Genomic DNA, 72,089 nt, shown 5'->3' on the forward strand with positions numbered 1-72,089 from the left:
GTATAAATAAATTAAACTTGAAGCTTAGTTTTAATGATGGGGAATAAACCATTATGGACAATAAATTAAACTATTCTCCAAAGAGGGGGATGAGAATTATGCCAGTGTCTACAGAGGCAGAGAGCAAAAGCACACACAGATTCTTTGATAAGTGGATCATTCGTATTTGGAAATTAAAGTTTATCATTGATTCTTTATGGTGGGATGTGTTTTCAGGGGCTGGGAAAAGAAGAGTGGGAGAGAGTATTTTGCTGTGTAAGGTATTGATTCTGTTCCTTGACTGACAACCCACCCTATAAATCATATCTGAACTCATCTTGGATAGTGAATACGCTGAAATTTAATGTATCTGATAATGCACCCACAACAAATGTATTAAAATGAAAATTACTCTGATACCTGTAGCTCAGTCACCAATCAGACTCAAGGGACCAAGTGTTACCAAGTCATTAAAATATTGTAGAGATTATGTCAGAGATTACAATGCCAGGGACCAGATTCATCCTTCCTTCTACTGGTATCACCATCCTTCCCCATAAGGTTGACTGTCTCACCTATCCCCTTTCTCTGAGGTAGGGGATCCCACTTTCCACTCCCTCTCTGAAATTGATAGTTTCACCTTCCCCCTGAGGTTGATGGTCTCTCCCACTTTCCCATCCTGGGTTGATGGTCTCACCCTTGATGTTCTCAACTCCACACCTCCAGGGTTGACTATTTATTCCCCTTCTGACATTGACAGTCTTGCTCCCTATTTCCCCAGGGCTGCTGGGCACACTTGCCTCTGCTCATTGAACAGGACTTGAGCCCTCCTCCAGAGATGGAGGCATCTGTCTTCTTCTTCCAAGGCAAACTCAAACCAGAATCATCATTTCATAGTCCCTCCACAACCACTAGGGGAGATATGGGATAATTTCACATTCACCTACTCCTTGCTGGTCTCCTGTCTCCCCAGTCACAATACATACCACACTCAAACCCTTCCAGCACGTGTCCACCTGGCCAAAGAATTGTTCACAAACAATACATAATGTTTTAAACAATTACCTAAAATAATTCCAAAGAAAAAATTCATCTGAGGAAATCACAACCTCATTGGATATTCTGGATGTAGAAACAAAGGATAAAGTCATCAGATATGGTATTTGTTGTGAATCATTTGCTCAGGTCTACTTGGTTAAACACAGATGACAGTAGTGAATCATCTGTCCTTCTAAACTAAATGAAAATAATACAAAGTACTGCATCTGCTTTCATTCTGTCTCCTATGCAACCAAGTGTAATATAATTCAGTGCACTGTCAGCATCACAGCCTGACATTATCGGATTAGAGTATCAACTAGTATATACTGGTGAAGCTCCATTGAAATCGGTGCCGGTACATGTATTTTCACCATCTAATAATCTGGCCTTAAACGTCTCTAATATCTATTTAAATTAGATTTAAATAAGACTGGTGAATTCTAAATACATTGCAGTAGATTATTAATAAAAAGATACATACACTACTATAAAGTCACTTGCAACAGAACAGGTAAATCATTGTAGGATTGAGTTGTCACTCTCAGCAAGGAACTATGAAAGGGACTGAAAATCATTAATAAAACCTGGAAAGTAAATCTGGTAAAGACTGATACATCCGGATGTATTTTTCCAGAACCCAGTGGACAATAATGGGACATAAACAACTCAGGAAAATGAAGAATGTAAGAAAACACATTTTGAAAATGTCAGATGGTTACATATAATACAAATGTTGAATGTATTGTAGGAAGGTGTCACATTACCTTCCTTGAAAAGGTAGAGTAGGCTCGCTGAAAAGAAAACTTAATCAGTTGTTTAATAGTATCAGAGAGAAGACAAGAGGCACCAATGGACAAATATTGATTTCTTAGGTCATAGAATCTAGTCCCTGTGGAATATTGCAAAAGAAGTTGCTAAGAAGAAAGGTCCATCAAAAGAAAAAATGGCTTTGAGAAAGTTTTCTATTTTTATAGGAATAAATATCCTCTCCCAATGAAAAATGGTGCAGAAATTTCGGACATTATTTTGGCAACAGTATTTTGCACATTACCATAATCCTTATAGTGTGTTTAATGTACATCACATATTTAAGGATTTCTTCTAAGGTTTTTTATTTTGTTTTTAGGAATATTTTTTCTATGATTCTGCCATGGACAATCCAATTTAATCCAATTGTGTTCTCTTTCTGAGTTGCATACTTTTGGCCTACGTTCCACACAGGCTTTCCATTACTGGAGCTGCTACACTTTTGAGGAAAGGTGGTGACTCAAATGTCATTGACAGACTAGTTTATTGTGCAGAAAGATTAAAAAAAAAGAACCATTAAAACAGGCAGATACAAAACAGGCGGATAGTCTTCCTAACAACGACTGTATGAATTCCCAGTAATTCCAAGAATCCCAAAAGCCTAGGAAGACACCAAAGTCCAATGTCTGTGTTGGAAACCCAAACCCTGATTAACCTTACATATTATGGAAGGACACTGAGCTGAGTGTGCCAATGCCATTTGATTAAATAGCTGTGCTTGACTAGTAACGAAGAGAAAGAACTCAAAGAGGCCATCTTATAGCGCACTAACCTTGTGAAAGAGCAATCAAGTAATACAGTATTTTCAGAGGGTATCAGTATTATCCAGACTTCCCTACTATATGCCTTATTTAGAAAAGTAAGAGCCTGCTGCTTCTGTCCATATCCCTTCCAAACTTGGACAAGGATTATCCATTGCAGAAATTGCAGTCGAAACTCAAAGCTCATGGGATAGGGAAATGGAGAGAAGAATCAAAAGTAGGTGGCAAAATTAATCTAACATACAAAATGGCGAATATTATTGGCCAAGTTGGAACACTTACTCATGAGAGTGCGCATGAGTAAATGCTTACCAATGTGAGTAAGAGTTGCATAACGGGGCCCTACAGATAGTCACTTAAAAGACAATTGATCACAGTTATCCTATGTGATGGTATTACATCATAAATAGAAAACACCATAAAATTAACATAAAGCAATCACATTTCAATGCATCCCCATCCCCTCCCATTTAGTCTGTTGCTCAGGATGCCTATCCTCCATATTCACAGATCTTCTTGTAGCCAATTCCAGATATTAAATGCTGCCATCCTGGTGTCTGTTAGGTGACTCAGCCATGGCACTAATCACTCTTGGTCATGCTAAATTGTTAGTGGGCAGAGGGTAAGCAGGTGAGTGATGTCCAACCTCCTTTTGACCAAAAGATCTTGGGGGTCACTGCTTTCACTGGATTACATAAAGGCTCGTGACTCAGCCCCAACACCTTTCCTGAGAGACAGCTCATTGCACCCTTCCTTCCTTCCTTCCTTCCTACCAACAGTCTTGAAGAAAGTGGTTCCAGGCTGAATTTGCTCACCTCTTGCATTGCTGGTCATGACCTTGAACAACTGGAGCTGTTTCACCCCAGCTCTCAGGGCCATGCATCTCTCCCTCCCGCCAACAGCCTGTCAAGCAGGTGCCCCCAGCTGTGTTGCGGGGGAAAGATGCAAGTGTTTTAGCAAAAGACATTTATAAGTCACATAAATAAACTAAATACAAACATGGAGGCCCAGTATAATTTCCCCATTTGTGAACTACGCTGAAGATAAGTTTTCACCTAAGATAATAATGTTAATGTATCTATATATATATCTATCTTCCTACTGTATTTTCCACTACATGCATCAGATGAAGTGGGCTGTAGCCCACGAAAGCTTATGCTCAAATAAATTTGTTAGTCTCTAAGGTGCCACATGTACTCCTGTTCTTTTTACTGTTGTAGCTGAGATCAAAATTGGGCCTGCTGCCTGCTTTATGAGGGATACAAATATATCAAGTTTCTTAAGATACAGAGCCTGATTCTCTACTGCTTGAAGACTTGTAATTCCACTGAAGCCAACAGCTACATGTGCACACACGAGTGTAAAATAGGGTAATTAAAAGGATCGACACTACTTCTTCAATTTCTTAAAAAGGTGGGGGAGAGAGGTGATTCAAATCTCACTGAAGTCAATGCAAAGCCTTCCAAAGATTTCAATGGGAGTTGTATTGGGTCTCTCTAGCAATGCTGTAGCATTAAATAATTCATCAAATTCAAACAACCTTGCTCATAAGTAATCTTTCTGCATCATCAGCCCTTATGAATTTATAGCTACATGCATGTTTTTGTTCATTGCATTTCCCTGAGAAGATACAATAGCCTGAGGCAGTTCTGTTCTCCCCCTTTCGCAAATGCAAGGAATTCAACCTCAGGGCATTGCAAGGTCTGATCAATATTTACTCAGCAAGATAACTGTAACAAGAATAAAAATATTTCTAATCAGACAGTGGATCTTCTTGACTAGAATGCCTGAGCTGTTCTGGAGCAAGATTTAAAATCTTTAATTGGAGGGAGGGAAATAATCCAGAGGTTTGGATCTGGTTCATTTAGAATTTTTCAGACAGTTGTATTAGTGCCCGTTCAGAATATATATTTTTCCTACCAATCTATACAACTAGTAATTACTGTGTTGGCAAAAAAACAGAGCTCCTGCAATATACATACATTTAAACTTAGCTGCTTCCTTACACAATCTTTAAACTAAAAAGTGTGATGGTAAATGGATTGTAATGAACTATCAAAATGACATTTTTGGATTACAACTACTGCATTAAAGATAGTATGCATCCTTGCCAAAAACATATTCAGAATAAAAATGATAATACCAGGCCTTTGACACTGTGGGATGACAGAGTATATTTTTTTAGTTCTTTTTTTAGGCTGGAAGCTTTCTTGTTGATTGGTATTTTTTGTGCTTTATTATGTTAACCTCTGGACTGGTCATACTGACAGTAGTTGATACTGGCTGAATATATCTTTTTTTTTAATGCAATTTTCTTTTAGCAATGTCTTTAAGAGATCATGCAAGGTAAAATGAAAACTGAGGTAATCAGGCAACGTTTAATTGTATGAGAGCACTTCTACTAAAAGACATTAGGAAGGATTAAAAAACAAGGTGTTGTTTTGGGTTTCAGTAAAAATCTGTTTTTTTTTTTTGTTTAAAGTTTTGTGTTTCATTCAACTTTTTCAAATCAAGAAAAAGATTTCCCCCCTTAATTTAAACCATACTTGCACATTTTTGTACATCCACTTGCCAAGGGTGTGTAACTTGTTTTAACAGGTGATTGAAATATCATTAGTTTTATTATTCGAATAGCAGACAAGTAGATTTTGTGCATGGGCTGGTTCATCTTCATGCTGACTTTATAGGGTTGATTTAAACTATTTGTTTTTTACTGCACATTTAAATGATCAAACTAGTTTTTCTAGATAAACTGAGGACTGGGCATGCCAGCAATGTTCTTTGAGAAGGATTTCATGTAGAATGACAAAAAGATTAAAATAAAAGGAATGAAGACGGGTTTAAGGAGTGAGGAGGAGAAACCCTGGATTCAAACACTACTATGATTTTGTTTCTGGGTTGGCTCCTAAACCCAAGGGCCAGTTGAGATTCAGATGAAATCTTGTGAGGAGAGCTAATGTCATGAGATTACTGCCATTTCAGGCCAACATCTTTCAGGAATAGCTGATGAGACTTTGTTCAAAGTAAGCTGGCTGTCCAAGCCTTCTGAGATATGTTCTTGGGCCTTTTCCTGAAGTTTCGAACATGGGTTGCATGTGTGCACATGAACATGCATACATATGCTTTCAGACTAATACTGGCTGGCCACAGTAATTGAGTCAGATTCTCCATCCAGGACTACTAGCTTGTCGATACCCACATACCATAATCTACCTGCATGTATGCCACTTATCTTTTGGATACCAGTTCAATTGTGCCGTAGTTTCCCTCCAATTGGTTGGGTGTTCCCCAGGAGATAGGGTGATTTGCGTGCTCTGCCCCAAAGTCCAAACCAACTTCCTCTAATCCAGGGCAAAACAAAAAATCCACACAAAATAAACCGGCTTTCCACAACCAGTCTTTTTGATTCAGAGCGCCATCATCCTTCAACTCAGGAAGTTCACACTCTCTGGGCGCACAGACACTTTGTGTAGAAGAACTACATAGATTCCATTGTCTTAGGAGCTTCAGCTGAAGTCAGCAGATGATGTTCACACATTAGTGAGGCACCACTTCAATGTTGTGTGTATCCCTAGAAAATGAACAGAAAAAAGTTATGTGAGCATTTTAATGGATAAAATAATGATTTTGATTGAAAATTGCTGTTGAAGTAAGGAACATAGTAATTAAAAATACTTTATGAAGAATAAATTGTCAACTGAATTTCAAAAATTAGGAAAAGCTATGCTTTCTACCCTAGGTCTCTGGAGGCAATCAGTTGTTTTGTAGGCATTCAGGAGGCTCTGGGGGGAGAAGCAAGGACGCAATGCGTTTGGGAGATAGAGGGTGGAGTGAGGGCGGGTCTGGGGCAGAGCTGGGGGGTTGAGCACCCCACTGGCCCCGGCACTTTGGAAAGTCAGTGCCTGTGCAGCCGTGCATGTGGTGTCTGGAGGAGGGAGTGGTGCACGCCAGAGGGATAGTGTGGGTTTATCATCACGTTCAGTTTCCCCGGGGAAGTGTTTGCAGCTACTGCCCTGTGTCTATTGTGTCTCCTCCCTTCTGCCTCCACCGGTGCTGCCTTGTAGAGTGTGAGGTTATATTAACAACATGTTAACTCTTGAGGGCTTGACTGAGTGCTAGCAGCAAGGCATTCCCTGTGAAATATCCCATCTGATAGCAACACAGTTGCTTTAGGAGAAGCTCAGGGAGCTCATGAGCAGGTCCCCAGATAATCCTCTGATTAGAATTTGTTTAAAATGTATACTGCATAAGTATATAATGTCTTTTGTCTGGCGAAAAAAATTTCCCTGGAACCTAACCCCCCCCCACTCCTTTTACATTAATTCTTATGGGGAAATCGGAATCGCTTAACATGGTTTCACTTAAAGTCACATTTTTAAAGAACATAACTACAACGTTAAGCGAGAAGTTACTGTATACATTTATGGCTTCATTCAACTCCTATTCCATTGATATCTTCCAAGCGTGACACACACACACACACACACAAAGATACACTTTTGAGATTCCTATGCATTTCCTTACTTTATGTTCAGATATATTAATATATACTTTACCTGGGGGAAAATGATATAAAGATGCCAGTTGGCATTAGCAACACCAAATGTTATAAACAGGGCCGGCTCCAGCATTTCTGCTGCCCCAAGCAAAAAAAAAAAGCGATCGGCGGCGGCAATTGGGAAAAAAAAAAAGCCGCGATCGGCGGCGGCAGTTCAGCGGCAGGTCCTTCGCTCCTAGAGGGAGTGAGGGACCTGCCGCCCCCGAATTGCCGCAGGTGCCGCCCCTCTCCCTTGGCTGCCCCAAGCACCTGCTTGTTAAGCTGGTGCCTGGAGCCGGCCTTGGTTATAAAACACTTAAATTTATCCAAACTAATCAGCTGTCAACATGCGTGCTGAGTTGGTGGCATATGGTTGAAGTGGGCAAAGGCAGGGAATTTCTAGTAGACTGTAATTTGAGGTAACAGGGACACAAATGGGGAGGAGAATATAATAAAACAGATGGAGCTAGTGCAAGCCAATGAAAGCAAAGGAAAACACAAGAATAGACACAGCTATCATTAATATCAATAAATAAGAACATAGCTCCCTGAGTGAATACCTATCACTGAAAGTTTGTTTTTGTTGTCTGACCTCACATCACAGCTATATATAAAAGATACTAGTACAGACACCTGGGATCGTCCACATTAAGTTCAATGCAGGATTGAGAGAGTTCCCTCATCGTTAATCTTGCCAATTTTTTTTAGAAATTTTACCCAATAACTAGAGTACTGTTTCTGTGATTGATCCTGGTTTTGTCAATGTTAAAGATTTTTTTAATAAAACATTTCCTAACTTTTTTTAAAATAGCTTTAGTGACTTGGGTGCTTAGAGTAGGATATTGAAATTTGGCAAGTAGCCAGTTCTGGAGTCAGAGGAGTCACTTGAAATTTAGCAGAAAATAGGCCCTAAACCTCTGTTCTGCCTTTCAGTGATCAGATGAAAATTTATTGTGATCGGCCAAATGTATAGGGGTTTAAAGAGTCAACTCTGCATGCGCACTGGATTTTGTAATGCAAACGTTAACAACCTGTTGTTCTTTTGGCTCTGCACATATGTGCAGAGCTTAGGAAATTTCACAGGGGTGAAGGAGGTCGGGCTTCAGAGGAGACCTGCCTCCAACAAGAGAAATGCTCAGGATAGTGGGCTGGGATGGTCTTCTTCAGTGAATTAAGAACCTACACAGAATAAAATAATACTGGGATGAAGTGCCAAGAGCATATCACCCCTGTGCTTCATACTCTTCATTGACTTCCTGTTTTCTTTTAATGTCAATTCAAGGACCAGGTCCTGATCCTCCAACCATCATCAGGTCAGGACCACAGTACACAGGACCCAGACACACCTTTCCATTCATTATCTCCCAGGGAAGATGCACGTCTCCTGGACAATGCAACCTGTACATTTGCTAAAACTTTCCTACAATGACTGCAGAGAGAGATTTCCAAAGCACAAAAACCAAGTAGGCATCCAAATCTTATTGCAACTCAGTGGGAGCTAGGTGTCTAATTTCTATTTGTGCCTTTGAAAATCTCCCACAAATCTACAGTATTTTAAAAGAAAAAAAGAAAAGAAAAGACAGAGCTATGCAGAATCTAGGTGAACTCTTTAACAGATTCCACTATGGACATTATCATGCCATACTGATTTGCCCATGCAGCATGTAGATGCCTGAAAAAACTAAGATAGATAGAAATTGTGTCTGTCTGTTTTTCTGTCAAGGAAAAGAGAGTAATAATGTATTATAGTTGTGAACTTTTTGCAGTTCCTATGTAAATACACATGCTTTTCTCTAATATCTATATTGTTTTAACAAATTTAACATCTGTTGTGCCATGTTCCTTTTAGCCTGAGATCCTTGAATGCTTTTTAATATCTTATTTATTTAAAATAAATTGTTCTATTACATTGCTTTAACAAATCACTTTCAGAGTTAGGGGATTATTATATAAGGATTAGTTGAACTGAAACTAAGACTTAAAGTCAGAATATAATAAAATCAATTTCATTCCTAGTATTATTGAATTAGAAAGCATCTTTTCATTTCAGTTGTTTGCAGTGCTTCATTGTCTCTTCCAGCTATCATTGAAAATATGATATAATTGGAAAATAATAATAGTAAATAACTGTATGAAAATAGATTTCCTGAAAAACTGTTCCAACAAAATCTGGACTAAAAATGACTGGCATTAGGAGAGAAAAAAGCACAACGTTAGAGCACCTGACAGCACAGCTCTTCATGTTATTATCCGATTCACGGTCTGTTACTTCAAAGCTAGAAATCTCTCGTTCTGACTTCTTTTTACATTAAATATCTTTCTGGCCTCCACACCTGCAAAGTTTTCCTTTCCTCAAACACATCACAGGTGGAAATATTTTAACCTATTCTATGCTCTTAAGAGCATGTGACTATGTCCATGATGTTGCTAACCTAGGTTTATTTCCAGTGCGTTGCATACAATCTTATATCCCTTCAAAAAAAGGGACCTACTGGTTAGTCTATTAATGGAAACTTACAGAGATCCCAAGTAAGAAAAATGTGATTGAGAACTTTTTAGAGTTGGATTTAAAGATATTTTTTTACTTTGTATATTTTGACATGTGACATTGACAATTTGTTTTTTAACATACATAAAGCTTTAACTCAGGGATTGGCAACCTTTGGCATGCGGCCCGCAAGGGTAAACACCAGGGTAAACTGGCAGGCCGGGCCAGTTTGTTTATCTGCCGCATCTCCAGGTTTGGCTGATTGCAGCTCCCACTGGCCGCGGTTCGCTGCTCCAGGCCAATGGGGGCGGCAGGAAGCGCATCCCTCGGCCCACGCCACTTCCCGATGCCCTCATTGGCCTGGAGTGGTGAACTGAGGCCAGTTGGAGCTGCTATCGGCCGAACCTGCGGATGCGGCAGATAAACAAACCGGCCTGGCCCGCCATGGTGCTTACCCTGGCGGGCCACATGCCAAAGGTTGCCAATCCTTGCTTTAACTTTTTGAATTTAATGTCTACTTCATTAAATAATTATTCTCTGACATCCCATAATTTCTTGCAACTGTGAAAATTTAAATCAATTAAAAAAATACAATTAAAATATGTCAACATTTTTTAAAAAATAAATTCTTCCAAGACTGCTTTTATTCCAAGTTGATTCCAAGTTTTAATTTTTTCTTTATTATTAAAATAACTATAAGAAAACAGATTTCTTGCAATATTAGACATTTAGTTCATTTTTTACTTGATATCAGTCCTGGAAAGTGCTTATATTATTCCATTAATCTGTGCATATTTATTTACTTTTTAAAATATACTTTCCTGTATTATCATTTTAAAGAGGATGCAGGTTGCTCTCCAATTGAACTAGACACATTTTTTCAGTGAAATTGCCAATTTAGTGATACTGATATGTTTCACAAATTCATGTCAGCTTTGCGAAATTATGTGTGTGAAAGCAAAAAACAAACAAACAAAACTGGAAAAAGTAAAAATGTTTTGTTTGGACGTTTTCAAAATGAAACCTCTAATTTTTTTCTGTTCAAAACAACTTTTCTTTTTGAAATTTCAGTTTAAAAAATATTTTTTGGCAATGTCATTCAAATTTAATTTAAAAACATTATAAATGTAAGAAAAAACATTCACAATCAAAATTAAACATTTCAAAATACAATGCTTTCTTTTTTAAAGAAAACTTTTTGATTTACCAAAATTAAAAAAAGCTTTGTTTGACTTGAAACATTTTTTTTCAAAATTGCCAACAAACCAAAAAAACCCCAAACCAAAACAACCCCCCGCCCCCAAAAACACATAAATCCATGATTCACACAGCTCCATTCTGCAAAAAGGCATAGCCAGTTCCAACAATTATTTCTGCATGACCCAACTACAAGGTCTTGAGTTGTAGCTACATGGTGCAGACTATGGTTGTGTATATTGCAGAGCACATCAAAGAGTTGTACTCCAACTGCTCTGTGTCGACTCTGCTAGCACAAACTAAAGTCCTATTTGAAAGAGAACTACGTTAACATGAACTAGGTACCTTGAAGTTCATGCCAACAGTATCCAAATGGGGCAGTTGGAGGACAACTCTTTGGTGAGCTCTGCAATTCACATCCCTGTAGTAGACTAGCCCTAGGATGAGGGCATAAAAGGCCCATTTCAACAAACTAGACTCATAAATATCTTCCAAATGTATTTGAAAGTTTTGTATAGTTTCACATTGTCTTGACAATTTATGAAAGCATCATGCTGATCCCATATCCAGGGCCTGCTCCAGGCCCCAGCCGACCAAGCAGGTGCTTGGGGCGGCACCTGGAGGGGGGCAGCGCTCCGGCCGGTCGGGGAGAGCGGGGCCGTGGCCGGGCTCGCTGCCCTCCCCCTGGTGCTCCAGCTGGTCGGGGAGAGCGGGGCCCCAGCTGGGCTCGCCGCCTTCCCCTGCCGCGCTCCCCGCTGGTCGGGGAGAGTGGGGCCGCCCTCCTCCCAGTGCTCTGGCCGGTCCGGGAGAGCGGGGCCGTGGCTGGGCTTGCCGCCCTCCCCCCGGCGCTCCGGCCGGTCGGGGAGAGCGGGGCCCTGGCTGGGCTTGCCGCCCTCCCCCCAGCGCTCCGGCCGGTCGGGGAGAGCGGGGCCGCGGCTGGGCTCGGCGCCCTCCCCTGCCGCGCTCCCCGCTGGGGGGCTGGGGGCGGCGGGAGGCTTTTTTGCCTGGGGCGGCAAAAAAGCCAGAGCCGGCCCTGCCCATATCATAATGCTACTAGTTTCTCCACCATCTCTAACTGATGGAATTATTAGGCAGAAACTGCTAATAATGCAGCTCTCTTCTCTGCTGAGAGAGCCTTCATTTTTAATTTTTATTAACAGTACCTGACAGAGGCACTGACTTTCTACTGTGCCAGGGTGTGCTCGACCCCCCACTTTGCCCCAGGACCCACCCCACCCCACCTCTTCCCACCCTGCCTCTTCCTGCCCTCACTCCCCTCTCCCCCCATCACCTCCTGCATGCTATGGAACAGCTGATTCATTGCAGGTGGGAGGCACTGGGAGGGATGGGGATGCACTAATTGGCGGGGCCACCAACAGGTGGGAGATATGGGGGGAAGGTGAGGTGCTGAACGGTGGGGCTGCTGGTGGGTGCTCAGCACACACCATTTTTTTCTCATGGGTGCTTCAGGCCTATGCTACCTGAGGCTTTGGGTCATGGAGCTCAATTCCTTGTTCACTGATCTTTCTTCATTTAAATGATACGCTAAGATAGATACGGTCAGGCGAGAATAAATGTTGAGCGCATGACAGCACAAATTAATTCTCACTCAGAATTCACCTGGGGTTTCAGCAGGCCATTTACAGGACAGACAGACACAGTGAAATATAAGAAAGCACTAAAAGGCATAAGCAAGAATAAAAGAAAACTGGGGAAAAAATGCACAGAGAGCAAAATCCTGGCCCCATTGAAATCAATAGTAGTTTTGCCATTGATTTCAATGGAGCGAGGATTTTACCAAGAGTCGGGAGATCCTTCAAATCAGGGTTGCTATAAATAGTTGGCTTGATTCTTTAATTCTTTAGTGTCTCTAATTCCCCTTCCCTCCTCCCCACCAATCAGATTTAAAAAAAAAATACATTCCAGAGAAACGCTCCTGTATCTTCCCCCCTTTGTTGTTTCTTTGTTACTGATCAGGCCATCATCACATTGCTATCCTCGGAAAATGTATAGCAATGACAAACAAGTTACTTTTTACTATCTATTTTATGCTGTATTGAAGCTGAAGGAAATTATTTAATAATCTTACTCACAAAAGTCCAACCATAGTGAAAAAGGTGAAAAACCCCGAGAAAGACATTATCTTTTTGTACCCACATGGGTACCAAAATGATTTCTGATTTTGACAAGTTCCTCAGTCAGAAGCAATTCCAGAAGTATGGGATCTCTTTTAGTTTTACTTTAATTTAAATATTGTTTCTGTTGTCAGCTGGATATTTTCTGTGGCAGGGTGGCTGGTCATATGGTTAATGCACAGGACTTGGAATCAGGAGTACCATATTCTTTGCCCAGCTTTGCCACAAATTTCCAATGTGACCTTGGACAAATCTCATAAGCACACTGTGCATCAATGTCTCCATCTATAACTCTTATTTCAAACAGGTGTCATTGCCCTGGATTTGAGGGGAGTGTGTACACCCCAGATTTTGATCAAGCTAACTGCAACCATATTGCGTGCATTCAGCCACCATGAATTAATAAAATAGAAAACCACATAGTTAAGGATTAATTTGAATAAGCAGGGCTTCTAGAAGCACGATCAAAATTAGCTGTAGACTTAAGTTTCTGCCAATCAGAATAGGAGGAGGGGAGAAAAAGAGTCAGTAATTTGAGACTGAAATAGAAAATACATAGATGGAAACCTTGAGTTTTGGGCACCTTTGATATAGCAGCTTATTATAACTAAGATTGCTAGGAATGTTTGTTGATAACTAGTTTATTGAATTTAGGAGAAGTGATGACCCAGTAGGGGTCACTATGAGTTATGTGTTTTGTTAGTTATAAAAAGACTAGATAATAGAATGTACTTTGGACCAGTTCTTTGAAGCTATCCTGAGAGATTTTTTTCATAACATATTCCCTAGTAGGGAAGTGACTGGCTATTGCAGATCTGCTGTAAATTACTCAATACCATCTCAGATTCTAGGTAATTATTTGGGATGTTGTAACCTTTAGCTTATGTCTGGGTGTGCTTAAATCTAATACATTGTAGTTTTAAATAAGAGCACGATTACTTGAATTAATCTTTCATCGCATCAGACAGAATTGTTGTGTTCCCACAGACTTATTCCTCACACTGCCTGGCGTGAAATAGCTAAGTTACCAATGCTTTGGGTTCTGAAAACCCTGGGTAACAGTGTGATGAGGCTCAGTTTATAAATAAATAAATAAGTTAAATCATAGTTGTAAATGATTGTAATCATAGTTGTAAAACACTTGGACATTCTCAGCTGGAAGGGACTACCAAAGTACACAAATGTATGACATGTTAATCCATTCCTATGCTGCTTATAAAAAGGGTTGGTTGGCACCTTGCAATGTGCTTTGTATAGGACAAGAGGAGGGGCTACATTGTGACTCCCTCAGTCACAATGCAGTCCCTGCCTTCCCTTTGCTTCATGGTGGAAGTAAGCTTTTTTATTACCGTAGTGCCTAGAGGCCAGGATGCCAATGTGCTAGATGCTGTACAAACACAGAACAAAAAGTTGGTCCCTGCCCCAAGGGGTTTACATTGCCAGAGCTTTGAGAGAGGAGCCAGGTCTACAGTATAAACTTATGTCAGTATAATGAGATCGCTCAGGGGTGTGAAGAAATTTAAATTTCCAGATTTCTTTTTATATTCTGCAAGTGAGAGATGCAGGATATCATGTGTAATGCCAGTTCTAGTGCTATTATGTTAATGGTCACTGAATAAAAGCCTAATATTTCTCATGTCCACTTAGGCAGCTGAGAAAATATTTTAGAGGGAGGGAGAAGTTAGCACTGTTAATTTTTTCTTTTTTCCTTTCATTATTGCTGCCCACTTTCCAAATGGAACACAAGCCACTTACAAATTCTGCAGAGGAATTATCCACCAAAATTTACCCTAGGGTTTCATTATTTATAAAATTGTGAAAGCCTATTTATATTATGTATGCGTGGATGCCTGGATTGCCTAATTCTTGTCTCTTTCTAAGTGTTTCAGTCAAGCCAACTACTCACTCCACTTTGAATTAATTATCATAGCTAGGAGATGGTCTTGAAGAGTGATAAAATAGATGAGGAAGGAGGAGCAGATGACATGGGGCATGTATAGTTTAATTTTAGCACTATTGATTGAGTTGAAAATTCAATTCCCTGTTAACAGATTTAAAAAAATATATATAAAACCATGAAAGGGGGCTATTTCTGAACAACGTTACATCACCAGGGAACTAAAATGGAAGGAAATGAATTAGTTCTAAGTGCTGTGGCTTTGAACTATTGAGTAGCAATTAATGTGTGACACTGATAGTTTAGTATACTTTCAATAATCTCCTGCAGAAGAAGCAGCTGTGCAATTTTAACCTAAACTCAGGTGTTAATAAATCCATGAGAGTTCTGAAAGTTTTCTTACATACAAAGAATCCTAGCTTATCCAAAACTTGAGGATTTTACTAGGATTTGGGGGGTGAACCAGGAATCCAGGATCAGGCCCCAAAAGAAGCATGATGTGATCTGGTCATTAATGTAGCTGTTTTCAATTTTTAATGAATGCTGTAGGAAAGAGAAATAGCTATCTATAGTTAAGAGTATTAAATAACTCTACCTATAGGTAAGAGAATAAATCATAAATCTATCAAGTACATCAATGTCATCTAATCATGGGGTTAAAATAATTAATCTTTTCTTTCTAACACTTCAGCAGAGATGTAGAGTGAAGTAGGATTTGCATTCTTTTGCCCACTGAGAGACAAAGGTGTTTTTAATTTTCTTTTCAGACTTCTCTTTGTTTCTCAATTTATAAACTCAAAAGGTGTATAAATTCAGGGTCATTGCAAAAAAGGAATGAGTTATAGTCTAAATTCTTAATTTTCCACTTCATTACCAAGTCCTATCTGAATCTCATTTACTTCAGTGCCATATTTTTCTTTGGCCAATGTATTATCTTTAGTATTTTTCATTTTATATAGAATATGGTGATATCCAAAGAACATGAGAGAAATAATTATTTTTTATCTTTCTGAAAAACTAATCATTACAAATAACCCTCTCTCTTCCAACATAAAGAAAGAAAAGAAAAAGAAAAAGAAAACCTACTATTCATTAATCTAATAAGAAAGGGTATCATTCCAGACAATTAAAATGATACATTTTGGGCTTTAAAGAGCCAAGATTATTATATACTTTCAGCAATATTAGGAGAACATCAATAATCTGTTTTTTTAAAATGTTTCAGGATATTATTATTCTGTATTTCTTAGAGCTCTATGTTTCATAGCAATAACTATAAGTAGACTAAATGCTACTTGCTAGATACATTAGCTTTATATTAAGTGCAATAATAGTATATTAAAACACATAAATATGAATTTATCTTATAAGGGTCTGCTCTGAGACCAGAAAATGAAGAAATTCAAAGATACAGTATTGGAGAAATTGTCCTTTAGTCAGTGCCTTAAATCTAGGGGCCAGATCCTCAGATGGTGAAGCTATGAAAATTTACACGAGATAATATAATCTGATCCTTTTTATTCCAGTTACTCACCCCCACCCCCACCCGATATACAGCTTCCTGTCAAGGGCTTTGTCCAATGAACTGCAGTCTTGATTTTCATCAGATGCTGCAGTAGCACAACTTCGCGGTGTCTGAGCATGTGGAGATGAATGTGGAATTTGATGTTCTAGGAATCCTATTTATTTATTTGGTCTGCCACCAAAATTTTATCATAAAATGATCTTGTGGCTAGATCCTAGAGTATTAACTATTTGTAAGATAGTCCTGGCAAGTAAATGGGAAAAGTCCTGGTTTTGACATGGCAAAAAATGCGAAATTCATATTTTTAATTTTTGTTAAATGGGAAAGTTGTGGCACACAACATTTTAATTATTACTACATTTATTTTCCACTAAAAAAAGGGAAAAGAAACTGACATTAATTGATTAACATAGGAAGAGAGAGAGAGAAGGATAAAAAAAAATTAGAGACAGCAAAACCCCAGAACAGATGCAAATATATACATATTTAGTGGAAAACACACTAGATTTGAAAAAAGGCCATGGGTGACATCCCAGTCTCATTGAAATCAATGGTAAAACTCCCATTGAAGTCAAGGGCCCAAGATTCCACAAAGGCTGCTGCAGATTTAAAAGAATCAATATGGCGCCTTATCTTTGTCCATTGCAGGGAGGAGAGCAGTAGCTAACTATGCAGGGTAACTAATTGTACTTCATATTTGATTAATACTGATGTCTGTTCATAGTTCAGTGAAACAGTAAGAGCTGATTCATCCTGTTCTCAACACATGTTCACCCAATTATATGCTCAGCCACTGGATTAGTTGTTCAAACCTCTCCTCTTTTCTGAAGATTTTCTTTGTTTAGTAACAACAAAACTTACTGTACACATCAGCCTAAACTTGTCCCTCGACTATCCCCACAGGATCCTTCCTTCCATGCTCCAGTTTCCTCTGCCTCAACATCAGACATCCTCTCAAACCTTTCCATATGTCTGGGTTGGAAGCTAACAGGGCCCTCCTGACCTGGCTGTGAAGATGTCACCAGAAATAACTCGGCATCTCTGTGCAGGGTCCTGAGTTTTAGCATCTGCCACCTGATATAGAGTTACACAAAGTAAAAAGACAATCTTGTATTGCATGGTATCTGAAGATTGCCCATGAGCTGGGGACAGTTACAATAGGCTATCAAGACAAGTTACTGATATTATTGTTAGTGCTAGCAGCCCTACTGAAAACTGACATACAGCAGCTTCTGTTTCTGAAATCTCTCAACGTCTCACTTTTCCAGAGGCAGTTTCATGCAGTGTGATTAAGCAATATACATACTTTAAAATTCTCTGTGACTGAAATGGAATTGGAAGATAGACTCCCAAACAATGTAATGCACCCTTAGCTAAAGCAAGATACACAAAGAGATTCTGGTCAGATAAACATAACTGGATTGTTATTTCACATCAGCTTGGGCTCTAAATTAGCTACCATCATTGCTTAGCAGAGGTCTTAGCAGAGATATCTATTACAACTCTGGGGCATTTTCTAGATCCTCTCTCCAATGTTCTAGCTAAAAGTAAAGACTAGCAAAAGTGGAGAGGACTTGTCAGCTGCTAACTGTTTCCTCTGTCTGTTATCACTAGTAAAGAAAATACTTGTTTTTACTGCTGTAACAGTTTAAAAGGTCTGTGTTGTTTCCTTCTTTTCACCATTTTCCTCTTGCTCCTAATCACTTGATGTCAGCTTCTGCTTAAACTCAACTACTCTGTCAGGATGTACATGTAGACTGAGTAGCTCAATGGATTGGTATTTGGAGTTTTCTTCTAGGTCCTGTACTTGTTGAAGATTGATGGTAGTTGAGCGGTAGCATGGCAAGAGTGTTCAGTGGCCTATGTGAAATTAATTTGTTTAATTTCAATTCCAAGAACATGGCTTGAAATGCTGAAACAGATTGAACGTGAAGAAATTTGGATCTGAATCCAAATCTAAACTTCCAGATTTGGCCCTATTTTTATAATGGCCTAAACCACAATGCTGGATGTGACCACCCCAGAATTCTATAAATGTTTGGATCTACATGCGTTTGCAGCTTGGGGTCATTACTAGTCCATTGTGGACAGGTATCCACATAATAAAATCCAGCATCACAATGAGTGCTAATTACCACCAATGTTGGTAATCTCAGCAAAGAGTTCATGAGTTGTATAGATATGGGGACTGAACTATCTTGTACTGTTAAAAGGGGCCCCAGGAAACCAGCGATGCCATATCACACAGCCTGCATGATACTCACACATCTGCACGTCCTGTCGTATATCCCCACAGCCCAGAAGGAACCTCATGTATCCAAGAGATCCATCTGCTGTGGTGCAAGGCAAACAGCTCACCATCTTCTGGCTCACAGCCATCTTGATGAAGCAGAATGGAGAGAGTGGCCAGTGAGTATGCAAAATAACTAATTTATACTAACAGAGGAAATGTAGGAAGGTGTAAAAAACATAGGTGCATGTATGACTTATGTAATGTCTTATTCTTCCTTCACTTCCAGCAGTTTTACACCATCTTATCTCTTATTTATTTCAATGGAGTTACTCCTGAGATACATCAGTGTAAGTGAAATTAGAATTGAGCCCATACTAATTTAAGTCACCTCAAAATTTCTCTTTGCTATCTCCTTCATAGAAAGCACCCCATTCTGACATGAGATAAATCTGTGCAAATCCATTTGGGCAAGATTTTGCTCTCAGTATATCACAAGTAACTTTACCGGCTTAACCTGAGTCACTCCAGCTATATGCTGGAGAAAATCAGAGAAAGATTTGGCCCTAGTAGAAAGGACAGAATGAAATGGGAATATTCTTCGTAGGACATTCCATTCTGAAAAGGGATCAAGACTGCGCTATAGCTTTTTGGATGTTTCATAGAATCCTAACAGTAGTTTCCAAGTAGAAGTAAATGTAATGCTCTTTTCTACTGATACTTTTTCATACTTACAGTGTGTATCACAGTGATTAATAATATTGTGGAATGGCTTTTTCTATCTTGACAGAGATAAATAATTTGTATATATTTAGGAATGATTCTCTTGCAAAGCTACTGAGTTTTTATCTTTGCCTCATTTACCTATATCTACTTATATAGGCCAGTTTTGATGAGATTCATAACTCAGGACTTTTTCTTCTTCTTCAGGCCCTGCAGTCCTACTTCACTATATAAAAACAGCTATCCTTAGTGATCTGGTGCACAACAAATATGCTTTGACACATGTGATGCCCTGTGGATTGTGGTTATGATTACTTTGATAGTGCTATAAGTGTTCACATCACTTTACAAAACACAAAGCTCTGACAGTCATTGCCCTGAGGAACTTACAGTCTAAATTGGTTGGAACAATACAATTAAAGGATAATGTGTATGGGTGGCAACAGACATACACATAGACAATTGGAGATGTGTAATGCCCTACAGGTGAAGTCAAGGAACTTGAAATTGATGTGGAAAAGGAATAGAATCTAGGGAAATAATGTGACTGTAATGACAGGAGAAGATTTTGATACTAGTATTTTGGACAGTCTGGAGAGGCGATGAAGTAGATATGTGGCGATTATAGTAGTCAGTAGACATGTGGCAATGAAGGCATGAATCAGATTTTCATTTGGAACAGAGAGGAAGTAATGAGATTTTAGAGATGTTATAGGGTGTGTCTCCACTGCAACATAATCCCATGCTTGAGCTCAGGCTCAAACCTAACTCCCCTGGTGTCTACACTGCACTTGCCCTAACCCAGGACTTAAACCCAGAGTTCCAGGACCTTGCAGGGCTGGAGGGTCTGAATTTGAATTAAGATGGGACCCAGGATCTGAGCACTATGCTTTGCAGTGTAGATGCAGCCCCACTTGACGTGGGTTCTGGGAGTCAGACAGAAGTATCCCACAATTCCATGGGACAACTTCCTTAGTCTTCTCTATCCCAACAATCTGCAGTCAACTGTATCAAAAATGGAAGCCACTCCACCTTCTTTGTAAATGGCAGCAGCTCAGGTCAGCACTAACCCATTCTCTCCTGATCACCAATCTGCAAGTGCACTATCAGAAAGCCTCCTGGGTTTGCAATAGAGAGCAAACTGATCAAGCCTTTTGCAAATTAAGCTGCTTCCTGGTAATGTGCAAGGTGGGCAGTAAAGTTTTCCCACAGTGCAACATGATCCTAGAGCTACAGCAGCCACATTTCAGGGTACGGAAGGATGTTAGGGAACCTGGGATATGGCTACTTTGACTTGGGTCTGCACACTGCTGTATGAATGCCAGAGCCCTAGGTTTGAGCATGGGTTAGAAAAAAAATCTTAACAGAGTTAAAATACAATGCAGAAGCTCAAGCCCAGAGTTCCCTAACATGGGTCAGATGACTTACATTTCAGTGTAGACGTACCCATAGAGACATATGTAAAGTCACAGGAGTTTTAAAGAACCTGTATGTGAAGGGTGAATAATAATATAAAAAAGGGTGGAAGAGGAAGTCAGGGTTGGCAAGCCACCTCAACAACCTTTATCGATGGTATACAGGACAGTGCTATTATCAAGAGGCAAAGAGAAGGGAGTGAGGAATGAAGGCTTGGATGTAATATTGTTACATGTTAATTCCGTGGCCATTTAAAACTGAAGAGAAGAATCAAAATCCACATTATTATATAGGTATTATAGCAAAAGAAGAAGAATAAAAGAAAATAAAGGACTATGGAAATATCATTTGACTCTTGCCTTTCAAGAACTTCAAGAACTTGCTGATTGTTTGGTTGTTCATACTCATAAATTGTTCTTATTGCTGAATGTTCTCTACAGCTGTTGTTCTTTGGCAGGTATTTTGCAGGCTATTAAGAAACAAAGACCAGATGAGACTCTGAAGTGCATGGTGCCCACTGCTGCAAATCTTGAAATATCCACTATTCCCTGATGGTAGATTTTTCCTTTTACCCAAACACATTGCACATCTGGATTAGAATTTGTTTCTAAGTCAAATTTTCAAGTGATTTAATTATTAAATCCTAGAAAGTATTATCATTTTCTATGAGCTCATATATTAAAAATGTGTGGACTATAGTGATTGAGCGACTGTGGTGCTTGGTTTCATTCTCCTTTCTTCCTGGATACAGGAAGATGACATCACAGAAAATGCAACAGGAGATAATATTTGCTGCTAAAAATAGAAGACATCTGCTTACATTGATTGCTGCTTCTGCTCAAAAAAGCAGTAATCTCAGAAGATTTCCAGTTGCTGACCAGGTTAAAAGAACACACAGCACTTCCCAGGAGTCTCCAAATCTGAGATTGCAGGGGCAGGCCTGCACTAGGGTCAAGCTCTAGGCAGACCCGGGGCTTGTCTACACTTACAGCACAGCTGCACCGCTGTAGCACTTAGTGAAGATGCTAGCTACGCAGAAGGGAGAGCTTCTCTCCATAACCATTATACAATGTAGTTATTTCATTTAGTCTTTCAGTTCCCCATATCAGAATCCACTGTTGATTTTATTTCCTCATCTCACCTGCCTTTATTACTCTTATGTCCCCCCTCCTACTTTGTTGACTGATTCTGCTTCCTCAAATTCTCTCTCTATTCTTAAAAGACAGCTATATGGATAACTGGAAAACTGTCTCCCTGTTGCAGGGCTGGTACACCTTATCACCCCTGGGTGAGGCTGTATGACAGCCCCTGGCTTCCAGGCGATACAGTCCAATGATCAGGGTCAATAGGGTGTCCTCCCTCGCAGGGCTGCATGGCCTAGTGCCCAGAGTCAATATGGAGGCCCTCCCTCTCAGGGCTGCATAGCCCAATGGCCACAGTCTATATGGATCCCTTCCTTCACAGTGTGTGGCCTAATGTCCAGAGTCCATAGGGTTGCCCTCCTCCACAATGCTGCATGGCCCAGTGACCAGAGTCAATATGGCTGCCTTCCTCACAGGGCTGGGTGGCCCAATAGCCAGAGTCAATGGGGCTTGAGCAGCAGGGCAGCATGGCCAGACAGCCGGGGTGGCTGAGGAAGTGGGCAGCAGCCAGGAAAGGGGGACCCAGGCCCTCCCTACTCCAGGTCCAACCCAGGGCCCTGGCAGTGCTGAGGTTGTCCGCCACCTGCTCAGTGGGGATCCTGCTGAAACATACTGAGCCAAGTCCCGGTTATATGACTGGTTACCCTTTAAATTTCCCTGGGTTACTTCCAACCTGTTCCTCCACAGCTAGGTGTCTCAGGGATCCCATGGCTTCGCCTCCCTCAACAGTGTCTGGGGGGTCACTAGTTGTCACAGTCTGACTGGCCTCTGTGTCCTGGAGTGTTGGCAGTCCCTCTGCAGGAACCTGCAGTGCACCTCTGTTCAGCCCCGACTGAGCTGAGTTGCTCCATTTATATCCGGGTTCCAGCTAGAGCATGCTCAGCAGAGCCAAGGGGACAAGACCTCCTCGGCCCACAAACTGGGATTAACCCCTGTTGAACCAGCGCAGGGCTGGTCTACCCCGTCACACTCCCCCTTCAGAAAATTTAAAATTCTCTGAGGAAAAAAAAAAACCCTGAAAACTTACTTTATTGTTTCATCTTAAAATGTTTCAGTTTTGGGGTATTTTTTTGAGGAAAGCAGACACTTTCCGTAAAAAATTTCCATTTTTTCATTAAAAAAAGATGAGATGGAAAATTTTTGGCCAGCTTTAGCCTTTTATGTACAATCTTGAGTAAGGGTGTAGTTCATACATATACACCAAAGGATCAACCATAAAGTGAGAGAGTAATACTTACCTGGCTCTGTAAAGTGTTTTGAAATCTTCAGATGGAAATTGCCTTCTACGTGTGAAATGTTATTGTTTTCATTACTACTAATGCACCTCTGTCAAGTTAAATGTCATCCTTTGGACTTTTGAATCTTCTTCTCTCTTAGAGGTAAATTGTGATGTGTGCTATGCAATCGTACAGGAGAGTAAGAGCCCCACCTTATACTTATACGTACCTATCCATCCCATGAGACTGGGCATGCAGAATAAATAGGTGTTGCGTACTGGCTTACTCCTCCCTCAGGTCAGGTGGGCAGGGAATGAGCAGAACCTTGACTCCATCCCTCTGACTCACTGACCAGTGCAGTTGAAGTGGCCTGGGGTGGGAGGCAATCATAATTTTCTTTTTCTCTAAGCCTGTAGCAAATTATTCCCTCTTCTTGAACAAGGTAGAAGCATAGGAAGAATTATGACTTTTAATGCTTTCTGGGGCTGCTCCTGGATTAATGTATGTTATGCACCATCCCTTGTTCAGGGCTGCCCTAATGTTGATAGTCCTTAAGTACAGCACCTCATTTTTTCAAATGAATTTTCCATGTTAAGTAACTTAATGTTTATTTCCTTCCTGCAAGAACAGCACTTTACAGTGAACCAATATGTACTTTTTGGCAATGATATCTTTTTTTGAGAGGAACATTCGAAGGTAAGGGATAAGAATTTAAGCCTATAGTAGAGCATGTCCCACTCCCCATCAGTATCCAGCCTGGGCCAGGGAAACTAATGATCCAACCATTGGACCAAATCCTGGTCATGTGCCACCCGAGGCAAGTTGCGCATACACTAAGAAGAAGAATTCCCACTGCATATGTTATTATTGGTACTGTTTATCATACCTCACAGATTTCGCAGTAAAAGTTGTAAGTGTGTGGACTTGAAATTGGTACAATACCTATCATATATCCAAGGTTATTTTGCTTTGAATGCAACCAGTGATTATTTCTCACCTCATCAAACAGAATGAGCATCTGCTCTTTCAAGTGTAAAGAAGACTGCAGGGACTGAAGAAAATTTTGCTTACAAACAAACACTTTATATAATCCATCTTGGACATAATGTTTAAATAATGCTATGATGTGACATCCTGTGTAGATCACCACTTCATTTACAATGCACTGTATATAACACAGAAGAGTTAAACTTTAAACTGCTAGCATAAGGTAAACAAGATAATTGATTTGCATAAGTGATTCTATTCATATACTGTACTATACGTTTTGAAGATATTTAGGTTAAGAAATTGGCACTCAATGTAAACTAGCTTTAATTAAGCACTTAGGGCCTGATCCTGCATCCACTGAAGTCAAAGCAAAATTCCCTTTGACTTCAAGGATGTAGGTAGAAATGTGCTATAATTTAGGAATCTTAACCAAGAAGTTAGGTGAATTGAGCAGAGCAGCAGTATTTTGCAAAATATTACAATTTTGTTTTGCCAATTTTTCTCTTCTGCATTTTAATTTCCCTGCATTTTGTTTTTGCTTTTTTAATTTGGAACATATCCTAGCTGCTAGTCTTTGATGAACACAGAAACACTAATATAAAACTTACACAGGTACAGGGTTGATGCTCTCTTCCCCTCACCCCAAAATGTTAGTTAGTTCTTACACTAATCTGAAATTTCCAGTGAGTCAGAATCCCTATTTGTTATCTGAAATTCACTTGAACTCTAACAATCAATACCTGGCTGTAAAATAGCAGGCCTTTAACTCAGCCAGCTACTAAGTGTCCAGAAAACGTCTAAACCAGAGGACATCTCTGCTATTATGAACTGTGGAAATACCATAGAAATGTAATGAAAATACAGTACTTAGCTTTTGATGTGAGGAATATTATGCCTAAACTTCTAATTGCATATTGTTATGGATAAAATGTTCTATTTACAGTATGAGGCTAGAATATTCTAGTTTCAACAGCATAAATCCAGAATAGCTCCACCGAATTTTCTAGTTTTGAAGAAGGCTTTTTTCCTCACCTCCATTGCTGTAAGTATAGCACATTGAACAGGACTTTTTTTTGATAATAAGTAGTAGTTCCAGTCCAAAAGCTAATATAAACATGAGCTTGTGGATTAATTTTTCCATGAGTTTATAGTTTACATTTCCTATTGTGGTTAAATCTTACTTTTCAATCTTTCTCAAAAATAAAACTACACCTCCCCATGTAAAATGTATTAAAGTACAGTTACAATATATGTGCTGTAATACGCAATGTAATATGGCCTTAATCAAAGTCCAATGAAGAAATCAGATAGACTTCCATTGACTTCAGTGTGCTTTGGACCAAACTCTGGATGATTAACTTGGTTTTCCAATGAAGAAACCCCAACCTTCTGTACTTCATTTTTATGACTACTTATGCTTTTTCCTCCCACCTTGTTCCTTTCGGTTTTCTATTCCTTCTGACAACTTTTTCCCCACACCGGCATTTATGAGTAATGCGACTATATAAGAATACAGTGTTTTCCTGCCTTAAAACTTTAAATTCTTGTTTCTGTGAGGATCATCCGGGAATTGGTTTCCAATCTGGTGCTGAGTTGGGGCCAGCTGTAATTTTGTGAAAATTTAAGAATCAGTAGCACAGACTCCCAGATGATCATCTAAATGCTGTGATGAGCTATAAGGCGAGATATGTTTCAGATAACTGGGGCCCAAGATAATTCAGGGCTTTAAAAAACATCAAACACTCTACATTGCACCCAGAAGCAAACAGGAAGTCAATGCAGAGAGGAGACCTGTGTTCATGCTGCTCAAGATTGCTCATAAGGTGGACAGCTGTACTCTACACTAACTGGAACTTGCTGGCAGTATGCATATGTACCTACATGCAAATTAGTACAAATATAAATAGCCACAACATCTCTTATTTTAGTGATTTAGTTACTTATTTATTTGTTGCCTGGTTAGTTTTTCTTGCTTGTCTTATTGCAAACAACAAAGCATTTATTTCTCTTTCCATCTTCTCTCTGTCATTTTCCATCAGCTAGTCCCTTCATATAAGATAAAAGGCAACTGCTTGAAAAACTGTAGCATATTTATATCATGGTTGTAATGCTTTTTTTCTGTGGCCCCTCTGATCCTAGGAACTGAACAGATTCATTCTTTGTAGATCTATCTGCAAGTGTGATGCCTTCTGTTTTCTGTGACATTTGGTACACAACAAGCAAGCACAATAAAAAAAACACCCAAAGACAGCTGTAATTTACTGAAAATCCTTTATATTTTTAGCCCTGTAGGCAGTCCTTTGTGGAAAGGCAACTGTGACATAGTAAAGACTAACCATTTCATTCTCTGATCATCTATCTACACCAGCTTCTCTTTCTATTTCTGAAGCATTTTCTTTTCACTACAGATGCAGGCCCAAAGTTCTGATTATTACTTCCCCCTCCTCCCCCCTCCCCAAGTATTAACACAGACAGCAGCATGAATAAGAATTTTTTTTATTATAATTGGTTAACGTTTTCGCACTAATAAATTTTATGTCAAAATATGGCTTTTTTCCAAAAATGAAACTGTTGACAAAAATGTGTTGACAATATCAAAACTTTCCAGTGTTTGTGAATATTTCCGTATTTTACCAGTTTTTATTTAAAATTTTAAATTAAATTTTTTGTTTACTAAAAAAACAACAACAACAGATTTTTGGTAATCAAAAATGTAGAAAATGATTTCAGGAAAAATTCAGTGAAAAATAATAGAGAAAATGGAGAACGGGTCCAATTCAAATTCTGCCACAGAGAAGGAACTTTAAAATTTCAAATTTTTGTGTGAAATATTTTTCCTTTTGACTAGTTCAATTTTATATATATATATATATATATATATATATATATATATATATATATATATATATATACACACACACACACACACTTTCAGTGCACCTGCAAAATGAAAGATCATATGCTTGATTATGGGAAGGGGAGCTGATAGACAAATCACTAGAATCCAAAATGAGATCATCCTCATTTCTCAAGGTACAATTCATTTCTATTTGTAGCTGAGCATTTTAACTCTGATTTCCAGATAAGAAAATTGAAGCTGTTTGATCTACTGTGGTACCTCACCCGAAATCTGTTCAGAAACAGAACATTTTAGTAATGAAATGGTATACAATGAGAAAGGAAATTTGCATAAAGAATGTTCTTTTAAAATGATTCGAGTGCTTAAAACATAATGTGACCGATTTTTATTTGAAAAAAGACCTTCCCACTAGCAGCATTTCTCAGCATTCCCATGTTTGCCTCCAGCAGGCACTTCCTGAGACTCCTCTAGTGATGGTGAGCAAATGGAGGTGGGGAGACATTGCTGTGTCCTGCTGAAAGAAAGGTACAAAAATAAATTAGAACCTCTCTAGCAGAAGTGAAACTGGATAAATTAAGTCATTCGTGGTCAACATAAGTGATATAGTGGTTGAATTTAAGACCAGGATGGAGACAACAAAGCAGAGAGCCGTTATATAAATAATGGTGACTCTATAATACATAAGGAAGCCTTGGATTTATGAAAACCGGTGGACATTTTATTCTAGATGAGGGAGGACCTTGATCATATCTGAGGTTGTGGTCCCTGAGACATCCTCTTGTACTTGTACAGACATTGTTCAAGAGAGTTTCAGGAGGACAGAGGCAGGCCCAAGTATAGAAATTGAGGCAGTCCACAGTGCTTGGGGTGTGCTATAGACCGCCGGCAGAAGGCAGAAGAAGCCTGGGATTACTTTAAGTTAAAGATGCATGAGCTGTCAGAGGCCTGTATCCCAAAAAAGGGAAAAAGATTACTAAGCAAGAGATTTAGACCAAGCTGGATGAGCGACCAACTCAAAGGGGCGATTAGGAAAAAACAGAAAGCGTACAAAGAGTGGAAGAGGGGAGGGATCAGTAAGGAAACTTACCTTAGTGAAGTCAGAGAATGTAGAGATAGAGTGAGAAAGGCCAAAGGCCGTGTAGAGTTGGACCTAGCGAGGGGAATTAAAAGCAATAGCAAGAGGTTTTACAGCCATATAAATAGGAAGAAAGCAAAGAAAGAGGAAGTGGGACCGCTGAAGACTATAGCCGGAGAGGAGATTAAAGATACTCTGGGCATGGCGCAATATCTCAATGAATATTTTGCATCAGTGTTTAATGAGGCCAATGGAGGTATTAGGGATACTAGCACCATGACAGAGGGGCTTACAGGATGGGGGATTACCATATCCGAGGTAGAAACAAACCTTGAACACCTTAATGGGGCTAAGTCAGGAGGACCGGACGATCTTTATCCGAGGATATTGAAGGAATTGGCACGGGAAATAGCAGGCCCATTAGCGATAATATTTAATGAATCTGTAAACTCGGGGGTGGTCCCGTTAGACTGGAGAATAGCTAATGTGGTTCCTATTTTCAAGAAAGGGAAAAAAAGTGATCCGGGTAACTACAGGCCTGTTAGTTTAACATCTGTAGTATGCAAGGTCCTGGAGAAAATTCTGAAAGGGAAACTAGTTGAGGACCTTGAGGTTAATGGCAATTGCGATAAATTGCAACATGGTTTTACGAAGGGCAGATCGTGCCAAACGAATCTGATCTCCTTCTTTGAGAAAGTAACGGATTTATTAGATAAGGGAAATGCGGTGGACCTAATATACCTGGATTTCAGTAAAGCGTTTGATACTGTACCCCATGAGGAATTATTGGTTAAACTGGAAAACATGGGGATCGATATGAAAATCCAGAGGTGGATAAGGAATTGGTTAATGGGGAGAATTAAAGGGTGAACTGTCAGGTTGGAGGGAGGTTACTAGTGGAGTGCCTCAAGGTTCAGTTTTGGGACCCATTTTATTTAATCTATTTATAATTGACCTCGGAACCAATTGCAGGAGTGGGCTGATAAAGTTTGCGGATGATACAAAGGTGGGAGGCGTTGCAAATTCGGAGGAGGATAGGGATATTCTGCAGGAAGACTTGAATGAGCTTGTGAATTGGAGTGTCAGAAATAGGATGAAGTTTAATAGTGAAAAGTGTAAGGTGATGCACTTGGGGATGACTAATAACAATTTTAGTTACAAGTTGGGGACGCATTGGTTAGAAGTAACGGAAGAGGAGAAGGACTTAGGGGTCCTTGTAGACCGCAGGATGACTATGAGTCGACAATGTGACGTGGCGGTGAAAAAAGCCAATGCGGTCTTGGGATGCATTAGGAGAGGTATATCTAGTAGGGATAAGGAGGTGCTGCTTCCGTTGTATAAGGCGCTGGTGAGACCTCATTTGGAGTACTGTGTGCAGTTCTGGTCTCCCATGTTTAAAAAAGATGAACTCAAACTGGAACGGGTACAGAGAAGGGCGACTAGGATGATTAGAGGAATGGAAAACCTGTCGTATGAAAGGAGACTAGAGGAGCTTGGGTTGTTTAGTCTGACAAAACGAAGGCTGAGGGGGGATATGATTGCTATCTTTAAATATATCAGAGGGGTAAATACAAGGGAGGGAGAGGAATTATTCCAGCTTAGTACTAATGTGGACACGAGAACGAATGGATATAAACTGGCCGTGGGGAAGTTCAGGCTTGAAATTAGACGAAGGTTTCTGACCGTCAGAAGGGTGAAATATTGGAATGGCCTTCCGAGGGAAACGGTGGGGGCGACGGACCTGTCTGGTTTTAAGATTAAGTTAGATAAGTTTCTGGAGGGAATGGTTTAATGGTAAAACATAGTAGCCAAGGAATACCAAGCAATGGTGGGTAAATAATATAATGGCTAACAGAGGTCAGGCTAGAGACTCTTGCCTAAATGCTCGGGGTCTTACTGATCGCCATATTTGGGGTCGGGAAGGAATTTTCCTCCAGGGTAGATTGGCTGAGCCTCTGGAGGTTTTTCGCCTTCCTCCGCAGCATGGGGCAGGGATCACTAGCAGGAGGGTCTCTGCCAATTGAAGTCACTAAAACACAGGATTGGGGACTTCAACAGCAGAGTCCAGGGAAGGGGTAGGGACGGTTTTGTGGCCTGCAGCATGCAGGGGGTCAGACCAGATGATCATAATGGTCCCTTCTGACCTTAAAGTCTATGAGTCTATGAGAACTCTCTGACTTAAGCTAAAGCTTTCCCCCACTTTTAAGTACATGAATTAATTTTGTGCTCAGATTGTTATGCAAGCTCTAGTTTCTTTCTGAGCTCCTTTGTAAGTCTGACACAACTTTGTGAAAATAAGCCCCACTTAATTTGATTTTTTTAAATATACATTTTAGAATGAATTTTAGTGGAAAATACATGGAAGTAGCATGATATTCCTTTTGTGAAATGGGATTCTGAGTGTTCAATGATTAGCTCTCAAGGAAGAAAACAGTAGAACAATTAATCGAAAATTATTAGGGCTGAAATTGTGTTTAATGGTAAAGTATCTTTTTAACCTAATGATGAGTAATACCAATATGGAAAATAAGAGCAATTAGCCTGCATCAGTGGTATTTTTCCCAGTGTAAGTATATAAAATATTAAGAAAAGAGAATTAAACCTACTGTTGCTGCTCATGAAGCAGAGTTAATTAGCTTAGATGTATTGGAAAATATAGGTATTTATTTACAGTCCTTCAATCATGGTGAATAAATCCATTAACATATAATTTAAGCAAGAATGTATTCTAATAGCATATTATTCCTCAGTTCTCTCTCACACGGACACACAAACACACTTAATTTTCAGTAAAGCATTATCAAAAGAACAATACTGCTAAAAAATCCTCTGCAACATTGTAATTTGCTTCACTAGAATAATGTCAGGGACTTCATGTGCCCCCCCCGCCCACTGGCTTTATCTATGTTTAGTTTCAGCCATTATTCTTGATGCAAGTCATTAAAATTTCATATAATGGGTACATTAACAATGACACAGTGTTATAACTTCTTTAATGCAACAGGGCTGAAAACCACATTTGTCCTTTTTAATTTAATTTTTGGCATCTGAATACAGAATATTACTAGAAGATAAAAAAGACTAATATAGGTACAGACTAGTGTTATATACATGAAAATAATACATATGTTTCTTATTTAATCATGTAGCACAAAGCCAAGGAGCATAGTGAATGTTTTTGTACAGACTTAATCGGATACAACCCCTGCTTTCTACAGATGGATGAATGGACAGAAATATCACTACATTACTATTTTGTACATAGATGTAAAACACTTCTCTGATTCTTTACTATTATCATTTAAAAGCCAAACTCACTGATTAGGCAGGAATAGTCTTTTCTACATGGTTTTATTATATTACAATGAAGTTTAGTCTAGTGACACTAGCCTTTTGGAGTATCAAGTCCCAGAACTTTCTGTAGAGAGATAAAAGATATAGGAGATAGGTAGGCAGAAAAAGGGAGACAATGGAAGAGAGTCCATGTAACATGGTAGAGAGCAAGAAAGTGATTAACAAGGACAATAGGGTAAATGTGAAAAGGAAAAAGAAGAAAGGAGAGAACAAAAAAAAACCCTTATTTATATTTCAAGGCTATCTCCACAGCACAAAAAACCATTAATGCACCTTTATACTGAAAGATGAGATTAGTCTTGACATCTATGCATTCCCAGAAATCAAGAGGGCACAGCCTGAACCTAAAAACTGATGTTGGGTCAGTCAGGTCGATGAGGCAATCTGAGGTGTAGAGTGTTGAGTGTACATTACAACTGTGGGCATGACTATTATATGATACTATTAAAGAGATTCTACAATGGACCCTACATTCTCCACACATGACACCATATATTTTTGGCATGGAAAACTGAAAACTGTTGACACTCAGCTGAAAATATGTGTACTGCTTATGGGATGTATGGAGTTGAATTGCACAATAAGTTAATCAAGATCACTGTGTGCTAATTAAATACATTAAAAAACAAATATGCCATTAATAAAATGTTATAGATGAATGTTAATGATGAAGTCTAATGGAGGATATGTTGCTGGTAAAAGCCCTTCATTAAATGCATTTCACGTCTTCTTCAGAAACTCTTATAGAAAATTGCCTCTGCTCCTCTCTCAAATTGTAGTCTGACCCCTCTCCCATGTGCTCAAACAAATTGCAGTACCCATCAGGTCAAAAGAAGTGTAATGACAGGTTTTATGGTAATCTATGCAGGTTGAATATGCAGCAACTAGGGATTTTTTTTTAAAGCAAGACAGGGCTTAAGTTGTGACCCAGGTGGTCCCTAGACCTTTGTGCTTGCTCTCTGCAAGCAGCAAATTACACTCTGTATGTGCTACTATGCTTATCTGTTTCTTTCTTTAGAACTGCTAAAGGGAAATCTAAAAAGGAAAAGAGTGAATTTCAGGGAATAAAAAAGGTGAAATGAATATTACAGAATGGCTACCAAATGAGTTTTTTTTTAAATCAATAATATGTGGATGTCACAAGCAAACATGACTGGGGATACAGGATGAGTTATCATATTAGTCATAAATTGTTCCATTTAGTAAGTGGATCTGAAGGTCACAATCTCACATCCATGGTATAAATGGACAGAATATTTATTTGTGCTACTATTATATACACTTTGAGATACCTACAGCTACCATAAAGATTGGTAAAGTAATTCCAGGGCAGCCGGAGATATCTCAGCCCCAAAGATGCCATATGGATTGATGCAGAATGAAACTGTACTGCTCTGTTATTGCTGAATGCAGGGAGCAGGAGCGGTAGGGGCAGAGAACAGTTAGCCTCCAACTTCCACCCACAGAAGGCACTGCTTGGGGGCAGCAGACCTACCTGAAGAGTAGCCCTTGAAGAGATGGTTCAGGAGAGTGCCACGGAGCTATCTGCTGCTTCCTTAACTGGCTGAATGAGGGGAGATAAATATTACATTTTTGTAAATGGATACAGTAAAACAAAATGTCCATTATTTTAGACTGTGAGACCAACAAAACAAAAGAGAAAAAGTAAATCCTGCATTACAGAGTACTCTGTATGTGTGGGTGTCTTCTGTGTATCTTTAATTTAGTTGCATCTTAGTCATGCTTAGGGAGCTTTGCCTTTCCAAAGAAAGTTTCTGCAGTCTAAGCTTTTTTTACATTTAATTTTCAGTGATAAAAATTGACAGGTGTTGAAAGAGCTCTAGCAAAGATGGTAAGATGTTCATCTTTAGCAGATGGATCCTGAACCAAAATGCAAGAGCCAGAATATCTTTTTAAAGTAATGGGGTAATGTTACTTTGAAAGCTATCTTTCAACTTCAGAGATGCTTCCACACCAAAAAGCTTTCCCTAGACCATGAGAGTTTATCTGAAAGTAATACATTTTATACACATTGCCAATGCGGGTTGCTTCAGATTTTTTCAGGGGAAAAGAGTTTTAATCTTTCAAGTACCAGCCATTATTCTAGTTTATCAAAGGACAGATAATTTATTCCCACTGCACTACATTGTGTCTTAAACTCCCATAATTCTGAGAGTCCATTCAAACTATACCTTTTCTGCTTCTGAGTAAATATAGCTCCTTCAAGAAGCCTGGGACATGAATTGCCATTTGCTTTGAAATACATTAGAGCACTGGAAACCAAATAAATGGCACGCTTATTCTCTGTGCATCTATTATTTGAAATATAACTAGGTTTGTGAAAAATCAGACAGCTAACCAAGATTCCCTATGAACAATTGTTTTGAAATATCCAAAGCTATCAAAGCTAACTAGTCATATCCTATGTTTATTATAAGATAAAAAGCAGTTACCAAACCCAATCTGGATGATAAATTATCATTCTATATTATTAATAAAAAAGTTAAGTACTATCCTTGCTCACAAGGTAATTTCTTCAGAAAATCCTAGCATGCCGAAGTTGAGGACGATGGGTAAAATAGTCAAAAGCACTTACGTGCCTAAATCCCATTGAAACTTTGAAATTTTACCCAATATATCTTAATTATGGGACAGATCCTGAAAGTGTTATTGACACTGAATAATACTTATTCACTACTTGCCTTACACGTGTCAGAATGAAACAAGGGTCAGAGACTGCAAATACTTAGGTTTCAGAGTAGCAGCCGTGTTAGTCTGTATCCGTAAAAAGAACAGGAGTACTTGTGGCACCTTAGAGACTAACAAATTTATTAGAGCATAAGCTTTTGTGGACTACAGCCCACTTCTTCGAAGAAGAAGAAGAAGTACTCCACGTAGCTCAGCCCTGCATCTGCTGATGCTACCTAAGCTACCATGGCTTCGCTGCTGTTTACACTCTCATCGAGCTAGCAGGAGTATGTGTACACAAGCAGGGGAAATCACACCCCTAGCTTGTAATATAGACATAGCCTAAGTCACTTAAGCACGGTTTAAAAATCTACCCCGACTGGCTATAGAAAGTTGATTAATATTGAACAGCATCTAAAAATTTGACTATAAAACAGGGACAATATCATTAGTTTTTTCATGATTCTCAGTTATTATAAAGGGGGAACAAGCAGATTTTGTATGTTTGCTAATAAATTATTACAATTTGCAGTGCATGCTTCAGTGTGTCGCCTCCTACACACCAATAAATGCTCCTATCCATTTTTTTCTAACTTGAATCCCTTTATACTTGCAATAAAAAAATTATAGGCAAACTCATTAGCTCCAAGCTTAGCACCTAATTGTTTTTGACTGTAATATTGAAACAGATGAGCAAAGGAAAGGGAATATGTCCCTAACTTTCCAAATCAATGCCTCAATGTGGACACTTAGGCCATCACAAGTTAATTGACTTATGTTTAGGCATCTCTATTAGCTTCAGAGCCCACAGTGCCCACAGACACAGAGCCTAACAGTTATTTAATTTTAAAATAAACTTGATCCTGTGGTTACAGACAAATGACATGTAAAATTATGGATCATGTAGATGGAAAAGCTATAATAGAAACTGAGGAGATAGCTCAGGAATGATTCAATAATGTAAACATACTAAAGCTTTAATTAAAGTGCATTGCATTTTACATTGAGATGTGCAAAATGTAATAAAGTTTACAACTCTGAGAATTCTGGGGCAGCCCCTGGAGAAGGAAGAAAAGGACAAAAATAATATCTGTAACTCTTGGTCTGGAGCTAAGTTCCCCCCACTCAGCAATGAATAAGTGTTTTAGATCTTAGGATACTGCTGGTGCTGTCTAGCAAGTCTGATCAATTTTGTGAACAGAAAATAAAGAATATAAAATGGAAAATGTGAATCTAAAACGATAAACTAACTTGAAACTGTGGGAAAACTTTTTGTTTTTAAAATGCATGGTGAAAAAGATATGCAAGAAGGGAGAATTAAGAATGAAATGCTGTAAACAATCATATTATTTGAAAATGAAAAGTTTCAAGCGGCTTAGTTGACAATTTTCTTTCAGGTTTCTCAGTGAACCTTGGGTCAAAGTTGCTGGAAATGCATATGTCTGTGTTGGGAGTAAAAACAATCAGCCTTCTTCTTCGCCTCCAGACCATGTCAAGAGTAAGAGACATGCTACTCTAGGACCACACAACAGAGGAGAAACCCTGAAAGCCAGACAATTGGGAAAATAAAATACTAAGCTATATGGGTTCTGAACCTGAATTTTCCTAAATTCTAACCATTGGGCTCCTGCAAATCCATAGAACTGGACAGCTGCCTTCAGTACTCAATGATAGTCAGTTGGGTTAAATGAAAAACTTCTATTTACAAGGCACACCAATACTGAGATGCCCTTATTATTTAATTTGGCAGTTTTCTTTCTCTACCATATGGCTAGTTAGCCGCTAGAGGTGAATCTCAAACTCAGTGATTCAAATGAGACAAATCAGAATGTAAAACCTACACACGTGCAGATGAGGTTCTGTTGTATATTCTGGATCTAGGGACCCTTCTGAAACCTATTTGAAATCTCTCTCAGGAAAGATGATTATGAACATAGGAGAAAAGCAGAATCAAACAAGCTTTGGCAGGATAACTAGGAAACCAGGAACTGGCTCTTCCAAATGTCACCAACAGCGTTTAATTTGTCCAGGGCTTGCCAGAGCTGAGCCCTGGCACCAGTAGGCACGGCAGTTCATAGCCCTATCACCTCTGGGCTTGCTACATCAGTTATGAATGTAAAAAATTGCTTGTTCCCTGGCATCTCTTTCATTACAAATTAAGCACTGGTCCCCAATGATCAAGCAGAGAACCTAATTAATCTAATAGCTGGGTATCAAATACTACACAAAAAGTTTAAATGCACCTAGAAAAAAAAATCTAGGCCACAATCACTGAAATCCATACCCTTCATCAATACTACACAGATCACTGCACCAATCCATGTCCACATATGGGTTGAAAGCACCTTGATTATTTAGAAACACAAAGGGTTCAACTGTGCAACATAGGGACTTGCCTGGGTTGGAGATGGGTCAGAGGCACAGCACCCCAGTGAGAAGGCAAAATTCCTCCCAGAGCTGCCTGGTGCCAATGGGAAGCTGGTTCAAAGTTTTCCAGTTGAACAGTTTCTCCTGGAAAATACTGATTTGATGGAATCAAAATGTTCCATCAAGTCTTTTGACAAAACCACACGCTTCTTCTATACTCTGTAATCAGCATCAGAATGAACTAAATCAGCCCAAAGGAGAGGATATTATCAAACAGGACCTTGATCCAGTGAAGCATTTAATCATGTGTGTAACATTAAGCACCTGAGTAGTTCCATTAAGTTATGCACATGATTAAGTGCTCAGTGGATCAGGGCCTAGGTTGGCATTAGAAACAACTAAATGATTTTAGCAAAATAATGTATTCACTCAATGTAGCTTCTTGTTCCATTCACAAGTTGTCTACAAGTGGTATGCAAATATATTAACTAACATTATTCCGTGAATAATAGATATTTCTATAAATAGATCTGGCACTGTATACTGTTCCTATTCAGTGTACTGCAAGTTGCTCTTAAATTTTGTATTAGACCCATAATACATAGTGGTACTGCTCATTGTTGACTGGATGAGTTTAACTCCGAGAACTGGGTTTCTGACTTAAAAACTCATATGTCAAGTTCAGAATATTCACATAATATTTGCTCTTTCTGCAAAAATTCCTGCTAGTAAACACATTCACTATGGATATTTGTAAAAAGTGGACACAAAAATGTCATGAATTCAATCAAAGCAAATTCATTCCCCCTCCCCGCCCTGCCCACTTGAGTAGCATTCACTCTGCTCTAATAAACACATGATCTCATTTTATGGGACTGCCCACAGATCCAAATATCACTCATGCTTAAAAGATACAACACGCTTCACAATATATTATGAAAAATATGCAGCCTGCTCACTAGCTCAGTCAGTGAGAAGGTCTCTGAATCTACAGCACAACAAAGAAATGTTGACAAGAGTAGCTAGGAAAAACCTAGAATTTCAAGAAGAGACCTTACATTTTCAATACAGCTGAATAAAATGAAAGAAATTGGAGATGTGGATCACAGAGAAGAGATGAGATTAGATGATTCTCAAACCAATTTTGAGACTATTTAGCTTTACTCACTTACTGGTAACCTGAGAAAGACAAGCAATCTTAAAATGAAACTGAACTATATTTAGAAAGAGGTCAGTCTCGTTCTCTCTCTCTCTAGAGAGATATCAGGCCATTTTGATACAGCCCTGGGTTTAGGGTAGTATAAATCCATATTACAGCAGAGGAGCATGGGATGTAGTCTCAGAAAGGATCCCACTTCATTTTAAGGGTACAGAATACACCCACTCTGTTGGGCATTATGTAGGTGGGATAGAGCCACAACTCAACCCACTTTGCACCCTCCCACCTTTACTAGGTTGCAGTGCACCTTTAAGGGAGAATCTTTGACTTGGTCTACACTTAAAAATTAGATTGAACTAGCGACGTTGCTCAGCTCTGTGCAAAAAGTTTGCACTCTGTGTGATGTAGTTAGGTCAACCTATCCCCTGCATATATATAAATAAAAATACTGCATATTTACCTTACTACCTGTAGAACATGTATATTTTGTGTGTTATTCTATATTTTCTGTGTGTTTTTTTAAAAATAAAATATCCTTATAATACAATGTAAAAGAAAAATTCTTAGTCAGAATTTCTGACCAGATGCTTTAGCAAAAGAGTCATGATCCACTCTAAATTTCTACATATTATGTCCCCCTTGCCAATAAAGTTGGATAACTTCCTTTAAAAAAGAAAGAAATTATATATGATTATTACAAAGTCTTTGTTAAGTAGCACATGCTCTGACAGTAGACTTTGGTTTTCAGGTGCTGGAAATGACCCAATTCCTGTAGGTTTCCTTGGAGTCTCTTTAAACACTGTTAAGATTAGAGCAATCTCCCAAATATTGTTGAAAATTCTACATTTTTCACACATTTAATTTTTTATGGAAAAGAAAACCAAAAGGGCTAAACAAAAGGTTTAGCTGAAAAAATTGGGTTTCAGAGCCAGTATAAAGTGTTCCAAAAATAAATAATTTTTTTTTGGGGGGGGGGAATTAAATAGTTTTGAAAAAGTCTTATTAAATTTTGACTAGTTTGCTGCTAAGTCTGATTAATTGCATAGAACTCAGAGCTCCTAGGGGAACCTTCCACAAGTGGTTCTTCCTTTTCATTGAGTATGTTTACACAACATTGAAATACCCTTGGCTGGCCCGTCAGCTGACTTGGGCTCCCAGGACTCAGACTATAGGGTTGTAAAACTGCAGTGTAGATGTTCGGGTTTGGACTGGAGACCTGGCTCTGGGGTCATCCCCCGTCACAGGGACCCAGAGCCCGGCCTCCAGCCTGAGCCTGGACATCTACACTGCATTTTTATAGCCTCGCAGCTCAAACCCCGAGACCCTTAGTCAGGTGACCAGGGCCAGATTGTTTAAATGCAGTGTAAAAACATACCCTTTCACCTGCAGTAAGACCGCCCTGTCACGTTCATTTGTACCAGATATGGACTGGTCACTGAACTTGCTTATACACACCAGATATGGTCATCAGAAGATCCTTTTAATGCTCTGCCAGGTATGGCTGATGTTTGTTTAAATAAGGTATTTTACACACAGTGACACCTAGTGGCTGAACCATGCAGTTCAGTTTAGCATTCCATTACACTTCACCAATCCCTTTTGGGAGAATCCTGAGGCTTGTTGGAATGACGGGGGCTGTTGAAGAGGAAGTAAGAGAGAATGTCTTAGGGGGTGGGGGGAGGGGGGCGGAAGAGGAAAAGAGAAGGGAGGCTTACAGCCATGATAACCCCATGCTCCCCAAACTTCCCCGAACTCATGCTGAGGTTCACAAGGTTCACTGAATCTTGAACCCCAGGGTCAGCTTGAGTGCCCACCTCTAATCATTCTACATCTCCCATTATTAATGTATCCTTAGTCAGAAAATGCTAAGATAGGTTTGAAAATAAGGGAATTTCAGCCTAAATATGAAAGAATGGTTCTGTTGTGGTACCCTGCAGGAGAGGCCTTTTATTCTCAGGACACAGTAAGCCACTTGTTTGGGACTGAGAGGATGACAGGTTGTGATACTATGCTATAGTTATTTTTATTACCCAATTTATGAGGCATTATAAAGTATTTTAAAATATCTGAGTTTCTGAGCTTTATTGAGCTTTCTGATTGTGTTACCTTTCTAAACTGAGATCCAGAGCTAATAGGCATTGAAAATTAACTATAATCTGTTTTAATTTACTAGGGAAAAAAACATGTCTTGATCATACCATGGAACCAATATAGAGTGAAGACTGCTATCGTGAAACTCCATGTAGAGTGAAATTTCATGCATTTTGAAGTACTTTCTCTCCTTCTTACGATTCATCTACACTGGAAAAAATGACTCATTGCTGGTGATAGCTCTTAACAATGAGTCCCTTTCGCCCATCTGGCTCTCATTCAGTTGGTGCTGAAAATGGTTTAGCTACAAGTGTAGAGGGGGCCAATATTTTCCAATACCATTTTAGAAAATATGCTAAACAAAACATTCCCCCAGGGGTCTAGCACTTTCCACAATAAACTAATTAGCTGAAGTGAGGAACAGAAAAAAAAATTGCTGTTGGCAAGCATTGTTCACAACAAGTAATTTTCCTAGTCTGCATTAGAAACTATAATGAGAGCCTGGTCTATAACAGAAAGTTGTACCAGCTAAAGTCTCCTTTTTTCAGCACAGCCTAGAACCTAATTTTGGCTCCTACCTGCCCTTTTTCCAGCATATTTATCCCCCTTTTTGGAGTGATAGAATTATACCAGCTGGAAACTTATATCAGCACAGTATCACCATGAATAAACATAGAGTGGTCCAGGATATGCAGTCCTTCATCTGCAATCTCACAGTGCAGCATTCTCTTCAGAAGTGACCTATCTAGTAGCACAATTGAACATTCAGGGGTCTTTACAGTTTATACTCACCCATAATTCCCCGAGAGGATTCTGGCTATACCAAAATACAACACAAAAACCAAAACCAATTTCCCATAAGGCAGTGCACCTGAAAGTGGTGCAGAGGACACGGAGATGCCTACTCACAATGAAGTATGCTTTTGCTTATACAACTTGATGCTATATTGACACAATGCGTGGCATAAGAGGCCGAATGCAAATGCAGGGTGTCAAAATAGTTTTGTTGGAAGCACTTTTGCCAATGCAACTATCTGCTGTACAGCCAACGTTTCATTGCACTCACAGTGGCGTTTCACTCAAGTATTAGACAATTCCATTTGGATTGGTACAATTATCGCCTACCAAGTAGGAGTTAAGGTTCTGATACAGCAAAGCACTCAAGCATGTATTTATCTTCAAGCACACGCTTAAGAGCTTTCCTGAATTTGGACCTGTGTTGAATGCTAATGATACCACTTCCTGCTTCTCTGCTCTGTTTAAGCAGAGGAAGAGAACAAAGAGTAAGGAAGAATCTTCATCGTTAGACTGAACAGGAATGAGACATGCTTCAGCTGGAAGTTTGTCTTCAGTCAGCCCTCTTTAGAGTTGACCACAACCAGCTAACAAGTTTTTTGAACACCAAATAGTCCGTGTTTACTATTAATTTGTATTTGTTCTTTTACTTCTATAACTTATCTGGCAGTTAAACTCTTTAAAAAAAATCAGTGAACTTAAAATAACAAGGAGACTTCATTTTTAAAAAGTAAACAAACTCAAGTGATGGCTCTAAGAAACACCTCCAGAGGCAGCTGCAACAGAGAACGGCTCTTGGACTAAGCATGAAAAATGATTCCTTTAATTACATTTGTACTAGAGACAAGTATTTTATTTGGATCTACATGCACTTGTGTTACAGTTATTAACATCAATAAGAATTCTATATGTGCATCTGAAGGAAATTATAACCTAAAGAAAGGTAAAAGCCTTCTGTTCATTTTGCATTTGTTTTAATCAGTAGATATTGCAGATTGCTCATTGCATCCAGAATTTATTCTTTGCCTTATTTATATTTGGCGCTGTGGCTTTAAGGTGGAGTGACTGACGTGCTTAGTTTCCGTTTTAAAATGAACCATTTGCTTTGTTTTTAATCTCTATTTTTGCCTGCCTATCGGGATTCTTATCCCCTTCCTAATTCAGGCTTCTTGGCATGCTCTCCAGAGACTGAAATAAGGAAATCTAAATTGGAATACTTTGAAGATTTGGAGCGTCTATTGTCTCTCCTGGGAATACAAGATGTTTGTCTTTCTGTCCATCATTCTGGCAGCCAAGGAGCAGTGGTGTCACTCTGTTGCTTCCCCCAAAACCCGTGGTTTTAGTAGCAATTCTAGTAAGCCAATAATCCCAGTGTTACCATTATGTCACTAATAAAACAGATGCTTATTTACAATACTGTACAATGTGTATTTACAAAATGTCTCTAAAAATCCATATGGCATGTACAGAAGGAGCTGTAAATAAGGCATCCATTTACAACAAAATAAAACGTTTAACTTGTTAATAACTGGAAATAAACATAACTTCAATAGAATTTTTATATTTCAGGACTCTCACTGAATTGCTCTGACTCAGAATTGCATGCCATAGGAATATGATGTGTTAACCTGAGAAATGTCTGCTCCAATTAATCACACAAACAGTGCAACAAATTCCTGCATGTTATCCCTTGGGACTGACACTTCATAGTTTATGACAGTGAGATGAGGTAGTAGAAACATGCAACAGAAGTGGTAGGAAACCAATGGGCCTGGTCTAAATGGGACCAAGAATAGGTCCAGCTATTGTAAATAAAATTTAATTTTGGTTGGTTTTGTAACAATTCAGTTTTAGTCAAGAAAATGTCAGGAAAATCAGGAATACTGGTGTCATTCCTGCCCTTAACTCACCCTGTTGTGAATAGTTTTTACAGCAGATAAAAGTAATGTATTTACAATATCATTTAATATATAGTGAGATGCATGCAGTAATGTGGCACAACCAGAATACATTGAAGAAATTGTATCAGCACCTCCAGTGGTCATTCCACTTGGAAATCTAGAGGTCCTGGGAATGCCCAGCTGCTCTTGGGTGTCCAGGGAGCAGCAGATGCCAGACTGTTTATTGGATTTGTGTTTGGCAAGAAGGTTGCAACCGTTTCTTCAGGGTACAGGCCTCCCTATGGTTATTCATGCTTTTGTCACCTCCACATGGGGCAGCCTCTTAAAAGCATTTGGAAATTGCAGCTGGCACAGAAAGCTGCTGCCGACCTACTCGGCAGTGTTTCACATAGCGAGACTGTTACCCTGTGCTTCTGGACTGCACTGCACTCAGCAGTTGGCTGAAGTGAAAGATGATGATTTGAGCTACACAGTCCTAAATGGTTTGGACTTCCTCTCTTCTGGTGTTATACCACTCCACCAACATCAATTCTCAGAGGTACTTCACCTTATGCTTGTGATTAAAACCATAATTTAAACACCAGGAAGCCATTGGGAGAGAGATCTCCCATCACTTGGCCATAGAATACACTATCCCTCTAAATTCATTTTTCATTTCCCTTAACCTGGCTTTGGTAACTTGTGAGGCCTATCTGCTTTCCAGAGCTGCTGCTGCCGCCACGTGAGTGTGAGAGAGAGTGAGTTCTGGTTGTGATTTTAAAAAGCACTCAGTGTTGACCTACGTCTGCTCCCACTGAATTCAGTAGGAGTTTTACTGTCACATATGTAATGGAAGCAGAGCTAGTCCAATGCTGAGGTGCCAAGAAATCAAGTCATTTAAAAAGAAAATAAAAATCAATGATAAAAACCTGAGCCAAAAGGTCAGACAGGTAGAACAGTTATGAACAGTCACAGTGAGCTACAGACTCTTAAACAACAGTTAAAGTGGGGAAGAAAAATCTAAGGAGTCAGAGATGGAGGAGAAGCTTGGGAAAGTAGTTAAAAGTTTCATTACCACTGATTTTTGCTACTAGTCCAATGAGACAATAGTGTCAGGCACAGAAAAGCATTTGTACTTGGCAAAAAGCCAGGTGAGAAAACACAGATCCTCACCAGAAGAGGCCTGAGGAAGAGGGTAAGGTAATGAAACAACTGGTCAAATACAACTCTAGATTTGCCTTTTAATGTGAAGAAGAGGAGAAATTTCCTGAAGGGCTTGTAATAATAGCCAGGGGAAAATATTCTGAGAACAGGCTTGAAGACTTTGTGATTTTACTAGCCCTTATCCATTCCCCCCCCTCCCCCACTTAAGAGTTACACTGAATCGAACCCTCCATGCTGAATTGCCTTACACTAATGAAACAGAAAGGTGAGAATCAAATAAGGAACTAAGGAAATAAGGTACTTGTTCAAACGGTCACTAGTTCCTTACCCCTTTTCCTCCTGCATTTTCAGTTTTCTTAGTACTTCAATGAAACCTAGATGTTTAGACAGACAGTCTCAGCATCATATAAATCTAGAACCAAGAAATCACTCACACATTCATATGAATACAGTTACATTACTATCCTTAACATAGATCAATAGTTCTGAAAAGGGTTGGTTCTCAAAGCCTGAAAAGCCAAAAGCTTAAAAGCTCTGAATCAAGGAAATTACAAATTCCAGATGCAGAGTGACTATTTTTACTGTTTTTTAAAAACTCAAACAAGCAAGGAAATTCCATGCAAAAATAGTTTTAACGTAGTATTAAGGTTGAGAAATCTTTTCTATTATAATGAAGCTGCAGTGAAACTTTTCTATGATCATATCATTAGGGGCCTAATTCAAAACCCACTGAAGTCAATGGACAAACCTTCACACCCTCCTTGGACTATTTTACTTTGACTCAGCCTTAGGGGAAAATTGATAAGAGTGCTGTTGTCATATTTCTTGGTCAGTGTTGGGCAAGGCAGGATTAAACTGGATTCTCTGGATTAAACTTCCCCAAATAAAACTCTTTCAGCTTCTGATTGCAAAGTGAATTGAAATAACATCTAAAGAAACTAGTTTTTAAAGTAAAATGTTGAATTGCTATCTATAACAAGCAAAGATAAAGGTTATCTGGGCAATTTGAGGATTAATTCCAGTAGACAAAACAAAGACACTGTTGTCTGAACTCTAAGTAAAATTCTCTGCAGTTTTAGTGCTGAAATTATCTAGATACTTGATTTTTCCAGGGTATTTTGTTAACTGGACTAAAATACCTCCTTCTTTCATAATACTGTACAAGGAAATGTAAGGGCAGGATTAGAAAAGGAATGTCATTTGATATTTTCCTTACATCTGGACTTCTGCATTGCAGGTATCAACCACAATATTGCCAACCACAAGTATTCAAAAATCATGAATTACCCCACACAAAAAACAGGATACTGGTTTAAAAATCATGAGAACTTTTAAAACATAACAAATTTGATGTTTTTCTTTACTTTTGGGGATTTTTTAAGCTTCTAGGGTTCACATTTTCAAGCTTTTCTCTGCACACGAGGACTAGAAATGTACTTGTTTTTGCAAATTGAGGCTTTTTCTCTCAACATAATGAGATGACTCCAGGAGCTGCGGCTTGAAGAAAAACATTAAATATCACAAGACTCATGATTAAATCATAAGAAGCGGTGATGCTGCAGCCACATAGGATATTGTTGCTATTTTAATGTCAGACATGTCTTTGAGGGGAGTTAGTGCACTTCTCTCTTGCAGGTTTATGGTTTTTTTTTTTTTGTCCTTGACTTATCCTTTTGGAAAATTCCTATAGCATTAATTGAAAATGGATTTTCCTTCCACAGAACAGTTCAAAAACATATAGCAACATTATCATCATCACTCTCTACTTAATTCTCTGAGCTTTCAGAGCAATGTCTATGTTATATCTCAACTGAAACCTGCAGGGTTAATCTTTAAATTCTATAGGCCTTTTCCATAATGGGATATTTGACAAGTCTATACTACAGAAGATATTGGATAAGGGTATTATAAAAGATTCCCCTCTGTAATAGGAAAGGTTGAGACTACATGTTGTTGCTTGCTCTGTTTATGGAGAGAGTCAGTAAATACTTATTGCTATATTATAAAACCATGGGAAGGTTTAGAGTCCAATCCTGCCCCACTGACATTCAAATGAGTGTCACCATTTATTCAATGGGAGTAAGATCTGGCTTTACTAGACAAAAATGTTTAGTGTGAAAGGGGGTTATTTTTCCTTTTATTCCTGTTTGTTTCAGCCACAATATCACCAGCCAAAGCTGAAAAGTCTTCTACTATGGTCATCTTTAAACAATATTTGCCAACACACAAGGGGGTCTGAGATACAGCAGGTATTCTCTACCTATTCCAGGGGAATATCTTCAGAAGCTCAGACACCACTGTGTGCTATTAATTGTTATTATTCATATTGTGATATGAGCCCAAGTCATGGACCATTGAGTTAGGTGCTATCCAAACACATTTGGGGTGACTTGATCACAGTCTGTAAGTACTTACGTGGAGAACAGAAATTTAATAGAGGGCTCTTCAAACTAGCCAACAAAGATATAACAAGATATAATGGCTGGAATTTGAAGGTAGCCAAATTCAGACTAGAAATAAGGTGCACATTTTTAACAGTGAGGATAATTAAGCATTGGAACAACTTACCAAGTGTTTTGGTGGATTCTGCATTGCTGGACATTTTAAAATCAAGATTGCATGTTTTTTCTAGATATGCTCTAGTTGAAACAGGAATTAATTCAGGTAAGTCCTATGGCCTGTGTTATGCGGGAGGTCAGATAAAAATACCCCCATGGCTTTATAATCTATGATTTTAAAACAAAAAGATGGGCCCTCTCTCAAAGAACTTATATCAATAGACTGACTTGGACTTTTTAAGAATGACCATTTTTCTTTCCTAAGTGTCCTCTTCATCATCACAATCTTCCAGTACTGCGAGGGCTACACTAAAAGTGTGACACACAGTAGTGCTGACAAACCTGTATTTTTGGACCAAGTCATATCATAGCTCCAGGTTACAAAAGGTACATATGCGCCACTACTGCTCTAAGGTATATCAAGAGCCATTTTGGCTGTTGCCCAGTCCAGGATCTGGGGAGCACAAATGAAGCTTTGAACCATCTTCTCTTCTCTCCCCTTGGGTGCACCAATTGTGAGTTCAGCTGAACTGTGGATTGAGTCCAATGTCTTTTGGAGATTCTCAGCTGAGTATAAAACTATCAGCAAACACATCTGATGTATGTCTGCTTACACTCCTTCTCATCTGTTACAATGACATTCTGCCTGCTTATAAGTTGATTGGACATTTTCTCTAAGATCATTTGCACCAAGGAACAATAGTTTTCCTTAGGCACAGCACTCTGTCATCTGTTCTGCATAAAATTTGACTGTCTGCCAACTATGAAACAGTGGCACCTCATGCTACTCTGCATTTTTCTCCCCAGCTGACACTTTTATGCCACTCTTCCAACCAACAACCACTTATAAAAAGAGAAAGAAAAGAAAACCTTTGAGCAGTGTGGAGAAGGAAGACACAATGTTCAGCAAGTTTCATTTCAGTCTGCAAATTAAAAAACTCATGGAGATAATTAAAAAAATTTAAGTACTAGAAGAATGGGGGCAGGCACTCTATGCAGGTAATTCCATGACCAACAGTGGAAGGACAAAAGAGAACCACAGTGAATGCCCAGAATACCAGATGTGCTGTGCGGTTGCTTCCAAAGTTTACAGACTACAAAATAGGTATAACACAACCTCAGGAACCATTGACTGTGCAGGACCTTTTCATGTAGGGAAAAAGGGAATCAGAAATCTTTCTGCAAGAATAGAACTGGGGCATGAGCAAAGAACAGAGCAGAAAAGGTACATCATCAGCTCCTAGCGCTAGTCAACTTTATAATAAAAGTAGATTTTTTACAGAAAAAGATATTTTCAAGACAATGGACTGTGTTTCTATTGGAGGGAGGGAAAAACGGTGAGCAAAAACCAATTCTGCAACCTAAGTTTTGTCAACTAAGGCCCCAATTCAGGATAGTACTTACATCAACCCTAATTTTAAGCATGTGACAGTCCCATTCAAATCTCTGGGACTACTCATATGCTTAATGGGCCTGATCCAGTTAGGTGCTGAGCACGCTGACCCGACCTACCATAGTATTTCCCCCTCTTCCCTGCCACAAACATACACTTTTTTTGAGACTGAATGCAGCAGAATTAACGGTGTGTAGTCTTGTTTGGGTTTTTAAATTTTTTTCCTTCCAATTGTTTCTGCTCTATAACTTTTCAAAACTTCTCCAACTTTGGAAAAGTGACAGAGTAGCCAAAGGAAAAATGAAACACTAACTCTGCTACTCTGAAAAGCTCAGCATTTCCTCAACAGTTTCTTAGTTCTTCAAGACTATAACAAAATGAAAAATTCAATAAAAAATGAAACAAAATGAATCTTTTATTTTGCTTTGAAATGTCCCATAAAAATCAAATAAAAAAAAATCACATTTTTCTGCAAAAAAAATATTTTAGTGAAACCCCATTTTGGGGGGGTAAAACCTTTTTTACCAGCTCCACTGATAGACACATATGCCTATTTTATGGCTGCATTAATCTTCCCAACTCCCCCATGGATTAAACAGTTAAGTATTACTAGTAATAGTGTATTATTGTGAAGTGGATACCGGTTCCCTAGGAGATCACCAACACCTTTTCTGAGACTAGCTTGAAAGCCTGAGATAACTATTAATCCAGGGTTTGCTTTGAATCACATTTTGTAACTCATCTGGATTTGCTTCAAACCAGAAATCCTGAGGTGAAAGGCTCCCATTATCAGTCCCCTAAAACCATCAAGTCTCCCAGTTAATCCCACAAATTTAATATTCCCACACATCTCTATAGATGAATGACCTTCAGATCCATTCAGACACAAAACCATTTTCACAGTGCAGATAATCACATGCTTATGTGGTACAATTCTTACATTATACTGTCCATGGACATGCTCAGGAACTATTATATGAGATTCCTAGGATCCTGCTGAGCCACTGCTATGTAATAGTGGCTCCTGTTGATTTCAGAAGGAGTAGCTAATATGCAATGAATGCATATGTGGGCCTTAGTTCTAAATTATTCACATCTGTTAATATTTTCCTCCTGTCCTGTTATATATTCTTAAAATTAGTTTGCTATCATATACAGCAATGCAGCAAGGTTGTTCTGAATTCTGATCCTGTCCTATAAAGTGCTAGCAACCCTCCCAACTTGGTGTCAGATTTTATAAGCATACTCTCTACGCCATTATTCAAGTCATTAGTGAAAATATTTAATACCACCATACTCAGGATTGACCCTTGTGGTACCCCACTAGATATGCTCTCCAAGTTTGACAATGAATCATCAATACCCACCCTTTGAGTTCAGTCTTTCAACCAGTTGTGCACCCACTTTATATTAATTTCATCTAGACCACATTTCCCTAGTTTGTTTATGAGAATGTCATATTGGACTGTGTCAAATGCCTTACTAAAATCAAGATGTATCATGTCTACTACTTCCCCTCTATCCATTAGACCAATAACCCTGTCAAAAGGAGGAAATTAGGTTTGTTTGGCACTATTTGTTCTTGACAAACCTGTGCTGGCTATTCCTTATAAAACTATAATGCTCTAGGCACTTACAATTGATTAATAATTTGTTCCAGTATATTTCCAGGTGTCCAAGCTAGGCTGACTGGTCTATAATTCACTGGGTCCTCTTTGTTCTCCTTTTTAAAGATAGATACTATGTTTGCCCTTCTTCAGTCCTCTGGGATCTCACCTGTTCTCCAAAGTTCTCAAAGATCATTGTTAGCAGTTCCCAGATTGCTTCAGCTAGTTCCTTAAATATTCTAGGATGAATTTCATTTATTTGACCTGTTCTTTCCCTATTTTGGCTTGCATTCCCCCTCCCACTCTCACCCCCTTGTTGTCAATATTAGTTGTGCTGAGTATTTGGTCACCATTAATGGCTTAAGTGAAGACTAAAGCTTAATAGGAATTAATCACCTCAGACTTCTTGATGTCATCAGTTATTAGCTCTCCTTCACTGTTAAGTAGAGGTCCTACACTTTTCTTGTTTTTTTCTTGCTCTCAAGTCTTTAAAGAATCTCTTATGATTGCTTTTTATGTCCCTTACTAGGTGTAACTCAGGGCAGGTCTTCACTATGGGGGGGGGGGGGGGTTCGATTTAAGATATGCAAATTCAGCTACGCGAATAGCGTAGTTGAATTCGACCTATCGGAGCCGACTTACCCCGCTGTGAGGACGGCGGCAAAATCGACCTCCGCTGCTCCCCGTCGACGGCACTTACTCCCACCTCCGCTGGCGGAGTAAGAACGTCGATTCGGGGATCGATTGTCGCATCCCGACGAGACGGAATAATTCGATCCCTGAGAGATAGATTTCTACCCGCCGATTCAAGCAGGAAGTGTAGACCTAGCCTCAGTTTGTAGATTCCAAGCTATACAGAGCTCTTCTTTGGGTCTGGGGCAGGTATTCAGTGTCACAACTAAACACAAGGTGGATCAGAATGTTTAGCATAAGTAAACACATATTCTAAGAGACCATTCAAGGTGAAGTGGATTTAACACCTCTCCAGTCATAGGACAAAAAAGGGGTGAATTGGGTTACAGGCAGTTGTAATCAGCCATAAATCCAGTATCTTCATTAAGACCATGATTAACTGCCTGGCAAAGTTAGGTCTTAAAACGGTCATTTAAAATCTAGTATAACTCTGTTTATAAGGGTAACATTGAGCCAGGTGCCACCATCCGTACTCCCCTTGAGCAATACTCTTATTCCACGAGTAGTCTTATTGATCTCAATGGGACTACTCAGAGTAAGGTACTAAGCATGAATAAGAGTGGCAGAACCTCGCCTTTAAGTAGACCATAGATTGAACTAGAACTCCACACTATAAATCAATCCATGTTAATAATTGTGATGCAATGAAAATTTAGGAAATTACTATTTTGATATGAAATAGATTTCAAAAATAAAACTAGAATGGATTTTGAGAGTTTGCAGAATTATATATATTCTTCTTTCTATTCATTATGTTGTAAATACTGTTGGCCACTAATTGGCATTTGGTTAAATAGCAAAAAATGACTATTTATGCATACCAAGAAAAACAATGACATTACAAAAATATATTTAGATAAAGAGAATGTACTCTTCATTGCTGAGCTCTATTCTATTTGGTAAAGAATATGTCCTCTTTCTTCTGGACTTGCTGAGTACATAACATTAAGCCATGCAGAAGTATTTTAAAGAGGAAATCAGTTAAACATTGTAACCATAATTACCATACAAAGAATTTACTGATTTCCGCTACTGATGTTGTTTTTCTTTGTTTAGTCACAGAGTGATCACTTACATTAAATATGCAGCAAGTGAACAACCTCCTAATGAACTACAGTTGAAGCAAGTCTCTGGTCTCATATTAGTAACCTCTGTATGCTTAAGTAGTATTAACTGATACCCATTATAGTATCTTGGATCATTGCCTTCTGGGTGGGAGCTCAAGGATAATCTACTCCTTAAATGATGTGGGCTGTAAAGCAGTGTACATAAGTGTTGTTCAGCAAGGCATCTGTTGCCTTAAATGTTGGAACAGCTTCTGCTTGCTTAGTGACAGGGAATTCTGTAGAAATAGGAATCCAGGTGCTTTATCCCTTCTAGACATTTGCTTAGTTTATTCATGATGTATTTAGTATTAGTATGACATGCCTCTGAATTAATGTTTACAGTGATGTGGGAACTCAGCACTCATCAGCATCAGACCATGTTTTCTGAGTTCAGGTAGCTAACTATTCATGCACTAATTCACATGCTTCGTGGGCATCTCACATATTCCCACATTAAATAAAGTAAATGTTAATTTAAATACTTGGGTTGGATGGCGCACATCATGCCTTTCAGCAAGCATTTCACCTTTTTTATAGCTGATAAAATATTGGCTTTCCACTGAAAGTGCATGGGATGGTTAATATATAATTTATAAGAAAATTAGGTCTCTGCCGTTCTTGCAAGTTTTCTGTTTGAAATAGTGATGCAAACTTGCTTCAAAAAGGGCATTCACTCTTGCCTTCCTGCTGTTTGCAAACAGAATTTGAACTCCTTTCTGGGCACTTTTAAAAAAAATGCATTTTGATCCATTGGTGGCGTAGAGCATTTGAAAGATAACAGGCTACTCTGGTCAACTTTTTGCATGGAGAATCCTCTGAAATATCAGGACTATCACAGCGTCAATTATCACTGTTTTTATCATGTGAGTTTAACACAAGCAACACAATTAAAAACACAATATACTTATTACCTTGCTAAAGGACCAGTATCTGAAGAATCTGATTAAAAGGTGATGATGTAATGGGCTTTCTCCATCTACCATGTGATCTAAAGGTAAATCGTATTTAAACTGCATTCTAAATCTCACTTATACTTGAGGTCCTCAAAGCTGACATTTTCTTAACAAAACTCATCTCTGAAGTTTATCCTTTCCTTTTGGTTAGTCTCCACAGTAGAACTTGTTCAACGTACAGCCATGTCCTCTTCAAACTGAATTTTAAAATTTGAGTCAATTTCACTTATGTTTTCCTCCTTTGTTTTTTCTGTGTTGCAATAATTCAATTTACTTATTCAAGATAGATAAATGATATTTTAAAATATAACCACTGTCTTATACCTAGACCTAAAGTGAACTTTAACCTGACTTCAGCTTTGATAAGTTTGGAAATATGCCCTTTTGATCTTTCTTTCCCTATTGCTATATCAAATATCCATAGAACAATCTTGCCTTCCATTCCCCCCTCACAATATATCTCCACTGAATCCATGACTTGTCCAAAAAGGTCCTGGATCTAAATCTACCCTTTCTACTTCCAGTAAAGGCCCCATTCCAACTTGATCCAATTAATGACCCTCTCCATTCTTCCTTCTACTACTTAAAGAACACTGTTGCTGTGAAAACTCTTGCAACTCTTCTACTGAACCCTGAGATGGTTCTCACTCCCCCTCAGAGTCAGAGAGGAAACAGTTTTTCACGTTTGCAAGATATCTATGTCCCATTTTTCCTCTCAATTACACTGGTATAAATGAGGAGTAACCTAATTACAGTGCTTAATTTGTGCCACAGATTGCCAGGGCTGACCCCTGGCACCTCTAAGCTTGGCAGTTCATACCCCTGGCACTTCTGGGCTTGCTGTATCAGTTATGAAAGAAAAAGAATTGCTTAAGCTCCAGCACCTCTTTCATTACAAATTAAGGAATGGAGTTACATTATTGTAAGAGATCACACCCCTAAATCTCAGAGGAATAACGTCCTCTCTCTGATGTGACTGGGCTGAAAGCCCAGAGTGCCAGGAAATGTGAAGAGCAAAGATGTTGCTCAGCACCCATAGACCTTGAAAAGATGGAAAACAGAGGTAGAAAAGGAAGAATCTGGGCAAAGGACTTAGTTCAAATGCATCCTTTGAATTCTAATGGCTATGGAATACATTATCATAAGTAGTTATCAGTGAAAATCATCATCTTAGACATTCTAGACACTGTATTGACAGACCATGGTGATTTGCAGCTTAAGAAAATCTAAGGCAGATAAATTAAGGTGATATTACAGTCTAGAAATCTTACATCCTTGGTGTATGTAACAAGATATAGCTACCCTGGTGAGTCAGCAGGAATTAGTCAACTTTTTCATCCAAGGTCCCAACGCTTGGAAAGAATGTAGGTCAACAGAAGATCCCCTTACTCTGTTAGAGAGTGTGAGTCTTGACAGATAAGTTATCACCAATTTCCCCAAAGAGTTTACAATGCATATTTAGATAAAACAAATTATGACAGTGATAACAAAAACAATGGGGAAAGAGGGGTGACTAGGAATAAAAGAGATGGGTAACAGTAACAAGATAATGAAGTTGCTTGGGTTAGTTATGTAAATAACTTGATAGTACCATTTCATTAAAATAATACATTAATACCAAATTAGAGAATATATCCTTATGTTGCATTATACTCAAACAGATGGATATAAATAAACATACAAAACCTAGCCCAATTCTGTCTAACAATACAAAGTCGATAATATATACCATTGGGGTAGGGAGGGGGTGCATGAAGGTATCTGAGTGCATTAGGTAAATGTGCATCCATATATGGAAGTGTGTGTGTGTTGAGGTGATATAGAAAGGTCAAGAGCAGAGAGTTTCATGATGTAAATCCCAGTATAAAGCATGCAAATTGAGAATTAAGTTGAATTCCAAATAGCTGAGGAGATGAAACGCTGTGGAGAAGCAATTTACTTATGCCAGCATCTGCTAACTCAAACATGAGCAATTTGAAATAACTGTCAAAAGCTACAATATTTCCATTTCTGTTTCCTAAGGCAAGTAATGTAATTTAGAAATGCTTGAACTTTTTGTATTAATCTCATTGGGCAAAAAAGGGATTATTCTTATTTTCTGTATGTTTGTATGTGTAGTTAAATAAAGATTTTGCATAGTCACATTCATTTACACTTTGTTCCTAGAATTCTGTGTCAGTTTTCATGCTAAGACCTATCTTGCCCTTTTTACCAGGCAAACAAGAGAGCATTCTGATCAAGTAATAAACAAGGAGCAAATCTTGTCTCTGCTCCCTGGACATGGAGAGCTGAACAACTGATAGAGCTTAAGGCACAGTTTTTTGATGGCTACCAGTATCAAGGGTTGATTTGGGGGGCAAATCTTGCGAGGCAAGCCCGCTGCCAGACCAGGGCAGATCACTCAGCTGCCATGACTCATCTCTCCAACAGAGCCCTCAATGACTCAGACCTCAGGCTCGCTGCAGTAGCCTGTCTCTGAGAACGGCATGGGTCAGATGACCCCCCAAGCACAAGTATTTTACTGATCCCACCAGAGCTGCAAGATAGTCTGTGCAACAGTTCTACCTGGCCCGGAACCTCCTATTCATAGAATATCAGGGTTGGAAGGGACCTTAGGAGGTCATCTAGTCCAACCACCGGCTCAAAGCAGGACCAATTCCCAGACAGATTTTTGCACCAGATCCCTAAATGGCCCCCTCAAGGATTGAAATCACAAACCTGGGTTTAGCAGGCCAATGCTCAAACCACTGAGCTACTCCTCCCCCTCATTGACTTGCCATATAACAGACTCGCTAGCTTCCAGTATGCCCTTGATCTGGTTCCTGTTCCAGCCCCTGCCCTAGGTTCAGTTCCTATCCCTTTCCCAGCCTTACCTGAGCCTTGTTCCAGCCCACTCCAGCTTTGACCATGTTCTACTCTGATTTTGCTCCAGCCCTGCATCCTATTCCTGACCCTCGGAACAACTCCAACCCAGCTTCAACTCTTGGCCTGAATCTGGACTCTGACTACCAATTTGGCTTGCCTATGGACTCTCACCTTGTTTCTGACCCACAGCCCATCCCCAGACCTCAGTTTCAGTGCTGCCCTCAGCTTGGTCCTGATTCTATGTCCAGCATCAACCACCACTCTAACCACTAGGCATAATAGCCTGGAACCAGAGCATCCGTTGTATCTCTAGTGACATACATCAAAAGCCATTTTTCACCCCAACCCATGCAGATAGTCACCTCAAGAGCACAGACTTATGCATTAGCATCTGGAGATGAACTCCATGGGCTGAAGAGAATTCCTTCTCTCTCCAGTATACAGACTAGTTTCTTGAGCTGTGTATTAGACCTTTGAATTCAGTAAGAAGTCCCTGAGTAAGGAATTCAGATTAGGTCCAATGAGAAATTTTCAGTGAACAATTGAGATTTTACTGGAAGGAGAAAAAACATTAAAAAAAAGCTCTGATTTTCAGTAACAGAAAACCCAAACATTTTCAGCCAGAAATGGCCTCAAAACACATTTTGTTGTTGTTGATCTCCAAAAATTTGACTGAAAATTACTGAAAACAAAAAAATTAAATGTCTAGCTAAAAAAAAAGCTGAGAACAGACACTGAAAATTTTCATTTTCTTAGCAATCCAATTGTTTATTGAAGAAAAACTGCAATGGGAAATTTGACCTAAAAGACAACATCCACAAATGACCCTGAACATACCAAGCAGATACATTTGAAAAGGATATTTGTTCTTAAACAAAGCATATTTGACTACCATTTATATTCAAATACAGTTTTGTTTTTAAAAGGAAAACACTAGTGACTGACCCAGGTGGAAACATTAGCAGCTGTCATCTTGGAATTTCTCTGAGATGTAATTCCTAACTTTTCCTAAAAGGATCTTGAAAATTCTGGTTGGAAGGACTTTACAATACTCCAGCAGAACGCTTCAAAGTAATTTCACTCAAGACATCACTAGTGCCTCAGTTTTCAAGTGACAGCACTATAGCAGATGATGTATAGTCACAGCTGGGAGGATGCATCTAGTAACTATTCCTGTTATTTCTTTGGTAGTAATACTGATCTTGCACTTGTAATTCGTTGCCTTTTAGTTTGCTGGTTTCTATCAACAATAAAGAGGAATCTAATTTGTTATACCAGGGCTAGGAGGTACAGCTGCTGCAAACACTCCAGTGAAGTCATGAGAGAGACTTAAATCTGAGGCAGATGCTATTCATTTTCCCATCATTGCTCCAAGCCATGCATGGAAGTGGAGGTAGAGATAGATCAGCCAATTACTTAGAACATTTAACAGAAAACTGAACACCACACTAGATAATGTATTGTAGAGAATAAACCTACATTGTCAGGATGGTGGGGTAGATAAGTTAATAGTTTGTTTTTTCCATCCCTAACTTCTGGGATAAACCTTGGTGTGAAAAGAGGATGCTTGAGGCAGTTCTTTGGTATTATGCAGTTCATTCATGAAACAGGAATCCAGGAGATGTGCTATAGCTAAAATACTCTGTCATCTTTTCTCACTGCTTCATCCTCCATTTTAGAAAGACCTGCATAAACTAGCTTCAGGAGGTAATCTGCAACCTTATTCTGAGCTACCAATTGATAACAAACCTCAAAGCTGTAGAGCGGCAAAGAAAGTTAGAACAAAAATCCTCAGGCCAGATAAAAATACAGCAAATGCTATTTCATAGTTCAGGAAAGACGTTTGAAGATTAGTAATAGAAGTGATATTTTGATCAGCAAGTATGACCATCATGAAATAAGTATTTCCAAAGTAGCGATTAGAGCTGGTAAAGAATTTTTCAGTGAAATTAAATAAGAAAGTGACAGTTTATGAAAACTGAAACTTTTTGTGGAAACTTATTGATTTAAAACAAACAAACAAACAAACTTTCATCTGGAAGATTTCTCAGAAGGAGGATGAAATTCTGATTTAAACAAGAGAGAGACTGCAGAATAGTCAATTGCCCAGAGCTTCGGAGTCTGATTCTGAGCAAGAATTTGAATCTTGATCTCCCAAGTTCCAGATGAGTGCATTAACCACAAGGCTATGCAGTCACTCTCTCTATATATAGCCAAATGAATATTTATTTATAAAAAGTGGATCAGTTCTACCAGGAGAGACTAAAAGAGTGAAACCTGGGTCAACACTCACCAGATAAGTGGGAGACCCAGATTTAAATATCTGCTTTGAATCAGGCTCCTAACCACTGGGCTATTGGCTATTCTGGACTCTCTCTCACTTTTGTTTTCCCCTCACAAAAAAAATAATCAGAGAATCTAAGTTTGGTTCCTATGTGGATTCACCCCTCCCATCCCCCAAACCTCTCGTTTTCTGGCCAGCCCTAGTTTGCGGTACTTTAAACATATTCCTGCAGGGTAACATACTATTAAAGAATGAACATTTATTTGCTGATAAGTCTACCTGTGATAAATCAGGAGTCCAGTAAAGCAGATGATCTAGGAATAAATTAAATACAGATGTCTTGTCCATCTTATATTTATGTGAGCATTTGGCATTGATCTTAGAGTATATAGAAAAGAGGTTTCAGCTCTTTCTCCCTCTCTGCTTTCTTCAGCACAAATTATCTAGTCTTAAGCACTCTATCATGTTGTATAGCACAATGACATTTCCATCAGAAGGTAAATAAAACTCAAATGAATATAAATGTCTTTGCGTCTCACATTTCCTGTCACAGACACTGAAATATCAATCTGATACGCTTGTACTTAAGTATCAGCAACCATTTTCATTACAACTCAGAGTACTAAAGGATAATAAAGGAAGCTATGTACATTCATAAAGGGGGTGAATTAGAAATTAATACAGGGGAATATTGTGAAAACATTTGATATTGGATGCCATTTTTACATATTATTATATGATACTTTTCATTAAAAAAGGTCTCAAAGCAGTTTGTATTAAATATACATTTGACCTGCAGTTTAAAAAATAATCAATTCTGTAACAACTGGAAGTCCTAGCTCTTAGCTGACCAATACTAAGCAATCTATAATGTATCAAAGAAATTACATGGAAGACTGAATATGTTATCTTGTGCAGAAATGTTCCCCACATTGTTTTACTGAGTGATTTGTCCAGTCAAATATTAAATAATTCAAAGATTGGGCTTTCAAATGAAATATATGATCTTTTGTCCACACATTTTCATTTTGAAGTATTAGCCATAAATTATCCAGGGTCCTAAACTGTGGTTATATTGGGCCAAGACAGAAAGTCTTATGCTTCTTGATTTAATTCCCACACTCAGAACCCTCCTCCATGCCGCCCCTCGGGTCCTTCTTGATTTAGCAGGCTCAAGAGGCGGTGGTTTATAAGGTGAACATTTTAGAACTCTATTCTTACCCCACTGAATACATAGTTTGCACATCCACTTGTTTCATCAGTATATTGTGTGATTTGTATGCACCTCTTGCAGTAAGAACTTTTTGGTGGGGAGGAAGAAATGAAGTATTCACACAGTATTAATGTGTACATTTTGTAATATAAATTGTATATGCTCGCAGAACCGAGGTAATCTGCAGAGGTGGTTCCATGAGTATTTTAATTCACTCCTATAGGGCCTGATCTAATGCCCTCTGAAGTAAATAGAAATCTTTCCATTGCTTCAAAGTGGGTGTTGGACTGGGCTTATAGTTAGTTCATATTTTTTAGTTTACAGAAAATAGAATGTCAATGTATCTACTTTCTGCAATTTGCAAGTCCCAGTACTGATCATGCATGTGAGCTTAATTAGAACACAATGATATCACATCATGTGGTCCCCTTTCTGTTGTGCTTAGACAAGTTCTGAGAAAATTGACTCCCTGTAATGTGCATCCAATTTCAGGAATCTTTCCATTAAGGTCTGAAGCTCACAGCCTCAAGCTACAAGTAGGGTGCATAACATCATGCCAGCCTCCACACTTTTGTTTCTAAGGTTTGTGAAATAGATGTTTAATAAAGACAATCTAATTGGCAAGCTAATGATCCACGCAGATTCCCAGAACTACTGTATCATGAGTAGAAGCATCTGTGTGCTAATGATTTAAAAATTAAGATTTAAAAAAAAAAAAAAAAAAAAAAGTGAAACAGGCTAATGAGTTAGACAATAAATGTATTGTAAAAAAATCCATTCCTAACAGTATTTAGCATTTTGCTTCCAGGGTTTAGTGTTGTTAAATTAATATAATTATGTTTTACTGTTTAGCAGATTCCCTTAAACAATTATATAAAATATTAAAAAAAAACATTAAATTAAATCCTTAATTTTACCTTAAAGTCACAAAATCAAGGATTTGCCTTTATGGCATAAAGTCAGTCAACACTTTAGGTAGCCACAGGTTGGAACATATTGTAATGCATAATGGTTTGCATCATTGTGTTGTTGGTCAGGTTGATATAAATTCATCCATGCAAAAATGGATTTGGCATTTTAAAAGCTGCATAGGTGTGTGAATATGGAAATATGAGAATAACTGTTTAAATAAGGGATGTAGATTTGAGCCAGCACCAATGAAGCCAATGGAAGTTTTGTTATTGACCAGAGTTGCCTGGGAATTCTCTGATGCAATATTTTTCATTGGAAAATGTTAGTTCATTGAAACTGTTTATGTACAAGGATTGGTTTAGATGAATCCCCCAATTTGAAAAAAAAAAAATGAAAAACTTTTGAAATTGGCAGAGTGTTCTGTTTCCACATCTTTGAAGACTTTTTGTTTCAAAGATTTAGAATAAAATTAAAAAATAAAACATCAAAATCAAAATAAAAAACTTTTAGGCATTATTTAATTGAAATATTTTGGTTGACCTTATCCAAAAAGTTTTTCAAATGACCAATGTCAACATTCTCAAGATTTAGATATTTTCATCCCGTTTGGGGATGGGGAAAAAAAACCAACAACACACAAAATCTTAAATTATCTCAAGATGAGCAAAGCATTTCCTGCCCAGCTCTACTATTGAATTCAATAGGTGTACAACTGAGCAGTATGAGGACTAATGGAATTTTCAAAAAGGCGACTTAGGTCCAGTCAAGGAGGATTGCATTTATGGGGCGTCATACATTTTTTGTGGTGCCCAGGGGTTGTTTTGAAAATACCAATAGAGCACTTATCTGGAGTGTGATAGGGGAAGTCTACTAGGAATGAAACTCCAAAAAGGTTAGGTGAACTCAGTGGATAGATGCTGGACCTCACTGCCCCTTGATTATAGGTGAGTGATGCAGAAGCTACCTATGGGGAACTTCTTAGAGATACTTGGTGATGGCCACCTTCCCTTCTCATTGTGCCTGATATAACTTCCCCATCAACACTTTGTGAAGCAGCATTTCTACTTGTTGCAATTTTCTGAACAGGATTTTATTTAACAGCCTGCACTATGTTGTATCATATGGAATTAAAAAGGGAATATCAATTAAGATGAATTCAGTACATTTCCTTGAGTATATGGATCTTGGAATATAACATTCATTGGTAACTCGTTTTGGATGTGGTTGTTTTCTTTAGGGCTACTTCCCTCAGCTCCAGGAGTCTGATTTTTTTTAATTGCCAAGTTAACTCTTCAGAGGTATTTCAACAAACCAGTGTAAGCAGATATGAAGAGAACTATTTGTACCATAGCTATGCTAAACAATTGTGCTGGGTCAGTCTCTCTCAAGTGCCACTTTCCAAAGTCATAACAGTGTGGTTAAAGTATCAAACAATTAGCATTTCTATGAAGCAGTGCTGTTAAAAAGAGCTCAGCTTTTGAGATGGTGCATCTTGTAAAGGTATCTAAAGTATAGCAGTTCTCTAGAAAAGTCAGAAGGGATTCAGGTACTATGGTGATAAGACAGTTAATAGATTCATAGATTGTAGTGCGAGGAGAGGCCATTACGATCACCTAGACTGACATCCTACATAACATAAGTCTTTGAACTTCATCCAATAATTTGTGCAGAAGACCCACAATGTCTGTTTGAGCTATAGCATATCTTTTAGTAAGGCATCCAGTTGCAACTTATCTTCTATAACTGTGAGTTTGCATCTCTAGAGTCCCTACATGTATTATTCTGCATCTTCTGTCTCATCTGTCATTGCTAAGAATTATCTCCTTATACTCAAACAACTGACTGGCCCATGGAAAGGATTGTTTTCTGCAGAGCGCTTCAGTTATAACGTATGATAGATCTACATTTGAGCTGGTTTGCGTGAAATCACACATTTGAGGTGAGATTCCCAGCTAGCGTTCACGTACCTGCACTAGCTGTGCTTGAGCTAGCACCTAAACACAGCAGCATGCCTGTGGTGACATGGGTGACCATCAGGCTAGCCGCGCTGAGTACAATCCCACCTGACCTGACCCACTGCGTACGTACTCAGGTGACTAGCCTAAGCCACTGTCCAAGCTGCTCCGGCCACATTGCTACTTTTAGATGCTAGCTTAAGCACAGTTAATGCTGGCAAGTCTACACCAGCCAGGAATCGCACCTCCTAGCCCAAATGTAGATATAGCCTAAGAGTCAAACCAGTTTCATTCTTTCTTGATAGCTCCTTTTTCCGACACATTGTTATCCTTCTTGTTGCTTTGCTGGCAAACCTATGTAAACCAGGGTAAAAAATATAATAATCACCAGATAGAGCTGCCACTCCATTTACCAGTGATAGAGTTTAGGGACACAAATTGTGGTCTTTAGCAAAGTAACTCATCCGGAGTACTGTGTTCAGTTCTGGGCACCACACTTCAGGAAGGATATGGACAAACTGGAGAAAGTCTAGAGGCGAGCAACAAAAATGATTAAAGGTCTAGACCAGGGGTCAGCAATGTTTGGCACGCGACTTGCCAGGGTAAGCACCCTGGCAGGCCGGGCCAGTTTATTTACCTGCTGACGCAGCAAGTACAGCCGATCGCGGCCCCCACAGGCCGCAGTTCGCCGTCCTGGGCCAACGGGGGTGGCGGGAAGCCACGGCCAGCACATCCCTCGCCCACACCGCTTCCCGCCACCCCCATTGGCCCGGGACGGCGAACCGCGGCCAGTGGGGGCCGCAATCGGCCGAACCTGCCACATCAGCAGGTAAATAAACTGGCCCGGCCCGCCAGGGTGCTTACCCTGGCGAGCCACGTGCCAAACATTGCCAACCTCTGGTCTAGACACATGACCTATGAGGGATGACTGAAGAAAGGCAATCCAAAGGCAAAAACTAATGTAATAAGTTTGAGTCACTATGGACTCAATTATGGGTAGTATCAAGTGCCCTAGTTCCCAGTGTTTTGAAATCTCACGTGACTGGGTTCTGTATCTACAAGAATTTAATCTGAGCCAAATTTAACCAGTGGCCAAAGTAGCAAGGGTTTCCATAGTCCACTGTCATTATAATGATTCAAAATTCCTCTCTTAAGCCCAAAGCCTCAAGTGCTCATCTGCAATTGCCTCTCTTAAACTGAAGTTCCTTTTTCAGAATGTTCATACAACTAATTTTGCTTACTGAAAGGGCCATGGATATTGCATAATGTTAGTCTTCTTTTTTTATTAGTTTTCTCTGACATTTCTATGGAAAATTTCAATATTAATCATCTCTCATCTCATTTACTGAACAATTCAGACAACAGACAAGTTTGTAAACTTCTTTTTAAAGGCCTAAAAGAACATTGAGTTTGCACACTGGTGACATCTAATAAGTAGATGTCAGGAGATCCAAGACTAAATTAAAAAAACTTGAGGTTATCAATAAAGCCTTTCACTTTTCCTTCTTATTTAGACAGGTTTCCAATTTATGAAAACAATCTAGATCTCAAGGAATCTACAGTTAGTGATTAATCCATTTCTCAAACCAATGCCTCACCTTTAAATACATCTAAAAATTGATGAATTTTAATTGAGAAGATATAAAATATGTATATTTGCACTATTATAAGTTACAATATAATTTTAACTTGTCATTTATTTATGTTTAAAGTTGTAGCAAATAATTAGGACCAAATTCACTAACTTCAATGGGACTACTCAGTGTATGGCATGTAGTTAAGTCTTTATATGATTCGAGAATTAGGCTGTACATTCAACTATAAACAGGTCAGTTTTATGCTCTCAAAGCAAAAAAAAAAAAAAAAAAAAAACCAACAAATACAAAAGTTCCCAAAACTGTACACAGTCAGACTATGCAAAAATCTGTCCCCCAGTTCCCATATTGCATCACTACATAAGAATTGCCATACTTGGTCAGACCAATGGTCCATCTAGCCCAGTATCCTGTCTTCCAACAGTGGCCAATGCCAGATACTTCACAGGGAAAGAACAGAACACAGTCATTATTAAATTATCAAGATGCTGGAACAGGATAACAGGGGACTGCTGTCAGAGGCTTCGGGCACCCAGAACATGGGGTTGCATCCCTGGCCATCTTGGCTAATAGCCATTGATAGACCTATTCTCCATGAATTTATCTAATTCTTTTTTTAACCCAATTATAGTTTTGGACTTCACAACATTCACTGGCAACAAGTTCCACAGGTTGACTGTGTGTTATGTGAAGAAGTACTTTCTTTTCTTTCAGAGTGGTAGCTGTGTTAGTCTGTATCAGCAAAAACAACGAGGAGTAATTGTGGCACCTGAGAGACTAACAAATTAATTTGGGTATAAGCTTTTTGTGGGCTAGAACGCACTTCATCAGATGCATGAAGTGAAAAATACAGGAGCAGGTATAGGCAATTCTTCAACAAAAAAAAACTTCAAAAACAGACTCCAACGTGAAGCTGCAGAACTGGAATTAATTTGCAGACTGGATACCATCAGATTAGGCCTGAATAAAGACTGGGAGTGGATGGCTAATTACAAAACCTAAACTTAATTTCCCCAATACTAATTTCTCCCTACTGTTACTCACACCCTCTTGTCAACTGTCTGTAATGGGCCATTCTCTTACCACTTCAAAAGAGATTTTTCCTCCCTTGGTATCCTGCTGTTAATTGATTTATCTCATTAGACTGACCTCACACTTGGTAAAGCAACCCCCATCCTTTCATGTATTTATACCTGCTCCTGTATTTTTCACTTCATGCATCTGATGAAGTGCGTTCTAGCCCACAAAAGCTTATGCCCACATTCATTTGTTAGTCTCCTTGTTGTTTTTTCTTTTCTTTGTTTTGTTTTTCATTTATAGAGGAAGACAAGTTTAATGTATATTTTTAATTAGCATCTCTGGTTATTTTAGCTATTATTTAGAGCTGGGCAAATCATTCATAATAGATAAAGTATTTGATTTATATCCAACTAACAAAGAGAGGTAAAATTAATAAATTGCAACATTGAATAAACTGAATATTCCAAATTAGCCACAAATTTCTTCAACAGAAATTTTTTGCCTGCAGATTCTTCATGAACAGTTCATTGTAAATATTCTAAAGCTCTAATGCTGTGAGAAGTCCCATTGAGCTCAGTATAACTATTCATGCATACATGTAATCATATGCATCGGAATTTGTAGGATCAGGGCCCAAACTTGTTCTGGGTTGGACAACAACATCAAATAAGTAGAACAGTTTGCCCCCATTTGGATGACTCACGTAACTAACGATCAACAAGATGAATGTGGAATTTTAAATTTTACAATTTAATATGCAATTAGAAATTTACATTATTGTTAATTAGTTGTAATTTGACATTTGCATTTGGTGAATATGCAAATGTTTTATTTTAATCTGTATTTTGGACATATTTAGCAGTAAAATTCATCCATTAGAATATCTCTGGAAAGCAAAGATGAGAGGCACAAAAATGATGAAAAGCAATTTGATTAAAACAATTCAAATAACTATTTGTAGAGCTTTTCCCTTCTCTGGTATTCACACAGCTCTAAAACACTATATATTTCAAGCCACTGTTTCAACCAACTTCAAAGCCAACATCTAAATTTGACCATGCACACTTTGTATAAGTATGCATTTCCATAGGGAAAACACACTGTCCTACGCCAACAGACATTTGAGTGTACAAATGCCTACCTGGGACTGCAAATAAAGTGTGAAATTCTGCTAACACAAAATTACAGGTCATATCTTTAAAAAAATGGATCTTCATTTGTAAACTTAGCCACCTTTTTATTGTAGGCATAACTAAACAATAAGTCTGGATTACTTTCAATGACTGTTAGCTCCGGAGGTGTATAACAGTATAAAAAAAATATCTCCTGTCATCAGGTTTAAATTTACTATCAATCCATGCAATTAAATGTTCTTTTTGGTATCAAGGATCTGGATGAAAAGTGAATTTTCACTAATCCATTTTATTTTATATACATCCAGTATGTCACTCTTCATTCTCCACCTCTCTAATCTAAAAAGTCACAATCTTTCTAATCTTTCTAATTCCACCACAGTATAAATTGGCTCAAATCTCTTATCAGTTAACTGCTATTCTTTGGATCTTTTCAAGTACATCATGTCCTTTTCAAGGTGAGATGATACAGCCACAATTGAGGTGACAAAATAAGTCTAATACATATTAAAATGTCATTCTTATTATACCTTTAATTTTCCCGGTAGTCGATTTACCTTTCATTTGGATTTTGAGCAGGTTTTTAAATGGAGATAGAGCAGCTGTTTTTCTGTCAAGGGAAATATAAATCTTTGTATTTAATTTTCTGATTGCATTTGTTTTCCTTCTGATGCTGTGTTTTGTATTTGTTATTTATATGACTAATTACAGAACTGTGTTTGGAATCATATGAACTTGGCAACCAGCCTTTGATGGTTCCAATAAATTGTTCACAAGATAAGCTATAATTAGACAAACTAAGGAGAACAATGGTTTACAAACCTAAGATACCTGCACCTTACTAAAATTCCTGGCCTTTCAAGTGAAATAAGAAATCCTCAGCCTCTGGAGGAAAGGCCACATATTCCACAATAGTTAAAGTATATTCACGGATCATGATTCTTCTTCTGAGAGCATAAAGCCATGGAGACACTTTGGCCTAATAGGAAAACAACTAAGAGATACAAATGTATCAAGTTCGTTAACTCCTACCATGGCACACTTCCTTGATTTGGAGGTGAAATCCTTCCCCAATTTGTTGTCAGCAAGGCTCACACCAAGAATCTGAAGTGGCTGCTTCATTAGAGAAGGGCACCATAATGGGGAAAAAATACTATATTCTGACAAGGTGGCTGTATGGAGACCTGACACAAATGAACAGGAAAATCAGCCTGCACCCTCTTCAGTGAAAGAATTTTGCATCACGGGCACCAGTGAGAATGCTTCAGGTATGAAGGAGAAGCATATACGTTACACCAACTCTGAACTCACCAAAACACCCATAATAATTGTAAGTGGGGCAGAGAGAAGTCCTTGCCTCCCTTCTTTTTAGAAACAATAATGAACTAAATGGGTCCCTCATGGCCCTCACTGAGATGGGGAAAATGTCCTTTCCCTTCCATTGAGCAGGGAGGCAGACTTAACAGGCAGTATTAACTGATTACAGAATCTCTGCAAGCATGTACGTATGTTTGTAGGTATGTTTATATATGCATACAGATATAAATATTCTACCCTAGAAGGAACTATCGGAATTCCCCAATGCCACTATTTTCACTATGTTTCTTCATATAGCCCAAACCCTTCATCCCATTTTAAGCTACATGGTCCAAAAGGCATCCAAAGCAGTAAAAGAGACACTGATTTTACTTTTGGAGTCAACACGAAGATGATCTCACAGAACTTAGCAATGCCTATGTTATTTACTGTCATGAGAACAATCTGGCAGGATGAGAGTGAGACCTGAGAATAACTCTAATACCTTCCATTCTGCTCCAGGCATACATTGCCAGGTATCTGTAGGAAGTAAAGGACAAGAGTAAGAGCGTTACAACAGCCAATCCATTCTGACCTGCAGCAATGGTGCTCACACACAAGCCCATCTTGTTCTAGGTAAATATTTCATACACACAGATAGATATTTTCCACGTATCTGTTGGGAATTGTACTCCAACTATAAGAGAAAGATTAGATAAATTAACAGATGTATTGGAGCATAAGCTTTCGTGGATGAATGCCCACTTCGTCAGACCCATGCGTCTGACGAAGTGGGTATTCACCCACGAAAGCTTATGCTCCAATACATTTGTTAGTCTTAAAGGTGCCACAGGACCCTCTGTTGCTTTTTACAGATCCAGACTAACACGGCCACCCCTCTGATATTAGATAAATTGGCTCCAAACTCCAACATGGGATACATGCAAGTGTAATGCCCACAGACCCCGGTTGTTGTCAGGCAGGATCGAACCTGGGACCTATGGAGCTTAGTGCATGAGCCTCTACCGTACGAGTTAAAAGCCATATGGCTCATTGCTAAGGCTGTAGAGCAGACTCATTAATCTTCTCTCTAAGTGGTCTCAGTGCCACTAGACAGAAAAGAACACCACACCCATAAGATGTGTGGGTTACTCAAGCAAGGTCAGACAAATCTGCTCCATATTCAGGCAGTGGAAAACAACACTTAAATGAGACTATAATAATGCTTCACACCAATATGGCACTTTAAAAGATATTATAAATTATATCTATTGATAGGTGATTATATCTATTAACTGGTCCCCCAAAAAACAAATGGCATGGAAACTTAATACTGGATCCCTAAACATCAGGAGAGTGAACAACCAGTTAACAGGAAAAATATATTGACTTATCTGAAAAAATGAAGTCTCTTTACAGGCTGCGCTGCCAAAAACCTCTAACCCTCTAACCACAAGACAGCTCAAGGTCAGGTAATTTGAAGCCTTAACCCACACAAATGAGGTGGTGTCTTGAGGCAGCAATTTTATAAATTAAATTTTAGATTGAACAGTTTATGTATAAGGGAAAATAATAGCTACTGTTTGGACACTGGAAATAGAGAAGGACAGAGCTGTGCATATAACTTTTTTTGATTTGGTGTAAAAAAAAAAATCATTTCAGTCTGAAATGTTTGTTTCAACCCCAGATAATATGTTTGGTTTGGGCTTTTTAAAATCTTAAAAAAAAAAAAAAAATAGAATTGCAGTAAAATGCAAAACAAAAAAAGTTGTTTCAAATCAAACAATCAAAATGTTTTGATTTTTTTTCAGATTTTTCTTTTTTTTTAACCGAAGAGACAGAATGTTTTGGTTGACCTGAATCTACATTTTTTTGGCTGAAAGTATTTCATTGATTCAGGAAAGTTTTGTAAAAAAATGTCATCTGAACAATAGATTGTCTGAAAAATTATCTGAAAAATAAGTGGGAAGAGAATTGTGGCAAATAAGTGGGATAGATAGTTTAAAAAAAAAGGAAAAGAAAAATCAATATGAAGTGAATTTGAAAAGAGTTCTCACTTAAGCCAGGATAATGGCAAGAATTCAAAGGGATAATGCTCTTAAGGTGCTTATATTTTCCTGTTGTACATGTTCTGGATACCTCGTTGTATGGCATAGAAAAAGAAGTAATTGTTTGCAATTAAACAGGAAACTGGGCAGTAAAGCTGGGGATTCACAACTGATGACTCTTTCCAATCATCTCGCTACTTCCAGGCACACACATGGTGAGGCTCACTTAATGATATGTTAAAAATGGGCTTGAGCCTGCAACTGCTGATGGAAATATCTAATAAACCTTGAGCTCTACAGAAAGCTATTTGGCCAGATTCTATGATATAAAAGAAATGACTGCCATATTTTTAAGCAGTGGCAGAGTTGAATAATTTTTTCTTCTATTGCTCAAGTATCCTTTAATGCTCTGAATGGCTTTGCTAGATTTTCGTGAATGGCACTGAATAAATCACTGAGAACAGCAGCCCGCATTTGCTGAATTTCTGCCACAGATTGCTGCCAATAAAGAGAGGCAGATATTTGTCTGCAGTAAAATAGACAGATGGTCAGTTAATCTTAGGCCTTTGCAAATTGCAAGCGAGAATATTACTAAAGGATAAATGATCAAATAACATCCATACTTTGCCTTAGTTTGAAACCCATAGATATATGAGAATTAAACTCCAGCCTTGTATACTTGCTGTTGTGCCCAGGTAGAACTCATGAGTACATCATACTATGTAAAAATTCCCCAGAGAAAATCTGTATAAAAGGGAATTAAATTGCTCATGTCCCAGCTATATGCCAAGTGGGGCTAGTTGAAATTTTTATAGTGAGAACTTCTTTTTAAATTAAATGCACTTCTTTTAAAAATAGAAATGTTTCATGAAAAATTGTTGGTATCAAAATATTTCATTTTGAAAGAGTGATTTAAAAAAAAAATTTAAAACCTCAAAATGGTTATTGAATTTTTTGTTTACCAAAAATGTATTTTCAGGGAATGAAAAACATTGAAAATGTTATCAGAATAGTTATCAATGTTTTGATAACAATTGTGGGGAAAAATGAAAATTGGGGTTCTCTTAAACAATTCAAAGCGAAAACCATTTTGAAATTTCCATTTCCCCCCCCCAAAAAATGTGTTTTAATTTTCCCATCCAGTTCTAGTGACAAGTTCTGCTTCTTCTTTAGCACAATTAAAGCCTGGCATCTTCGGTGAAGGTCTGATGAAACCAGTGGTAGAACGTTCTTCCAGCTTTCAATCCTCCCTTTGTCTGCTTTTGTTCTGGAGGTTATTTTGGTTATCCACTGTACTAGGATTCTCTCGTAGGCCTGGTCAACATAAAATTTAAATATTTTGGTAAGAAGTGTGATTTCTTCTTACAAATATAATTATAACCCCTAATGTGGGCTTAGTTATACCAGTTTAAAATGTGTCTTGTACTGTATATTTACTCTCCTAAAATTGTGGAAATAAAGTTACAGGCATAAAGGTGTTTTTACCTGTAAACTCATCCACAGTACTGGGTTGTATTGCTTTAACCATGCTAGTTTCAAACATATATAAAAACTGTTGTGTAGACAATCCCTTACTAAGCCAATCCTACCTCTCCAGTGTTTGATGATCCCACATTTTTCTGAAACTGAAGAGGAATTGCTTTCCCCCTTTGGTGATTCTAGCAGCACTGGAGATGCTAGATTTCCCTGATCCATGTGCTTGAAATGAGCCATAGCCTGGTGTTATAATTTGAATAATTTTGCTGAAAAGGAGACAAGGTGTTGTCATTGTGTTTGCTTATGGCTACGGTAGACTTTACAGTGAAGGAACCTGTTAGGACTAATTGGAGGTGGATAAATTATGGTACCTTTCCGAGAACCTTCTAAGGAAAACTGAGCAATGACCAAAACCAGTGCCAGATCACCAGGCATAAAGCAAACTGATTGGCTGTATGTGCTATGAACCAGACAAATGGAAATCAAGCCAACACTCACTCACCTTCACAGGATCCTTGGAGGCCTGGTACTGAGCAGTTGAGAGCCAGGGCAAAAGATGCAACATTTCAACAGTACATGCAAATGTCAGAAGCAACAGGGCAACCAACAGATCAGGCTTTTCAGCTATCTGGAGAAAGTTTTAAAAAGGAGAGACACTCCGATAATTTGCAGGTCATCAGATAAGTCAGACAGGATACCCACCATAACATCAGGAAGAGGCCAGAACACCTGCAGTCGCACTTGTGTTAACTTCAAAGCTGAATTTTGCCTTTTACTCTTGTATGTGAAAGGTCTAACTTCGATTCTTTGGAATAAAAATTTGAGATTATAAAATCTCTCAAGGAAACCCTCTGCCACAAAATGGCTTGAGAAAAATAGCTCAAGTGCTTTTGAAGACGAGATCAGAGATAATGAAAAAAAATCCTCTTCTCGTTATTCAGATATAGTAGAGAACTACCACTGTCAGACAGCAGATGATCCATTGTTTAAAAAGTTGCATAGAAAAGAAGTGGAAGAATTCATAAGCAATATTATTCTCCATTATTTTGTATACAAAAATCCTGGACAGACTGCAGAGAAACTTGCATGGAAATCTGAAAGGAGAAGTTTTGTTTTAGAAGAAGATATTATAGATGTGCTACATCTTCATAAACTGAGAAATGTATGAAATATGGAAGAAAATAGTGATTGTTGTAACCTTTATGCAGACCTTGTGTCTTATTTAACTTCACTGATGATTACTGTAACCGAAGTTAGAATTAAATCAGCACTGATTTTCTCATCCGATAATGGAAGATCTTTTATTCTAATCACATTGATCCATGAGAGGGAAACAAAACAAAACCAACCAACCAACCAACCATTTACCACAGTCTATGGCATTGTCTCCCTTGGAATATTCCATCATTGCATTTTTTTATGTTTACACTTATTCATTAATAAATTTTCTAATCTGCAAATAAAATATTAATAAAAGCCAAAATAAGGTAACATTTAAATCCAAACTCCAAAATATTTGGTGCTAGGTTTCGATAAACACAAACTTTTATATCCTGCAAATTAGGTAGAAGAGGATTCATCTCATGAGTTTCCCAATGCTTCCTGTTTTGAAGTTGTCAAACAGTACCACTGAGGATATCTTCCCTGGAATATCAATTTTTAATTTCAGGTTTTAGCCAGAACCTGGCAGTGCGAATGTCTGCACTAATCACAAAGTGGTAAAACCCAAATAAAGTTTAAAAAAAACCAAAAACAACATTCAACAATTTTTTTCAAGTCTTAATAAAGTTTTGATTTGCATTCACTTTAGGGTTCTGAGATGCTTCTTACTTCACCCAAGCCCATTTCACCATTCCTAGTAAAGTATTGTAGTAAATGACCTAATCACTCCATCACATCCTGGTCAAGAAAATATACCCGAGAAGGTTTATATGAAGAATGATGTTGAAGGCAAACATTTTCAGATTTGGGCCACTAAGTCTGCTTGCCAGCACCTTAATAAGTAGGGCCTCACACAAGCTTCCAAATTTTGACTCTCACACCAAAAGTTGGAAACCTCTATGTGACAAAAAAGATACAATGCATATTTGCCCTTCTGATTTGTTCAACGTTATCAGAAATCTCCTCACCAAACATAATGACGTAACACAAAAAAACAAACCAAAACTACAAATGTTCTTTTCAGAGTGTAAGTTTTTATTTTTCATTTGATTTTGGCAGGGATAGTGTTATTCCATCAGGACTGCAAGAAAATTTCCAGCACCTGAGGCTTTGTTGTTAAAATCAAATACAAGTTAAAAATTATTCATAGGCCCATCTGACAATGCCATTACGAGGACACAGCTGGCAATATAGCTTTACACATAATTGTAATAACCAAACCCTTACCGTTTTGGACTTTTTCCTCATTTTTTCCCTGTTATATCAGCAAAGTCATTCAATTGTCTCAGTCAGTGCTAGTGTA

At 38.5% G+C, this 72,089-nt stretch overlaps 2 long non-coding RNA genes across 2 annotated transcripts; one reads left to right on the forward strand and one right to left on the reverse strand.

Annotated features, from left to right (window-relative positions):
• The first annotated feature begins 18,597 nt into the window (after positions 1 to 18,597).
• Positions 18,598 to 26,335, forward strand: LOC101948807 (uncharacterized). Its single transcript, XR_256515.4, has 2 exons — positions 18,598 to 18,776; positions 21,488 to 26,335. It is a non-coding gene; the product is annotated as an uncharacterized LOC101948807 (long non-coding RNA).
• Positions 26,336 to 26,546: 211 nt separating this feature from the next.
• Positions 26,547 to 55,853, reverse strand: LOC135973677 (uncharacterized). Its single transcript, XR_010590635.1, has 3 exons — positions 55,639 to 55,853; positions 32,870 to 32,938; positions 26,547 to 27,459 (listed from the first exon to the last, which is right to left on the reverse strand). It is a non-coding gene; the product is annotated as an uncharacterized LOC135973677 (long non-coding RNA).
• Between the last annotated feature and the right edge of the window lie 16,236 nt (positions 55,854 to 72,089).

Source organism: Chrysemys picta, chromosome 9, assembly GCF_011386835.1.
Source record: "Chrysemys picta bellii isolate R12L10 chromosome 9, ASM1138683v2, whole genome shotgun sequence".
Lineage (NCBI taxonomy): Eukaryota > Metazoa > Chordata > Testudines > Emydidae > Chrysemys > Chrysemys picta.